At 36.7% G+C, this 72,089-nt stretch overlaps 1 protein-coding gene across 1 annotated transcript; it reads right to left on the reverse strand.

The window, feature by feature from the left end:
- Positions 1-33,282: 33,282 nt before the first annotated feature.
- Positions 33,283-53,214, reverse strand: ACTR5 (actin related protein 5). The gene is made up of 9 exons (XM_015827048.1): positions 52,831-53,214; positions 49,203-49,432; positions 47,221-47,390; positions 45,038-45,255; positions 44,524-44,706; positions 42,775-42,897; positions 35,850-35,989; positions 34,478-34,610; positions 33,283-33,876 (listed from the first exon to the last, which is right to left on the reverse strand). Exons 1-9 carry the CDS (start codon positions 53,212-53,214, stop codon positions 33,619-33,621), a joined length of 1,839 nt encoding a protein of 612 aa, XP_015682534.1. The 3' UTR covers positions 33,283-33,618.
- Positions 53,215-72,089: the final 18,875 nt, after the last annotated feature.

Here is a 72,089-nt window from a genome sequence, read left to right on the forward strand (position 1 = left end):
CAATTAATGAATGAAAAACATTAATTACCCCATCTAGACTAGATAGGGAATGATCAACAGCATTTTTGTGAATAAATTAAAGCATGAGAAGCCTTTAAAATTAAAAAATTAGACTTAGCTGAAGCTATTTGAATATATGTACCTACAGTAAGTAATAACTCATATATACATTTAGGCAAGCATCAGGTAACACTTTTCCTCAGCATATGCCTAAGTGTATTTCAAAAAAAATAAATAAAAGACTAGCAGCCTATTACTCAAGTTACTCAGATATTTTTCATGACAAGAAAACTAGAAGAAAATGCAGTAGAGAGATAAGAGAGTTGTAGTTCAATTCAAGAGGAGATAGGTTGGTCTGCCAAATCTGAAGTAAATCGTGTTACCACAACTTAGGGTTTGGCTTGACATTAAAGCTTTACAGAGCAATATTATTCCCCAGGGATATCTGCTAGGGTTGAGGGTGAGAAAAGGTGTTAAAATCTGCAAGATGTGGATGCTGCATTACAATCATGGCCTTGGGCAGGACCTTGATTGAAATGCCACACCCATCATCTTGCAGATAGTTATCTCTCTGCTAATGCTTCTGTTAACCCCTGTCCCCTGTCCTTTCTATCCCAGGTTCTGCCAATCTTTGTTTTTAGGATCTCCTGAGTCTTCTGGATAGAAATTCAGGAAGTTTCTATCCCAATACAGCTGAAAAATGGCAGGTTGGTGTAGGCTGCTTCGATACTCTCTATTCTTCTTCTTTTATTCTGGAAGCATAAAGACAGCTTTTCACAGACATGACACTCTCCAGGTATATTAGTACTGCCAAGTTCCTGTATTCTTAGCCAGCCTGGCCTCTAGTAGCTCCAACTTCTGGAGCACTGGGTTGGGGACAGACTAATTTAAGGCCAAATCTGTATAGCAGAGTTGAGATTTGGTAGGTGGTCTTTCCCTTTCATGGCCTGTATTCTTCTCAAAGCATGAATGTTACTATATTTGTGTTAAATTATGCTCCAAACATGGTTTACAAGTTACACTGAGTTCACAGAACAGGATAACTCATATCTAAAACTGTTCCAGGAATGAAAAAGTATATAGAACTTCCAAAGGAAATTCAGATATTGTGGCTGCCCTCTTTTTGTGTTCAATAGTACCGTAAACAACCTTACTTCTGAAACCATCAAACTCTGATGTGCTTTATGACTATATAGTTTGGAAAGCATCTCCTGTTGGCAAAAATCAGATTTTATACTAAGTAGCCTAAGTAAGAAAGAATAGTTCATACCTAAGTAAGCCTGTGGGATTATTAATAAAGATAGGACAGTTTTGCCCAATATTGACAGTCATTTATTCATTTCACTTATTTTATACTGTCTGGTCCAGAGATTTCAGTGCAAAATATTTTTGGCTAACACATTTCAATTCTTAGAAAAAGAAAAGTTACCATCATCTAGTAAGTTTATACATGACATGAACCAGTATCCTTCCTGCCCATAGTAGATCATCATAGCTTTTGCTTTGCAATATATTTATTAAAGTGCAAAATCATTTGTTAAATTGTTTCTACTAATAGCTTGTCTGCAATTACTAGTGAGCCTGAAGGACATGAAGGCCTGATGGAGAAATCATCAGCAGTTAGAACCAATGCACAGCAGTAAGTGCATAGAAGTTCACCCTTCATGTTTTGCAAAATGAGATGTTAGGGGTGAAAAAAGACTTTTATCTGTCATATTTTAGATTAGGAATAGGCAACTATTTCTCTCCAGATGGTTTTCATTAGCTCCAATTACCATGGTTAGGCTGTTTAAGTGTGTGTATGTCTCTGTGTGTGCATGCCTTCTAGCAATGCTTTTTTCTAAAAAAAAAAAGATGCTGGAACTCACACACGTCATACAACCCGCCTTGCCTACCCTACAAGGTTTCATCCAAAAAAGGTGCTGGAACTCGGTTCTGGGCATTCTATGAGAAAAAAAGCCCGGCCTTCTAGTCAGTTTTTGACTTTCTGGACAAGTCCCTGCAGTTTTCTTGACAAGGCTTTTCAGAAATGGCCTGCCATTTCCTTCTTCGTAGGACAGAGAAAGAACTATTGACACAGAGTTGCCCAGCAGGCTTTAGGACATATGCAGGACTAGAAGTCAGCCTCCTGGCTGCTAACCTGACATCTTAACTTTTACACTAAGCTGAGCTCTCATACATACATATATAAAAAAACCCTCCATTTATACAACCCTGTAAATTCGGGGTAAAATCAGGGTGAATGGATGGAGCTGAGCGTTTACTGGACAGATGCCCTTCCTGACTCCATGTGGAGTTCACAGTAGGTATTTTTTTCTTTGCGCTCTAGGAGAGAGAAACATCTGCTGCTACTAGGATTGAACGCTCAACTTTCTAAGTGAGGCAAGTGTCTTCCCCACTAGGCCATTAGGCTGCTCTTTTCACATATACATACATACATAGCGAGGGGAAGATAAAATTGCAAGATAAAAACAGAAATGAAGCATATATTTCAGTGACTTGCAGTGGTAAGTGTAAAACACTCTCACTTCACTAAATAGAGTTTCACAATGAAGTAATTAACTTTTCTATATAATTAACTTCTCACATTTTCTATAATCAAAAGAGACTCATACTTTAAAACTTAATATACATCATTTTTATATGTGAAAAAAAAATTAAAAATGGGCAAATCTATTGGGCTACTTAAAAATGCAAATGTAATCTAAAGATCATACCATGTTCTTTGAGATTGTTCAAAGATCTACCTCCCAAAAAAAGTCTCCAGGCACTTACTTTCTGACACATTTCAGAATTTACAATATCTGAGAGAAATTCTTGATCCTTAACTCATAGTTCAAAGCCTTGGATAGTTGCTCCTGCATTTGTTTTGACCATCAGATACAAAGACTCTGATCAGATGACATTGCTTTGACAGGTCTCTGATGAGAAGCCAGGAACATTAAAGAAAGCACAATGGGGAAAAGCCAACATATCTTGAATTATTCTCATAAAGATACGTTCCTTAGATGACTTCTCAGGGGAAAAGGAATTCAGACATTGCATGCCATTAGATTAAAATTGGACTTAATATGCTTTCAGCCATACATTTACTTTATTAAGTAACTTCTTGTGAAAGCTCTAACTTTCTAGTAAATCTGATGTACATATAAGGAGCCATAAAGGCATTCAAGGTATTTCTGGAAAAAAATAGCATCTCACAGAGCCATAAAGCGGAGTCAACTGACAGCAGTAAAGAAAATCAGGTCACTCATCAAAAACCATTAACAGACCCAAAATTGCTTCTAAGTGAAAATGGGATTCAATCAGGTTATGATGGCACAAAGTGGGTTTACAGACAGACATTGGGTTTCAGTTTCTGACAAAGCACAAAGAATCATTCAGCAATGCTTTTATTTGCTGGAATACAGCCAGGAAAACTGATCACAATATAGCAGTACAATTATCATGCAGATATAAAGTACAGAAGCAACATGATCAGCTCCAGAGCTAAGTACAAACATAAACATCCTGTATCACTAAGATTCAATAAAGCAGAGTATGAAACAGTTCTGTTGTTGGCAAATATTAAATAAAGATATAGGACTATTTCTTTTATATGTGGAACAACCATTCATATATTGCAGAGAATAGATCAGAAAAAGAAATATAACTGGTACCATAGTCCAAAGAATCCATGGTACCAAAGAATCCAATGGAAAACCAGTTTTCTAATAAAGAAACCTTGTTAAAAATAGCCAGCTGCATGAAGAACCTGAAGAGGGGAAAACTGGTCATCATATAGACTGATTTCAGCAACAGCCTCTATATATGGCTAATTATCTGACTTTTTTTAACACTCTCATTCACAACACATGAGTGTCTTTCTTTAATGCCAATCAAATGCAACATTTACTTCTCACAAAAGATGTCACAAGGTAGGAAGGGACCTTAAGATCATTCAATCCCTCCCCATGTTGAAAGAGAGCCTTTGTGCAGAATCTCATTAAGCCATCTCAACAACTGTTTTAAATATTTTATCAAGCTGCTACAAAACAGAGCATCAAGCTGAGAAGATATTCCTTTGTTCCTATAACTCCTTATGAACTTATGAATATTGGCACTTACACAACCAAAAGGGTGTTGCCTATATCTGAGGAAGAACTGGTGTGGGAGAATCTCAAGGTTTGAAGATTTGTAGGGAAAAGGTCTGTGGGGAAAAATAACCTGCAGGCATGGGGAAGGATAGAATAAAAATAACCCATTAAGGCAGAGCACGTTTCTGAAGGATATAAACCCTGTAAGGAGGGATGAAATGGAGATCTTGGATATCTAAACAAGGAATGTTCCATATACATTATGTGGTAGATTTAACTTTCATTTGTTTAGTTTGTGCAGGGCAAAGTTCATATTTCTTTTGATTATCCCAGATATTCAGAATAGATTTTAAAAATCCAAGTGTATGGATTGGCCATTTATTTCACTATAAATTAAAATGGCATGGTAAAATTCTTCTGACAATTTAATAGGATGACATTGATGATTATTACTTACCTCCTGCACTGAAGAAATAATCTCAAGATAGCTAGAGTTTCTAAAAAGGGTGATGGGAATTTCAAAACAGAGTAAACAAATAAAAATAAAAATACCAGGAATGGTTCATATATGGACCCTGGCTTCAGAAGAATACAGGATGCACATGCAACATAGAATTACAGAAGATAAAAGTCTTAATCATAACTGGAACTTACCACCTCAGGTCTCTTAGGAAATAACCACAGCATTCAGATGCTTCTAAATCCAACACTGCGCACCTAAAAACTTGGGCAGAAGGAACAATTGTTAAGCAACTTTTCTTACTATATGTTCAGGTCACTAACATAAAGCATTCAGATTAATAAAATCCTAAATTAAAAGCCATTCAGGTATTATTTCTGAAATACTGAAAAGGAGCTCTGGGAAGGATTTGCGTTTTCATATTTTCATCCTGCTAATCTGTGAAGAAGGTTGGAGCATGGGAGAATTCAGATACTGTATGTGTCAGAGATGGGGAACCTATGGTTCTACAGATGTTATTGGACCATTGCTTTTTGTATGCCCATCCTTAGCCATGATGGTTGATGCTGCTGAGTGCTGACCCTCAGGAATACTCAGCCAAACACAAATTTCTTGATCCTGCTTTAATCAGTGCATAATATCCATTCTTTGATTAGCATCCCTATAAAGCACTAACGGTTCCCCTGTCCAGTCATGACCAACTCAAGGGGGAGGTGCTTATCTCCAATTCTCAGCTGAGTGAGCCTGTGTTGTCTGAGAGTTGCTTCTGTCATCATGTGACCATCATTAAAGTATGGAATGCAGTAACCTTTCCTGCCTCAGCAGTACCTATTTATCTACTTGCATTTGCATGCTTTCTGACTGCTAGGTTGGCAGAAGCTATGGTAAGTAACAGGAGCTCACCCTGTCACGTGGCGCTCGTGTCTCAAACATGGGCTATCAGCTTCCAGCTGACAAGCCCAGCATCTTAACTGTTGAGCCATCTATCCCTATAGAAGATGCTAAATCACTCCACATGCATTTTGAGCTGCCAACCAAATAAAAATGTTCCTTCAAGGTACCATAAGTGATTGCAATAAACATTAAAATTCAGCACCCTGTATGAATTATATTAATCAAAGATTCTCTTTATTTTTGTTCAGACCATTCCTTTATCTTGCTTTTGTAAAATCTATTCCAGTTTTGCTACTTGAAAAAGCATGTGAATTGCCAACACCAATGAATAATACAAAAATATCAGTGCCAAAGATGTCTCTGTGCTGCTACTTTTTTTCTGACTTTCTTGTTTAATGAAAGGAAATAACAGTAGGGAACTGGAAGCATGGGAAAAGAAACGAATGACTCTTTCCTTATCTACGATTCTTCTGTTCAGATTTCTCTCAGAATTATTTGCCTATGGTGGATTCAAAATGTAAAAGTTTGGAATACTGCAGGTTGCTGTCTTGGTATCTTTAGAGAGAGCACCAGTTATTGCTAAAGTGTCACCAGGTTCATGTCAACTCTTAGTGATTACATAGATCAGATTTTCTCCAGAAATAGAGAGAATACAGGCAAAAAATTAGGAGCTGCCTTCCTCATTCTGCTCTCCAAGCATCTGACCCCCCAAACAGCTTCTTTCCATTGCTGTTGCATTTAAAGGTCACCAAAGGTTGATGTTGAATTTTGCATCTTTGAGTAAATGGGTTTATTTGAGAGGAGTGGAACCTCTTCCAGCTTCCAAAACTTCAGCAGGCAATCGCCTCTCCATCACCGTGTACCTATCTTTATAACCATTAGAGTTGGAAATTGTTGCTTTAAAGCAGTGTTTCTCAACCTTGACAATTTTAAGGCATGTGGACTTCAACTCCCAGAATTCTACAGCCAGCAATGCTGGCTGTGGAATTCTGGGAGTTGAAGTCCACATGCCTTAAAATTGTCAAGGTTGAGAAACACTGCTTTAAAAGAATAAAAACAAAAACCAACAGTTTCCCAAGCAGCTAAGTTCTTCACCAAAAAGCAGATAAGGGAATTATGAAGCTTTCTGTTTAAGTTCCAGCTAGCATCTGAAAAGGCTTAAAGTATATTTTCACAAGTGGTACATGGAGCCAAAGCCTATATATATATGTGACCAGAAGTTACATTACTTTCAGAGGGGTTTATTCATAAATTGCCATGCACAGGACAATCTTTGGAAGTAAAATACTGCAATCCTATGGCATTTCCTTGAAAACAACGCCATCAAATTCAGTTAGGACAGTTCCAGAGCAAACGTGCAAATATATTTGTAGTTTCCAATTGGGTTAATGCATCATGTTAAGCTACTTTTCCTCAACTTGATATTCTCTTAATCAGTGTTTCTAATCAATTCCCAGAATTCCCAAGCCAGCCACTTATCTTAAAAGTTGCCAAGTTTGAGAAACACTGCTCTAGATACATTGAATTGCAACTCTCAAAATGTCAAGTCATTTATTAATTCTTGGGGTTGTAATTCCAATACATCTGGAGAGTACCAAATGGGAAAAGCTATATTAAGCCATAAATTCAATTAATCAGAGTTTATTGAATAAGCTACAATTATTGGATACATATACCATACTAAGCCATAAACCATTCCCGACAGATATCAGTGGCTGGGTTTATATAATCTACAAAATCATATTACAGCCTTGTGTATGAACTCAATCTGAATTTGAAATAGATTTCTAATAAATATGGATGTGAAAAAATGATTTAAGTCAAATCTGGTCTAACAATAAGAACACACACATACATTTTATTGATTTTATTATTGCCAATAAATTCAGTGGTGCTTATCAAAACAGTATGAAGAGGCAAAGCTAGCTATAAACCTGTATTGAACCGCATCATGTAAAAATATGAGATCACTATGTGTGGAATGTTTAGCTCTTTAATTCAGTTTGTATTTTTTTTTTTTAAAAAGGAATCATTTGGACAAAGCAAGCAGTACTAATCCAAATAAGACACAGCCCACATCTCTAAAATTCTGCACTTTTAGTATGATTTCACTTTTGCATGCAACAATGAGCAAATGCACATAAGTCTTAAACACCTGAAGCAACTAAGTATGCAAATATATTTTTCATTAGTTTATTCTTGAAAAATGTCATAGTTGCAGGCTGGTAGTTGCTCTTTCAAATGATATTTAATTTTGGAAATTGTTTCATGAATAATAGTGCCTAGTTGCAGTTGAACCTGAGCTAAATTCAAAATAAAATTGAAAGGCACAAAGCAGGAAGTTCAGCAAGTAAGCAATCTAAGCTTTTGCTGTAACTTTTGGATAATGGAAACTATGCAAAGCAATATAATACCAAAAATAGGTATGAAGGAAAAAAAACTGCTCTCATATACTAAATTAGTGCAACATAATTAACATATAGCTTTAGCCTACTTGATGTAGAAGAACTGAACTAGATACAGTTGCAAAAAAAACCTCTTTGGGTTATCACCAAATTCTCTGCACTATCACAATAAGGCATATCACCCAGCCAAAGTGAATGATTTTTAGTTGACTAAACCTACAGTGACGACAATAGTTTCACTAAATACCTGCTGTAAATATGCAGCTGATATTAACTAACAGAATTATTGCTCTGTAGAGAGAAATTCAAATCAATCAATTTCACATTCAAAAGTGGAAGTTACACTGAACATTATGAAATTAATGCAGATTACGGAGATTGAGATTCAAAAATATATTCTATCATGAGCCTCAGGGGCAGTACTTTTGCTCTTTGTACTGACCTTTAAAAATAGATGGTAATATAAAATTTGGGACAGGAGCAAACATATGCTCTATGCCAGGGGTCTTCAAACTTGGCCCTTTTATGATTCGTGGACTTCAACTCCCAGAATTCCTCAGCCATCATGCCTGGCTGAAGAATTCTGGGAGTTGAAGTCCACAAGTTGTAAAAGGGCCAAGTTTGAAGACCCCTACTCTATGCTTTTTAGAGCCAATTGAAATGAGTTGCATAGAAGAGTTATAAATAAATAAATAAAATTCAGTTTACAGCAAGTATTATTGTCCTTCTCCAATAATTTCCCATATTGATCAATATTTGTTTTTAACGTTCTGGATTTTTCACTCACAAATATCTAATTCTGAAGCTGACAGAGATATTGAAGAGAAATTATTTCCAAATGTTTACTATTTTCACATATAGTAAGCTTGTTTGGATTTGCATTATAATATTGTAACAAAATTAACCAAATAGTTTAGGTTCACAACTGGTAAGTCAATAACCAAGATTGATACATCTGTAATCACCTTTAATGCATTGTATGAATATATCCAGGGCTTATAATCACCAGTTAAGCCAGTGACATGTTCACATATTACATCAAATTATGATTTTATTTAACATGATTTGTTAAATAAGCAACAAGCGGGAACCACACAACCATAATCATTTGCTAAGTTCATTTCACACAGTATAGTAATATTTTAACCGTGATTTGAACAGTCCTAATTGTTTGCTTGATTCACAGATAATGTTAATCCATAATGGGTAAAGTTATATAAGTTAAAAGAAAATAAACTAAGTTGTAGAAACTATTATGCACAAAACAGTTCAATTACTATAGTAGAGTCAGAATTTATCTTGACCATGCTTGGGTTATGCATTTACATTAACCACAATGCTGCTTCTAAAAGAGCCAATATTGGCCTAGATACAAACAGAACTCTTAAATAATCAGCTATGGTCATTCAATTTCCCACGTTATATCTTTCACCTTACTCTCCCTACTATCACTTTCCATTTGGTGGAGAAAGAAATTATTTCTCAGCAGTTACAAATAAATTGAACGTGTTATCACACACAACTTTACTTCTCATCTTATTTTAAAAGGCAGTAGTATTATATGAAACCAGCAGATCATCCCAAATTCTTAAATGTTAAATTTTTAAAGAACCATTTGAAACAGTCTTCGTACATTTAAAATTAAATGGGAGGGAGTAATTACAAATTTCAATTTACCTTCCTTTTCCATTTCTCCAGCCTACCTCATCTATTACAGGAGGTCTTCCCAGCCTATCCTTTACACCTGAATTTTCCAACCTCTGCAGTTTTAAGATATATGGCTAGCATGGGGAATTCTGGGAGTTGAAGTCCATATATCTTAAAGTTGATAAGGTTGAGAAACACACTGTTTTAAACAAATGGATACTAGTCCCTTTGGCTTGTTAAGGGGTGAGGGGGACAGGAAAACACTGTCAGCCTAACAAACCTCCACACTATCTGATTTCCATCCTGTCATCAGTAAGAGGAGGCAGTGGCTACACTGAACACAGATAGCAGAAGAGTGTCAGGAAATAACTGATATATATTCAGCCAGAGGCGGCAGAAAAGCAGAAGTGAGTAATAATATACGTGATAGGAGCAGAATTATGCACATGAGGGTGCATTTACACTTTACTTTCCCACATCTTTAAGAGGTAGGCCACCCATTGCATAGTGACTCCAGCAAGCTGCCAGGGAAAAATGCATGTATGGAAAAGCAAAAAGTTGATGCAGGCTCGCATGAAATGATCTGGGAACATTGTAGTGATTATGTATCTCTGTTCAAGGCAAAGCTCGTTTCAGTTATAGGTTTCTCTTTAATTTCTGAAACAAGGTAGCGACTCCTTTGCACTTTGGTTGTCAGAACTTGCATTCTTATTTCTCCTTCTTCAAGCTGGGCTTCGTTTAAACCAGCTTTAAATCCGAGCCTATTGAACAAGCTAACTCCCTAACGTCCGAAGCCAAAAATAAAAGGCAAAGATAGCTCTAACCCAGTTCATTGTAGCCGTCCTCCTCCTCCTCGCTTGACAGTGATCGGAGAAAGGAGTGGTCGGACATCTTTCCCTCCGTCCACTTCTTCACGAACACCTGAACGGTCCTCAAATTAACACAATCACGCCCATATTTTCTGGGTAACTTAGCTGAGGGGGGAAAAAAAACTCTGCACCCCAATGTTTCTTTATCCGCCTTTGCTTAAACTTCATGAATAAAGACTGGAAGGGTTTTTTTATTATTATTTTCATTCTGTGGAGGGACAGCAGCAAGCACGCATAAGAGAACCTGTATACACAGAAGGTAAAATATACGGGAGGTGATGTCGAATTTGTTCTAAATCTTCCACTGAGTAAAAACCAGGAAGGTCTGCAGCTCACCCACTTGTCTAATTCCCTTTCCCCGCCCGTCCTTCCAACCGCTCAGCAGCTCCCTCGAGATTTCCGCCCTGGCGACGCACCGCACCTCCAAACGCCGCCGCGGGCTTCCATGGAAGAGACTCCCGCACGCGCCACCGGCTCCATTCGCCTCCCGGGACCAGGCGCAGAGCCCGGGCACTCTCACCCAAAGCAACTCACCGGGACCGCCGAAGAACCAGCAGCTCCCGCAGCGCAGCAACCGCCCAGCGTCGGAGCCAAGCGAACGCGGTCAGGACTGGCTATTCCCCGTTGCCGGGACCAGCGCCGACTGACGGCGGGCAGCTGCCCACTATCGCTACCAACCTCATCCGTTTCCTCGGGAGCCTCGAGAAGCGGCTAACCCGGCGATAAAGCTCGGATGAAGTGAAGGGGAGGAGCTATCGGCGCGAAGCAGTCAGCCTGGGCATCTGCGCCACGCCCACCTCCTCCTCCGAGGCGGGGCTTTGCAAGTGAGGAAGGGAGCGGGGCGCGGAGGTCAGGAAAGGTAAAAGGGGGGGACGCTGCCTCTCAACGGAGAAGAGCGGTGGGAGGATAAGCGCCTCGTGGGCCGATGTGGGCAGACTCGGGCTGTGATATAGAGAGAGAAAATGCCTCAGAATTCAAGGCAGCCGACCGATGTGCTGGTAAAAATCAGTCCGATGGTGACTCTTCCAGAAGCAAACACAGGTCAATGTATCTGTTTCTGAAATTTGCACCCTGCTTTTTGTTAGGGAATTGAAGGCACATTACTCCGGTTTTTTTTTCCCATAGCAACCATCCTGCGACGTAAATTGGGCCAAGAAAAAGTGATGGCTCGAAGTCCCCCAATGGATTTCCAGGGCTAAGGATGGAACTTGGTCTGGATCCTGTTGGTGCCCACTCCAACACTGCAGCCACGATTCCAAGTTTTGGGTCTGCTTAATGTGGCTTGTTGAATGATTTACAACTGCCGTAGTGAAACATCAAGCTTATAATGCACAATCGCTGGTTTCATAGAATGCAAAAGCTATAAACCAAACAAGACGTCCTATGGTTAGGACAATATATAAAGTCAATCATAGCTTGGTGATTTTTTTGCAGATGTTTCATTACAAACTAGGTAACATCAGGACATTGATAATGAAATGTCTGGAAGAAAATTACAAACTCACAGGGCATCAAGGATTCCACAGTTCAGCCCTGAGCTACAGATAACTCTAGTCTATGGAAAAACTCAGTCATAGCTTGCACCCTCCAGCCTATATTTCTGACTCAAATAATTGTATAAGTGATATGGAGTGGGGAGGAGGGAGATAAATATATCTTTCAAAAAGTAGCTCATGTATTCATGTATTCTTCCCACACACCTTTTTGTAGGTATCTGCAGTAGACCACAAGGATGACATATGCATCAAGAGATCAGACAAATGGCATAATTATGCACTTGTGTCATGCCATCTGTGTTAAATGTATAAATTGCCTCATGATTCATATTGTTTGCCCCTTACAGACATTTGTGTCCTTTTTCAAGTTTCTTAAAGAAAAGTCAGTTTCCATATGCATCATAGACAGTGTTCACATGACATGGGTATCCATGGTTATCTAAACTCTAGTTTAATGAGTTTATACGGTACACTAAAGTATACTTATCTACAAACTGGTTTATATGTTACCTGCTAGGCTAAAATGTGGCTGTCTTAACATTTAGCTGATATGACAAGCAAACATAATTTCTACATAAAAAATTGAGTTCGAAAAAGGATAGAGAACTTTGTTGCCTTGATCATCATACTGAGAAAGAAACTCATCATGACACAAGGTCACTCTAATAAAGTAAACTGGATCAAAGCAGAGAACATATAAGGCCCTTTAATAGGTTTTTTTCCCCTGTAGTGATCTGTATTATGTTTCAGTATTATTTTGCAAACCTACAAACTTCTAAGGTTTTGGAAGTCACTGAATCCAATTTGCTCATTCTGTTTGAAAGATGGGAAGCTGGTGGGATTTTTAATAACATAAATCATAGCAGTAATATTGTTCTGAATCTCATTCAGTGTTATGAAACAGTGAAAATTTCAGAAGGTAATAGGTCTTAAAGATTTTTAAACAATCTTTACTACTAAATTGTAGTAAAAACAACATTGTCAACAAAAAGATAAGGGCTAAACTACATGCTCTTGAGAACTTGTAACTGCTTTCATTAAATGTTTAAATTATTTACAGGAAGGATATTCAAGTTATTCTATCTTAGAACTGTAGCTCTATGCTTACTATAATAATTTGGCAATTGTGTAAAACTTACATTGTTCATATGTACAAGATAACTAAATAGCTTTATTATAAAAATATCTATCTATGGAAAATATCTATTAACTATGAAACTAAATGTTTAGTTTAGTTAGATCAGGTAGGGGAAATATATTGAAACAAATGCATCTATATAATCTTCTTGAAGACTGAGAAAAAGCAGCAAAATCATCCTTTCTTGTGCATAGAATATTTGATAATCAGACTTTATTTGACCTTAAATGCATTTGTGTTAGTGACCAGGAAGAACTAACTGTTGGTTGTAGGCAAGATTAAGGCTACATTCACTCTATATATTACACTGTTGTTAATGGAAACCCACTTGCCTGATTTTGTGCAACACAATGAACCATATACTAACTACATTCGTTACATTTTGCAAAATTCACTGAGGCACAACAGTCAATCAGTAAAAATCTAGTTGCTGGTTCATTAACACTATTTCATACTTCTAGTTTGTTGAACAATTTCATTGCCTTTACATGAATTAATGACTCAAAAAAGCAACATAGTCATTTTGAGACATTGATTAATCAAAAGCAAAAGGCCTTTGCTGAAAAGTACTCTGTTTTAACCAGGAGACTCTGTTGCCACTGTTTTAATCAAAGACTGTACATGCTGTGAAAAGCCATATCACTTCTACCTGTAATGCCTTTGAGATTTCATTAACATAATTAGGGGTCATAGCTTTAAGCACAATTGACAAATATATGGATTAAAGCAGCAGCACTATTGTTCAAGTCCACTAGTTGTTTATTGCTTATTAGATTCCTTAGACTGAATATGCTCATCTCTAGACATATTGTAAATGCTCTGGGACCTTTATTAGATTAGCAGAAATATGTATATGTTTGTGTGTCTATACATACATACATACATGTTTCTTAAAAAATTTACAGATAGAAGAATATTCTCCTTATCTCAGAGACAATGTAAATAGGACTTAGCCAGTTTGGTAGTTCTTTTTTCCATTCTGGCCCGCTGCTAATAATTCTTTTTTTTCCCTCAAAAAAGAATAACTGGATTTAACATGGGCTAAATTAACAATAGTTTTCTCAATTAACCCAGGTTTTCACAAAACAGAGAACACTAAACAAAGCTGTACATGACACTACTGGCTGAAACATGGTTGGCAAATAGAAGCAGTACAAGCAGGAAATTTATACTGTAGTCTACTGTTGCACTTACCGTACTTCAGACCTAAATGATAGAGACATGCACAATAGAAACATTGCAATTATTGACATGCTTACCCATGATTAACCCATACTTTACCTAACTAATTTATTTTGGGAGGTTGCCTAATATCTTAAACCATACACTAACATCACAGACTAATTCACCCAATAATTTTTACATATAGATATGTTTGGCTACTATAATTAAGGTTTATTGTATTGTGTGAATATAGTCAATTTTTTAAATTGCTAGAGATATATATTACATGTATTACAAAAGATTAACCCTTCATTATAGAGTATTAAAAGTATAACAGGCATAGCTTAGTCCCTGTAAGACTTGCTGTTCCTGCTAAAATTCCATTTCACACATAGTAACTATTAAAGTTAACAATGCTATCTTTTGTTTTGATTCTAGTAAATCTGTTTGAGTGTTATGTTCTTAAAGCTAGCTATGAAACCAGTATTTCTGAAGAGGAAAAAATTATTAACCTAAATTGATATACTTTTAAAATCTATCTTTGTTGGATGTGAGAGCAAAAAGTAAAGTATAAAGTCTCAGGAGAAGGAAAAATCTGGCACAGAATTGTGACCTAGATGGAGAAAGCTATAGCACAAAGCCAAAAAAGTGTTAAGTTTTAGAGTATGTAGATGAAAATTCAAATAAACTGCTTGACAAAAAATATTGAAACTACTTAGGAAAAACTACCATTGAAGTAAATGAAACAATTTTGAATAATTGCAATAATTGCACTGATATCGACATGCATAAAACATGGATTGGTTAACTATGATTTTCTGAATTTCTTTGGTTTGATTCAATGAGGACCCCACGGTTGTTGTTTTTTTAATTTTTGCTTCACTCATGCCCCTCATGACTTCTCGTCTGGACTACTGCAATGCACATTACATGGGCTGCTCCTGAAGAGCATTCAGAAGCTTAAACTGGTGCAGAATGTGACTGCACAGATAGTAAAGGGTGTTGGGTATTCAATACAACCCCACTGCTTTGGGGGCTGCATTGGTTTCCAATTTCCAATTTAAGGTGCTGGTTATCACCTTTAGAGCCTTTCATGGCTTGGGGCTGGCTAACTTAAGGAACTATTTCCTTCCATTTGTTTCTGCCCATCCAATTTGGTCAGGCAGGATATGTATGTATGTATGTATGTATGTATGTATGTATGTATGTATGTATGTATGTATGTATTAAATTGATTAAATGCCAACATGAGAAGACATTCATGCTTTGTAAAAAAAATAAAAAAACATGTTTAAGGTAATAGAGATTACTTATTTTCAGCGTCAACTGACAGCTGTATCATGGATCAAGGTGCATTGATTTTACTACAGATGTCATTCTAATTAACTTTCTTCAGTTTTGTACAACTTAAATTTCTCCCCAGTTATCTAATACATTTCAAAAATAAGATTAGGAATAATTAGGTGGCATAAGGCCGGCTTTGTTAGAATACTACAACTTCTATCTTCATATAGGTGAGGATCACTATTTGTATACTAGAAACATTTATTAAATTTGAAGTTTGATCTAAGCTTTTAGCAAGAATGACTGAGATTGCCTTGGTGAATAACTTATAGAAACTGGATGAGAAATTTTTTAGCCTGAATTGTCCTGGACTTCTTCACAATAATTAGTGCTATTAAAATTGGCATATGTCTGGAGCAAATATTAAGACTAGGCCTTGGGGCAGTGGGCCCTTTGCGTTTTTTCCGTTGAGCCATGCCTAGAAAGCAATAGCAATAGCACTTAGATATATATACCACTTCATAGTGCTTTACAGCCCTCTCTAAGTGGTTTACAGAGTTAGCATGATGCCCCCAACAATCTGAGTCCTCATTTTCCCAATCTTGGAAGGTTGGAAGGCTGAGTCAACTTTGAGCAGGTGAGAATTGAACTGCTGGCAGTTGGTAGAATTACCCTGTAATACTATATTCTAACCACTGAGCCACCACAGCTTATGGCCCTAATGAAGGGCCATAGGCCTGTCCAGTGTTTGGTCTCATCCCTTATGCAATTCCACATCTTCAGAAAACTGGTAGAGGATGTTATCTGGGTTGGGATGCTATCAATATGTCGATGGAACCCAACCATACTGCTTCCTAGTATCTAATTCCAAGAAAGCAATGTGTATTCTGAATGAATGAGAAGAAGCTGAACCTGAATCCAGACAGCACACAGCTGCTATTTGTCAGTAGAAAATTGAACTTTCAGTTCAACTTGTTCAAAATGGAGTTGAATCCTCCTCAGTTAGTAAGACTACAGTTTAGGAAAGATTGTTCAACCTCAGCAGTTGCTAAATCTCAGCTTTAGCGTTTCTTTAATACCATATTTGGCTGCTATTGGCTTCATGGCATGTCTGAATGGAAAGGTAGGATATAAATAAAATGCACCATTAAAATAATTGTTTGCTGACTAAATCACAAGGGTTGAGTCCACAAAGCTTGCTAAATTCAAGGTAAACAAACCAGATATCTTAGCAAACCTATACACCCATGAGTTATAATACTGATTCTGAGATACTGTATTTGTTTTTTCTCACTCTCATAAGATCCAGTTTTCAAGCAGCAGGCTCTTGAAAAAGTACTCTTACCAGATGTCTTCTAGAAGGCTCTATAAATTAAATCAAAGCCGATTTTCCTGCAGGCACAAGTTGGTTACCCCTTGAAAAATATCACAATTTGTTTTTATTTTGGGGGAGGGATAATATATGCCACCCATTTTCTTGCTTTGGTAAAGGCTATCAATTGCTTAGAAGATACAGGTAGTCCTTGACTTACAACCAAAATTGAGCCCAAAATTTCTGTTGCTAAAGGAGACAGTTGTTAAGTGAATTTGACCCCTTTTTACAGCCTTTCTTGCCACAGTTAAGTGAAACTGGCTTCCCCATTGACTTTGCTGGTCAGAAGGTCGCAAAAGGTGATCACATGACTCCTGCACACTGCAACCATTATAAATATGAGCCAGTTACCAAGTATCCAAATTTTGATCATAAAAGTCGTAAGTGTGAAAAATGATCATAATTCACTTTTTCTAGTGCTGTTGTAACTTTGAGCTAAAAGAAAGTAAACAAAAGGCTGTAAGTTGAGGACTACCTGTATAGTCTTCGCTTGCTAGTTACAGCAATATGTATGTTAAACCTCAACAACGGATGTTTTTCATATTCTGTTGAACACTAGCCTTCCCTAATCATTTAAAAAAATGACCTATTTTAGGACTGAAGAACTGATAAATATTGGTCAATGACACTAGCTTCTTCATTTGATAACCCTGAGTTTACAGAATGGCTTTAAGGATTGAAAGCAATAATACAGGTAGTCCTCAACATAAGACCTCAATTCAGCCCAACATTTCTGTTGCTAAGCGAGACATTTGTTAAATAAATTTGCCCCATTTTACGAAATTTCTTGCCACAGTTGTTAAGTCAATCCCTGCAATTGTTAAGTTAGTAACAAGGTTGTTAAGTGAGTCTGGCTTCTCCATTGATTTTACTTGTCAGAAGGTCACAAAAAGTGATCAAACATCATAAGTATGAGCCAGTTGCCAAACATCCGAATTTTGATCATTTGACCATGGGGATGCTGCACTGGTTGTGAGTGTGAAAACTGGTCGTAAGTCACTTTTTTCAGTGCCGTGGTAACTTTGAACAGTCACTAAATGAACTGCTGTAAGCTAAGGACCTACCCTGTAGTAAGGAATGAAAAACAGAACATAAGGTCACATAAGAATTTATTAAAAAGGGCAGAAATTTCAAATCAATAGAACAAAATAAATTAACAAACAAGCTAGAGATAACAAAAGGAAAAGCTAGAGAGATGAGATTAAATGTGTTTACTATCCAATTAAATGTTCAGCATGCAAATATTTAGGCTGACACATTAAGTATAAAATGTTATTTATGTAGTAACCTCAACCACTCTAGTCTGTAAATCCTAGATTAAGGTGGTTATTTGTAAAAGTAATCAGTTTTGACTTGTTTAGCAAATCATAATTTACCACCCTGGATGCTGTTGGTTATGTCACATGAGCAATTGAATCAAAATGTCCAGTTAATGAGCATATAAGCATGTCCATCTGATGATGATGATGATGATGATGATGATGATGATGATGATGATGATGATGATAATAATAATAATAATAATAATAATAATAATAATAATAATAATAATAATAATACCATTTCAGACAGATGGTTGTCCAGTCCCTTCTTAAAAACTTCCAGTGTTGGAGCATTCATAACTTCTGGAGGTAGGCTGTTCCACTGATTAATTGCTCTAACTGTCAGGAAATTTCTCCTTAGTTCTAGGCTGGTTCTTTCCTTGATTAGTTTCCATCCATTGCTTCTTGTCCAGCCTTCAGGGGCTTTGGAGAATAGCTTGACTCCCTCTTCTTTGTGGCAGCCTGAGATCTTGGAATACTGCTATCATGTCACCCCTCGTCCTTCTCTTCATTAAACTAGACATATCCAATTCTAGTAACCGTTCTTTATATGTTTTAGCCTCCAGTCTCCTAATCATCTTTGTTGCTCTTCTCTGTACTCTTTATAGATCTCAACATCTTTTTTACATCGTGTTGGCCAAAACTGGATGCAGTATTCCAAGTGTGGCCTTAGCAAGGTGTTATAAAGTGGTATTAACACTTCACGTGATCTTGATTCTATCCCTGTTAATGCAATCTAGCACTGTGTTGGCTTTTTTGGCAGCTGCAGCACACTGCTGGCTCATATTTAAGTGACTGTCCACTAGGACTCCGAGCGTCCAATGTTCAAGTCTGTCAAGATCCTTCTGTATCTTAAACCTATCTTCTGGAGCGTTGGCTATTTCTGCCAGCTTGGTGTTGTCTGCAAATCTGATGAGTTCCCCATCTATGCCCTCATCCAAATCGTTGATGAAGATGTTGAAGAGCACTGGGCCCAGAACAGAGCCCTGGGGCACCCCACTACACACTTCCCTCCATGTAGATGCAGTTCCATTGAGGACCACACGCTGAGTACGGCCGGTCAGCCAGCTACAAATCCATCTGGTGGTGATGCTGACTAACCTACATTTTTCTATCTTATCAAGTAATAGCTTGTGGTCTACTTTATCAAATGCCTTAATGAAGTCCAAGTAAATTATATCCATAGCATTCCTCTGGTCCACTAATTTTGTCACCTGGTCAAAGAATGCAATAAGATTTGTCTGGCATGATCTGTTTTTAACAAACCCATGTTGGCTTTTGGTAATGACTTTGTTTGCCTCCATCTACCTCCATTATATGATTGAAACAAGTATTTGGCTTCTCATGGCATACAAACATAGAACAACAATAATTTTGGTTTTACAGAAACTAAAATTTGTAATTTCAGCTTCTTGCATTATGTATAATGAGGTCTTGGCTCAAGTCAATGTGTAAATCCAGCAAGAGTGTGTGTTTCAATAAGTGATGGCTAAATAGAAGAGGGCTTAGTTCTTCAAGTTTGGCAGAAACAAAATTGCAGAAAGTAGTTTCTAATCCTAAACAATTAAGAGATATATAAACCAAGATCACATTCAAATGCATTTGCCTTTACAATACACAATTAAATTCCAGAATAGAGCCAGGAAGATTAAGAAGGATTGCAGAAATATTTAAAGTATTTTAAAATCTATTGGGCATCAACCAATCAAATAAATTGCTTTAAAATCTCAATACTTTAAATGCAACAGATTTAAATCCTGTTCTTCTGAAAATCAGTGGATTTAAGTGATTAACCTCTGGCTGGGTATCACTCAGTACTTTGTTTTTGCATGCAAATTATTATTTCTGGCAAAATAAATGTTTGCAGCATCCTATGATCATGCATCAGCATTTGCAACCTTCCCTGCCGACTTCCTTCAAGCAAAATCAATGGGGAAGCTAAAAAGGAAAGTTGCAAATTGCTCTGATAAGTTTCCCCCACCCCCAGCCTTCCCTTGGGCTATATCTTCCTTCCCTCAGCCTTCTATAAACAGGAGGGTACATTGCAATTGTATAAAATAAATCTATGATTTGTAAAACATATGTACTGAAGTTATATTTCAGATGTCTGGACTTGAAGAACCTGCTGAGTACTAATTTACAGCCTTCTGATAACCAAATCTCTTGAATCTATTTTAAATGCTCCTGGGGACTATTGTAGCAATTCACCACATCTTAGCCACTTCTAATTACTTGTCATATGTTTATTTTCTTGTTGCAAATTATAATGGTTTCTTAACATTCTTTAAAGTGTCTCGATTATTGTAATAAATTTCAAGAAAGGAGTAGTAGAAACTGAATGTGTAACTTAATGACATGTTACATGTGAATATATAAACTGTAGGCCCTTCCTTCTTTCTTTTTTTAAAGGGTCAAATGGGAATAGAGACATTAAGCAAGGATGTTTAGTCCTATTGCCATCCCAGTTTTCCTGTTTCAATTCCTTCCTCCCTTGAAGTTTAAGAAGTAGCTTAACTTTGACATGCTGTATTTTTTTGTCTGGATTTTGAAGATACTTTTAGTTTGATGGTATTGTCTATCTTTATTGCCACTTTATTAAATGCAACATCTTTTCTTGCTGAAATAAGTCTTAAGTGTCTTAAGTCTTGGTTGTATTTTATGATTTCAGAATTTTGTACTTGCATTTTAATTGAAAGGTTTTTCATTATTATGTTATTTAATGTGTTAGGTGCATAAGTAGGAATCCTGGAGAGTAATATTATATTACTATTAATCTATGGTAGAGGGGGGGAAAGCAACCTTATTCCAGAGAAATTAGGTTTGGGTGTCTTTTTCTAGTCTCTCATGGCTGCTTATAAGTTGATGAATATATTAAGAAAAAGACATTACATTTCAGGTGTTCCCAACAAATTCTAGATACTTGCTCTGAATTACATTTTGCTTTTCAAATTGTTTCTCTCCTTATAAAATATCAAGCAATGTATAATGCGTGTAAGTATAACATACATTTGGCTTCGGTAAGCAGTTATAAAACCATAATTTCTTTAGGAATTTCCTGTTTAGCTTGGTCACATGTTCCTTTTTATCTAATAGTGTGACAAAAAGGGACAGCTCTGAATTATTTCAAGTCATATATTATTTTGGGAATTGACATATTTCTGTTTCTAGGCCACATTAGGATAATGGAGATTGCTTTTGTTGAAGAACAATGTTATATATCTTTAAAAAAAATTAGAGGTCAAGGGCTTGAGCTCCATCAAATGTGGAATGTGACAGGAGTTTGCTTTCCTCGTTATCAGACACAAGGAGGAAGGAAAGCTACCCCCTCAGTTTTCCTGATTAATGTTATGTTGGTTTATTTTTTAAAAACAAATCTCTGGCCAAATATTCTACTATTTAGTGTTATTTCTTATAGAATAAAAGGACCCTGTGTATTAATTATATATGTGAAACACCAAATCTTGTCTCCATCATAAAAGGGCTGAAAATTAATAGTTATTTTTTAATTGGGGCAGGGTGATAAAAGAAAATGATCTCTCAATGTACACACCGCTTTAGTTTAACAATGTACTTGTACCTCTTGAGACAAACTCTGAATGAAAGATTATAACTATTCACAATTTATTTTAATGGATAAAGGGCTGGGGTGTTAAAATTATTGAAGCTATCTGAAATGATTCTGATCTGTATTTAGCAATGATCTTTTTCAAAATCCTTTAAAAATTCAAAGTTCTGAGGTCTGTTTTTTTCTTACAGTGCAGCAATGCATATCTTCTGATAATTTCAATCTGCTTTCTTAAATCTGTTTTTAAATGCAAAAAAGGAAATTTCTAGACGTAACCTTCAGAAAAGATCACAGTATTGACAACTGCTTGGGTTTCTTGGGGGGGGGAATAAATTATTAAGTGGTCCCTTCTCAAGCAATATGTTGGCTCCACCTATTATCTGCATAACAATGAATCAGATCTCTACCTGTATAACTGCTAAAATGGAAAGGAGTCTTGGGGACCAACTTGTAAATCTTTAGCTTTATACCATAGCTTTAACAGCAATGGTGCTTACTGAAATCATGGAGATAATTACCATGTAATGGTTGGTAGCATAGTAGTGGGTTGTTGATTACCACTAATAATGGAAAGTTGACACTTCGGCAGCCAGGGAGCTTTCTATTCTAAGTGCTAATTATTTTTAGTAGCTTTTCAACTGTTCAGTTGTAATTCTTCCAGCTTTTACATTTCTTTCATTTAATAGCTGGGCAGGATTTGTCAGCTCTCATCTGTAGTCATTCCATACTTAAGGGTATAATTCCATAATGGCTCCCCATGATTCCCCATAAGGTTTATTCCTACTTCAAGCCAGTAATCAATATACAGAATTGAAATAGACGTGGCAGTCATGTTTGCTAGTAGGTCAGTTTCCCCAGTGGCTTCAAATTAAAAAAAAAAGAGGAAGGTTTAGAGCCAAGTATTGAGATTTGCTTGTTTATAAAATACAGTCACACAATAGATGCAGACAAAATATTTCTGTCAACATTTATACTGCATTTCTATGTCTTTTCCCTGACTAGCAGAGCTGTCCAGAAGCTGTGAATTTATAGTTGGTCATAAAAAACTACAAATGAATCTCTGCATGAATCTCTCAAACATCTTTTCAACTTGCTTTATGTATACTACTTGCACAAATCTATCTTTGGATAGGTTTTTTTGGGGGGGGGGTTGGATTGGTTGCATGCTGTCTTTGCTTTTTTTTAAGCCACATGCAGACTATATTTATATACAAGTTCCTGAAAAATACATAATATTCATGAGAGTCTTACATAAAGATCTGTACAATTAAATTTACATAACAAGCAACTGTGGTTCATTTAATCATGGTTTATTGATGAACTGTGAACTGATTTGGTTGGATTCATATGTTATATTAAAATATATAAATAAACCACATTAGGACGGGGTGTTAATCTACCAGCTGCATCTGATTCTACTATATGAGGCTGATTCTAGACTATTCCAAGCTTACAGGTTAATTCAAGTCATAGTACCTAGTATGTAAGATATTATCCAATGCCTCCAATGGATTTCTTCAAATGTAGGTAGGAATTACCTTTTGTAAACAAGGAATGCTTAAATTGTACATTAGGCTGCAGTGCTTCAAAGCATTATATATTTTGCTATGATATCACACATTATATAGCTCAGATATCAGTTACTGGCTGCCTTTATCCTGGTTCAAGAATATGTGATGCTAACAACTGTGATTTGAGGATTTTTTTTTAATAAGGAGTCACTCATGGATGATAGTGCAGCAAGATGTGCAAGCAAGAAAATTATAACAGTGGTAGCAAACTGTTTCATGATTAATACCTACTACTGCTAAACTTAGTTCCCTTTATGAAACATTTACTATATAATGTACCATTTGAAATTTACATCTAAGACTCCTGAAGTTATAGAAAAAATAACTAAGCTGACAGTGATCTTGAAATAAGTAAATGTTGTCTAAAATATGCAAATCTAGGTCATTATAACAGACTACTGCATAGGTTAGTTTCCATGGAAAGTATATATATTATTTGAAAATTCCACTGCCATAATATTAAGCGAGATTTCAAAAATTTGCACATGATTTTTTTTTTGTGGTCTTGGGTTAGCCTAAGACATTGGCCTGATATAGATGTTGGCTTTTTTGGGGGGTCCTACCTAATACAACTAACTGCCTTTGTTTTTTCTATATAATTTCCAGGAAAATGAGAAAGGTAAAAAATTGTTGAGATTCTTTTTAAATTATTTTTCAAAAGTTGTTAAACACTATAGCTTGATTCATACACAAGATCAAAATTTGGTGTGATTTTTGCTTAGTATAGGGACAGATGCTGCTGCCTATTCTTTAGTCCCAGTGGAGCACTGTGGAGGCTAGTACTACTCACAGACCTCAAGGCAGCTGACAGCTTTCTATCGTATCATATTCTATCATATCGTAATAGAGCTGCATGGATTATGGCTTACCCTGATGACTTGTCCCATTACCAGATATACTTTGAAGAAGGTATTTGCAATGAGGAAGCCTCATGGAACTATGCAACTGAACTGACTTTCTGCTTGCTTTGCAACATCTGCCGAAATCAAGCAAGGAGGAGGAGACAGCACCCTATGAAGATGACATCTAAGGGAGGGAAAATCAAGAAATGCCCACAAGAGGAAAAATATGAGATATGGAACCTAACACCATCATCCCCAAATTCCTGTAGATTTCAGATCATGTAATTCAGAGTAGTTATTCATAGTGTTGGCTGGAGCAGAATCTCCATAAATAAAGAGGGGCACTAATAATTTGTATTGTCAACCAAGAATATTAAAATCCTAATTAAGTGGTTGGTTGAAACATATGTTTCGAAGCAATAAGTATACTTATTAGGAGAGGCATTTGTGCTGACAGAATGAAAACAAATCCTTCTCTTCTTGGCACTTGCCAAGTGTAGATAGAATTGGTACATTCTTGCCATATATTTTTAAAACATCTGTTCCTTAGCAGAATCTTTTACTGGTTTTTTTGTGATTTTACTGTGCAAATCTGTACATATCTCCTTAAAGATAAGACTTGTTGAGTTCAGTAGTGCTTAATGCCAGATAAACATGCATAGGGTTATATAGGATTAGCATTTTGAAATTGATCAAATAATTATTAATTAAAACTTTGCAGGCCTAATCATCATTTATCTCAACATTTTAGTCTTATACTGGATATCTGAATAAATAGGATTTAGCTGCCCTGATATCCTAGAAGAATTAGTTATAAATACATCTTAATAAACATGCCCTTAAGCTTTTGCATGTAGTGTGATTTTTGACACCTTTTGCTGTGAAGGAAAGTTATGCTTTGCTATAGGTGAAGACATTAAAAATAAATGATAAATTGGTTTCTCTGACTCCAACATGATCTATACAATGTTCTGTACATTTGTTTCTTTTACTATATTTCTAAACTGCCCTAATCCTCGACATAAGAAAACAAAAAATAGAATACTATAAATATATAAATCAGAATAATATCAAAACCCAAAACATAATCACAAAGCAAAAATAAACCCCAAATGAAATCCAGTATCGGCATCTACAGTCACTCAGCTGGACCTGAATATGTATTCAAATCAAATACTCTTTTCAGACTTATTATTCCAAATCAAACAACTCTTTTCAGATTTGCAGCAAAGTAGAAGGGGGGAGGGCTTGCATACACTTGTAGAGGTAGACTATTCCATGAGGTGGGGGCTTTTGCAGCAAAGGTCTGCTGTGTCACTCATGTTGCATGAACTCATAAGGGGAAGACATTTTCAGTATGTTCTCTCAATGACTGGACTGGATGGGTCTTAAAAAAAATCATTCCTTGCAACAGAGTCCATACTACTTACTACTTTTCTGCCAACTTTTGTATAATATATGCATTAGGCCTATTGTACACTGCCCAGAGTCTTGAAGTCGGACAGCTGTAATAAATACAATAAATAAATATTTAACATATTCTCGATCCACTTTTTTATCTTTAGTAAATATTCTATCAAAATACACAAATTCATCTTTTTTACCATTTATATACAATTTACAATTGTTGATTTTCTTTCTCAAACACATTTACTTTGATACATTAATTTTCATATCAAAATTCCTTAATTTTCAGATCCCATACAATCCAACTGCTACTGCAAATTATTCCCATTCTCAGTCAAAAACATGGCATCATCTGTATGCAAAAATGCACATGCAGGTAGCCCTTGCTTAGTGACCCTAATTGGGACTGGAATTTTGTTCTTAAGCAAAGTGGTTGTTAATGGGTAAATATTATTCTATGGAAAATAGCTACCGCTTGCCAAAAATTGCTGGGGGTAGTTTTTCCACCCTTTTGGAACTGTCAGAGCTCTTATAATATATCTTATTTCATATTTGTCTGTTGCCACTATGTTTACAATTGCTGACGGAGCTTGGGCTCTTATAATATATCTTATTTCATATTTGTCTGTTGCCACTATGTTTACAATTGCTGACGGAGCTTGGGCCATATCCTGAGGAGCTAGGTCACGACTCGGCGGAACACCAGGCTGCGGCCTGGGATGTGGCCGCAGCCGCAGCACTGGACCGAGTCGTGCCGCTGCGGCCTCTGACCCGGCGTAGGTCTCAACTGGCCCCTTGGTTCACCGAGGGGCTGAGAGAGATGAAACGCCGGAAAAGACGCCTAGAGANGTTATAAAACCATAATTTCTTTAGGAATTTCCTGTTTAGCTTGGTCACATGTTCCTTTTTATCTAATAGTGTGACAAAAAGGGACAGCTCTGAATTATTTCAAGTCATATATTATTTTGGGAATTGACATATTTCTGTTTCTAGGCCACATTAGGATAATGGAGATTGCTTTTGTTGAAGAACAATGTTATATATCTTTTAAAAAATTTAGAGGTCAAGGGCTTGAGCTCCATCAAATGTGGAATGTGACAGGAGTTTGCTTTCCTCCTTATCAGCCACAAGGAGGAAGGAAAACTACCCCCTCAGTTTTCCTGATTAATGTTATGTTGGTTTATTTTTTAAAAACAAATCTCTGGCCAAATATACTACTATTGAGTTAGTGTTATTTCTTATACAATAAAAGGACCCTGTGTATTAATTATATATGTGAAACACCAAATCTTGTCTCCATCATAAAAGGGCTGAAAATTAATAGTTATTTTTTAATTGGGGCAGGGTGATAAAAGAAAATGATCTCTCAATGTACACACCGTTTTAGTTTAACAATGTACTTGTACCTCTTGAGACAAACTCTGAATGAAAGATTATAACTATTCACAATTTATTTTAATGGATAAAGGGCTGGGGTGTTAAAATTATTGAAGCTGTGTGAAATGATTCTGATCTGTATTTAGCAATGATCTTTTTCAAAATCCTTTAAAAATTCAAAGTTCTGAGGTTTGTTTTTTTCTTACAGTGCAGCAATGTATATCTTCTGATAATTTCCAGCTGCTTTCTTAAATCTGTTTTTAAATGCAAAAAAGGACATTTCTAGACGTAACCTTCAGAAAAGATCACAGTATTGACTACTGCTGGGGTTTCTTGGGGGGGGGGAATAAATTATTAAGTGGTCCCTTCTCAAGCAATATGTTGGCTCCACCTATTATCTGCATAACAATGAATCAGATCTCTACCTGTATAACTGCTAAAATGGAAAGGAGTCTTGGGGACCAACTTGTAAATCTAAAATACTGCTCATTATCTTTAGCTTTATACCATAGCTTTAACAGCAATGGTGCTTACTGAAATCATGGAGATAATTACCATGTAATGGTTGGTAGCATAGTAGTGGGTTGTTGATTACCACTAATAATGGAAAGTTGACACTTCGGCAGCCAGGGAGCTTTCTATTCTAAGTGCTAATTATTTTTAGTAGCTTTTCAACTGTTCAGTTGTAATTCTTCCAGCTTTTACATTTCTTTCATTTAATAGCTGGGCAGGATTTGTCAGCTCTCATCTGTAGTCATTCCATACTTAAGGGTATAATTCCATAATGGCTCCCCATGATTCCCCATAAGGTTTATTCCTGCTTCAAGCCAGTAATCAATATACAGAATTGAAATAGACGTGGCAGTTATGTTTGCTTGTAGGTCAGTTTCCCCAGTGGCTTCAAATTAAAAAAAAAAGAGGAAGGTTTAGAGCCAAGTATTGAGATTTGCTTGTTTATAAAATACAGTCACACAATAGATGCAGACAAAATATTTCTGTCAACATTTATACTGCATTTCTATGTCTTTTCCCTGACTAGCAGAGCTGTCTAGAAGCTGTGAATTTATAGTTGGTCATAAAAAACTACAAATGAATCTCTGCATGAATCTCTCAAACATCTTTTCAACTTGCTTTATGTATACTACTTGCACAAATCTATCTTTGGATAGTTTTTTTTTTGGTTTGGATTGGTTGCATGCTGTCTTTGCTTTTTTTAAGCCACATGCAGACTATATTTATATACAAGTTCCTGAAAAATACATAATATTCATGAGAGTCTTACATAAAGATCTGTACAATTAAATTTACATAACAAGCAACTGTGGTTCATTTAATCATGGTTTATTGATGAACTGTGAACTGATTTGGTTGGATTCATATGTTATATTAAAATATATAAATAAACCACATTAGGATGGGGTGTTAATCTAGCAGCTGCATCTGATTCTACTATATGAGGCTGATTCTAGACTATTCCAAGCTTACAGGTTAATTCAAGTCATAGTACCTAGTATGTAAGATATTATCCAATGCCTCCAATGGATTTCTTCAAATGTAGGTAGGAATTACCTTTTGTAAACAAGGAATGCTTAAATTGTACATTAGGCTGCAGTGCTTCAAAGCATTATATATTTTGCTATGATATCACACATTATATAGCTCAGATATCAGCTACTGGCTGCCTTTATCCTGGTTCAAGAATATGTGATGCTAACAACTGTGATTTGAGGATTTTTTTTAATAAGGAGTCACTCATGGATGATAGTGCAGCAAGATGTGCAAGCAAGAAAATTATAACAGTGGTAGCAAACAGTTTCATGATTAATACCTACTACTGCTAAACATAGTTCCCTTTATGAAACATTTACTATATAATGTACCATTTGAAATTTACATTTAAGACTCCTGAAGTTATAGAAAAAATAACTAAGCTAACAGTGATCTTGAAATAAGCAAATGTTGTCTAAAATATGCAAATCTAGGTCATTATAACAGACTACTGCATAGGTTAGTTTCCATGGAAAGTATATATATTATTTGAAAATTCCACTGCCACAATATTAAGAGAGATTTCAAAAATTTGCACATGATTTTTTTTGTGGTCTTGGGTTAGCCTATGACATTGGCCTGATATAGATGTTGGCTTTTTTTTTTTTTTGGTCCTACCTAATACAACTGCCTTTGTTTTTTCTATATAATTTCCAGGAAAATGAGAAAGGTAAAAAATTGTTGAGATTCTTTTTAAATTATTTTTCAAAAGTTGTTAAACACTATAGCTTGATTCATACACAAGATCAAAATTTGGTGTGATTTTTGCTTAGTATAGGGACAGATGCTGCTGCCTATTCTGTAGTCCCAGTGGAGCACTGTGGAGGCTAGTACTACTCACAGACCTCAAGGCAGCTGACAGCTTTCTATCGTATCATATTCTATCATATCGTAATAGAGCTGCATGGTTTATGGCTTACCCTGATGACTTCTCCCATTACCAGATATACTTTGAAGAAGGTATTTGCAATGAGGAAGCCTCATGGAACTATGCAACTGAACTGACTTTCTGCTTGCTTTGCAACATCTGCCGAAATCAAGCAAGGAGGAGGAGACAGCACCCTATGAAGATGACATCTAAGGGAGGGAAAATCAAGAAATGCCCACAAGAGGAAAAATATGAGATATGGAACCTAACACCATCATCCCCAAATTCCTGTAGATTTCAGATCATGTAATTCACAGTAGTTATTCATAGTGTTGGCTGGAGCAGAATCTCCATAAATAAAGAGGGGCACTAATAATTTGTATTGTCAACCAAGAATATTAAAATCCTAATTAAGTGGTTGGTTGAAACATATGTTTCGAAGCAATAAGTATACTTATTAGGAGAGGCATTTGTGCTGACAGAATGAAAACAAATCCTTCTCTTCTTGGCACTTGCCAAGTGTAGATAGAATTGGTACATTCTTGCCATATATTTTTAAAACATCTGTTCCTTAGCAGAATCTTTTACTGGTTTTTTTGTGATTTTACTGTGCAAATCTGTACATATCTCCTTAAAGATAAGACTTGTTGACTTCAGTGGTGCTTAATGCCAGATAAACATGCATAGGGTTATATAGGATTAGCATTTTGAAATTGATCAAATAATTATTAATTAAAACTTTGCAGGCCTAATCATCATTTATCTCAACATTTTAGCCTTATACTGGATATCTGAATAAATAGGATTTAGCTGCCCTGATATCCTAGAAGAATTAGTTATAAATACATCTTAATAAATAAACATGCCCTTAAGCTTTTCCATGTAGTGTGATTTTGACACCTTTTGCTGTGAAGAAAAGTTATGCTTTGCTATAGGTGAAGACATTAAAAATAAATGATAAATTGGTTTCTCTGACTCCAGCATGATCTATACAATGTTCTATACATTTGTTTCTTTTACTATATTTCTAAACTGCCCTAATCCTCGACATAAGAAAACAAAAAATAGAATACTATAAATAAGTAAATCAGAATAATATCAAAACCCAAAACATAATCACAAAGCAAAAATAAACCCCAAATGAAATCCAGTATCAGCATCTACAGTCATTCAGCTGGACCTGAATATGTATTCAAATCAAATACTCTTTTCAGACTTATTATTCCAAATCAAACAACTCTTTTCAGATTTGCAGCAAAGTGGAAGGGGGGAGGGCTTGCATACACTTGTAGAGGTAGACTATTCCATGAGGTGGGGGCTTTTGCAGCAAAGGTCTGCTGTGTCACTCATGTTGCATGAACTCATAAGGGGAAAACATTTTCAGTATGTCCTCTCAATGACTGGACTGGATGGGTCTTAAAAAAAATCATTCCTTGCAACAGAGTCCATACTACTTACTACTTTTCTGCCAACTTTTGTATAATATATGCATTAGGCCTATTGTACACTGCCCAGAGTCTTGAAGTCAGACAGCTGTAATAAATACAATAAATAAATATTTAACATATTCTCGATCCACTTTTTTATCTTTAGTAAATACACAAATTCATCTTTTTTGCCATTTATATACAATTTACAATTGTTGATTTTCTTTCTCAAACACATTTACTTTGATACATTAATTTTCATATCAAAATTCCTTAATTTTCAGATCCCATACAATCCAACTGCTACTGCAAATTATTCCCATTCTCAGTCAAAAACATGGCATCATCTGTATGCAAAAATGAACATGCAGGTAGCCCTTGCTTAGTGACCCTAATTGGGACTGGAATTTTGTTCTTAAGCAAAGTGGTTGTTAATGGGTAAATATTATTCTATGGAAAATAGCTACCGCTTGCCAAAAATTGCTGGGGGTAGTTTTTCCACCCTTTTGGAACTGTCAGAGCTCTTATAATATATCTTATTTCATATTTGTCTGTTGCCACTATGTTTACAATTGCTGAATTATAACTGCATTTTATAAGAATAAGAATTCTCTAATTATAAAGACTCTCTCTAATGCATATGTACTGCCCAGCCTGTCATTTATGCCCTAAATTCTTCCTCTTTCAGGTATCCCCAAAATGAATGTAACAAAAAAAATATTATTTTTAAGATAACTAGTTTAATGGCTAAATTTGGAGTACAAAAAACATGTGGAACTTGTCCGTTGCATTTTTTAAATTGACATTTCTCACCTTTCTTCAATATGCCTACGCAAATATTAAGAAAGGTTAGGATATTTTTAAATCAGGTTTCTAGGTGGCACCAGTGTGACAATACTGAACCTATGCAAGCAAAATCTACAAAAACATCTAATATAGGATGTAAGAATTTACATTCCTCATCATTACGAATCTTCCACAACTATGTGGACATGCAGAACCCAAGTAGGTTCAAATATCAGTATTCAACATTAACAGTGAAAGTTCAAATTATATTATATAGTCCAATTGGACAAAGATCCTTTGAAAACAAATCTGACAGCTGCCTTCAAGACCAGCTTCAACAGTTTCAGGTGTACTGTACAATTGTCCCAAGATGATCTAATATAGAATGGAGCAAAATATTTTAACATTCAACATGTTTAAGAGTTATGGGAGAAGAACAGGTTTTACCAGAAAGAAGACTGAGACTGATCTGAAAGTGGATTTAAAAATGTCAAGCTACAAGAATAATGCTATAGTGGGCCTATAAAACAAACCAGCTGATGTCTTTATAATTAAATGGGACATACAAACCTGGACCTGGATTAATATTAATATTAATGTTCCTATATTGGATTTACAAAACAAGCTGTTTGAAGAATTTTTTGAGAAGGGACAAGAAAAAAATTAAAAGAAATGAAGTTCTGGGACATTATTTGAAGTGACTAAAAATCAAGATTTTTAAAAGGAATATAAAGTTGGTTTATTTAATCAGGGTTAAAATAGATATTTTACTTATTTTTTATGTGTATCCCTCCTTTATTATGTTTACAAATAGCTCAAGGCAGTGAACATATCCAACACATCTTCCTCCTCCTATTTTCCCCACAACAATCCTGAGAGGTGAGTTGGGCTAAAAGAGAATGGCTGGCCCTAGGTCATCCAGCTGGCTTTCACAGCTAAGGCAGGACTTGAATTTATAGCCTGGTGTCTTAACCCTGAGGTCCCCAACCTTTTGGGCACCAGGGACCGGTTACGTTGGAGAGAGGTTTTTTCCACAGACCGGAGGGTGCGTGGTTTTGTATGCTGCCTACATCCTGCAGATGGGGCTTTGCTTGTTTGTACGGATCGGTTGCTGGCATGCCGTAGACCGGTACTGGTCCACAGACCGGGGATTGGGGACCCCTGCCTTAACCACTAGACAAAACTGCCTCTCATATTGTTATCACTTACTTTAATCCTTTACTGTAACATTTAATGGACTTTTGCTGCTCAGTATTGAAAGAATGATGAGATTTTTAAGGATTAGTATAATGAAAAATTGTTGATCCATTGAAGACAATAGAAATTTTTAAAAAACCCACCCCAATAGATACTGAATTTAGGACAAATCTTTGCTGAAAACACTACATGGCTACCAAGAATGGAGCTTTACTTGAAGCATGTTTAAACTGCTCTTTGGGGTAAGAATGATTTATTATGATTCATTATAATGCCAAGTCACTAAAAATCTCCTATATGTTAAGAAAAGATAGCTAGACATTTACACCATTCCACATCCCTGAAAACTGTAATTTTGATAATGTTATGTTCTTCCTAAATATCATTTTTTTTGGATAATGCTCCCTCTTCTGGACTAACATTGCCAGTGCTGCATTTTTCGCTACATATATACATGAGTATTCTTTGAGAATACTTGTTCTTCCTGAAACTCAGTACTGTTACTTTCCCCCTTGAAATTATTATATTGACATATTAACAATGAAATGAAATAAACCCAAGACAAGATATTGATGTTACCTTCAGCCTTGGCAACAATTTATTAATATAAAATACATTATATGTTTGATTCAATGTGGCTAATGAGCATTTTCTCTGAAATATTCATTTTGTTTCTTTTACACCAAGAACTGATGTAGAGTCCCTTTTTTCCCATGGCAACCACAAACATATTACACTGAACATTTACCGCCATAGGAAAAAGAAAAAGCTTAGCTGTCTTTTTAGATATAGAAGTACCTTGACTGAGATGCCCAATACATGTCTTTGAAATGCAAATCCAATTCTGTAGACTGTCTTGTAGTTCTGGAAAGCAACATCCTTCGTCCAAGAATAATATATGTATCACGTCTGCTCAGAGGTGCTGCTTGTGGCAGTCCCTGGCACTTTATTTGACGATGATGTTTCAGCAGTCCGTGGAGCCTGCTTTGGGAGCCGGATAGGCACATAGACATTGGAAGCGCAGTGTTCCTTAAGATATTCTCCACCTTTCTCTTCGTAATCTTTCCTAGTTATCCAGCCTTCTTCACGGTTCATGTACTCCAGGGCCCAGTCCCGAGCTCCATACCATGCGTCAAGAACAGGATTAGAAGCAAGGTGCACCTGCATGGCAACAAGAATATCACACTATAGAGACAATTTATAAGCAAAACTATTTGGTAGAAATAATTTCGAGAATTGTCCTTTCTTGCACGAAATGCCTGTTTCTTAAGATGAACTTGGAAGGGATAGATAGGTTTTCATGAGAATGGCTCTTTATGAATTCTTTGGTCTTCACTTTCCTAGGGAGGTGGCTATGGGACTCCCCTCTTATGGAATTTTTTTTCTTCCTGAAATATGTTCTTATGTTCCTGTGAATATAATAGGTTTTAATGGCTTTGGTTTTTAACATTCCATCATTTATATTTGCACTTTAATTATTTGTGTACTTGTCAGTTGCTGTATACACACTAAAATCCTGTTGGATAAAATCAAATGTCCATCTGTTTCTTTAGGTAGCCAACTGAATGCTTTTAGGAAGCTACTTGCAGTATCTGTATTAATACCAGCCGAGAGTCACATCTTGGTGAGATGGGCAGCACAGAAATTAAATAAATAAATAGCATACAAAATCTGAACATATTTTGATGGCGCAATGCTGAATATTTCACTATATAAAACTTTTGAATTTTCCCCTTCAATTGTGGCAAAGGCAATACTATACCTGAAAGGATGATTGGAATGGCCTCATTTCAAGCAATTCTTTCTGGATTCTAGCTTTCATTCCAGGATACATCACATTTCCACCAGTGAGGAAGACATTCTGGACAAGCTTTTCCTGTTGATCTTTAGAATATCTAAAAAAGAAACAAAAACCAACCCAGTTATTAAAACATTTAAAGCTCTTTTTGTCTGACAACAGACACAGGAATCTGCCAGTGTGTAAGCAATAGCTTAGTTCCCTTTCCCCTGAAGTATTACCTACATATCTCTACAACAAGCTAAACCACCCTTCCTAACCTAGGTTTTTCAGACGCTTATGTGAAGCCCATGTGATTACTGCTGAAAATTCAGAAAGTTAAAGGGCACCCAGATTGGCTTAAATTTTAAAGACTTCCAGAGTATAAAGCTGTGAAGTGCAATGCTTAGAATTCAAAGATAAAAAAAGGCACTAAAGAGCATGTAAGGGTGCAACATGGCACTCATTTGCACCTTAAAGTAATCAAATCTTAGGATCCTTGTGGCTGTTCTCTGCAGCTGCTGCAGGATCCCAGGGAAAAAAAGCATACTTCATTCCATGTTTGCTACAAAAATTGCTTCTCAACTTTAGGCCTACAAGTATTTTTTTAAATCAAAGTCTGATTTTTTTATTTTCTTTTTTCCTGATTTATAAAATCTTCCCAGATGATAAAAGCTTCTTTAACGTAATTTCTTTCTTCTTCATCAGTTGCAATGGCAAATAATAACTGTAAGTGGTTATAATGAACCTCAGATTTCAACTATTCCCCATTCTTCCTCTGCTTTCCTTACCTGAAAGAAATAAGTGTGCCTGAGATTGTGGTAGGTCTCACTTTTTTCATGTAGCACTAATCCAGTCTAGTACAACTTCTAAACACAATTGCTATAAAAGTGACACCCTGAACAGTATTTTTACACAACAGCAGAGTGTCACCAAAGGTATCAAGTATATATTTCTATACTACTCTTATATATTTTCTTGGAAATATACCCCATGTTATGCTCAGAGTAGTTTACAAAGCATATATTACCACACAATGCTTTGCTAAATGTGTAACTTGGCTTTCTCAGAACCTGCAAATACAAACCCTCTTCTCTTACTTAAAAAATAGTATGAAAACTAATCTGAAAATAAATAAGTAAATACCACATTTATTCACCTAACTTATAATCCATGATTAATAGAACCACGATTTGCTGAACGAATGCAACTGCCAGGGTTTGCACAACACATTGAGGCAAAGCTAGTTGAGTGCATGTAAACTCACTGTATTATTCCAAACATCCTTCTCTGAACTAAGAACATATTCTTAAATTCATCTATTTAAGTTAGGAATTCAGGAAGTCTGTACTTTTACCTGTCCAAGACAAACTGCATGGTTTCTGCTATCCCAGCCTGTTCTTCTCCTATTAGGGATGGCTGAAAGACAATTTCAGGAACTCGGATTCTCTCTGTGCCAAGAAAGAGCTGATGATACTCTGCCAGATTAAACACGGGCTGTAAAAACATGAAGATTCAGGAGAACAATGCTTTAGAATATACTGTCTCTTCTCAAAGCACTTTATCAGTGTATTTTATTTCCTTCCCTCATACATGTCGGATTTTCTTTTTACAGTGCAGTCTGTTCATAGCCATTCTACCCGATGGCAAAAAAGAGAGAGATTTGAGAACACAGTCCACTGCACTGGACTGAGTTGCTTGGCTTCTCTTCAAGAACACCTTCTACCTAGTCATTTGGGATGTTATGAAAAGCCAGGCCTGCATTTACATCTTTCTGTATTTCCCCCACATGCTGTGTTCCCCCTTTTTCTCATTGTTTCTATATTTGCAGGAAGGAATGATATTTTTAAATGTCTGTTGTGGTGCTGTAGAAATAAGTAGTTTAAACTAGGGCTGCTACACAACATAATAATTTATCCAAAACTTCATTAGCATCTTTAACCGTGCTCATAATTAGACAGCACTAAGAACTTATAAAAATCAACTCCTTGGATTGTTAATTTAGTTTTGGGTCTTACCAGAAGATTTAAATTTCCCTTACAGAACAAGATGATTCACTTGCTGTGATAATGATGACAATGTTATAACTTCATCTCTTTGCTCTAATTTGCAAGGCATTGATAGGATAAGCTATGTTGCAGGCCTGTTTCTGATTTGTGCAATAATTTAATAAAATGACAGAAATAATTTGTTGCAAAGAAAATTTGAAAATCTTACCATGTGAACATTTCTACCTGACAATTTTAATTGGAAGCCACTATAAGGTATTTACATATCTAGAAAATTAGATATAACAATTACATAAATATTTCTTCTCTGTCAATAAAAATTATTCAGAAGCAGGATTACAGTAATTGAATCAAAACTATAAGGTTGGTACTAGACCTGGTCTTATAGATTAAAAATTACATACAGGAACATTACACTCTTATTTGCCAAATTAAGACAGATTTTTTTTAATCTTATCTCTGCCTTTGAAGAAAAGGACAATAGCAATATAAATAATACAACAGAGCAAGCATGATCCAAAAGCAATCAGATATGATAACCCTGGATTGTACTGAAAAGATATGATTTGTAACACAAAAGCTATGGCTAAATCTTAATACTATTTAGAGAAATTGCAATGTCTTCCAAAGCCGTTCTGTCTGGAAATTAAGTGAGTCTGGCATATTTGAAGAACAGTAAGTTGGGGAAAGGCAATTTCAATCTATATTTTTAGAATTAGTATTGCATTATTTTAGTTTCTCCCTTGCTTACCAGTCTTTTCTAAGTGGACATTTTTATGGCTGAAATTCTATATGTTTTGCCATCTAAAAGCTAACAGCTGAGTGACAAGCAGAAATTCACAGTGTGTTTTACACAGCATTTAAGAATAGAATTGCAGCCTTTGAAATCCTCAGCTGTAAGGCTGAAATGCAGGAAAAGTACTGTACCTAATAATGTTACTGCCACTGAAATATCCAGGGTAAAGTTACACCAAATGAATTTCTGACTGCTACACACAACATTTGTGCCCCTTCAACTGAAACTGAATAACCCATTTGCTTCATGATGTCCTCAGCTAAAAAATGGTAAAAAGCAAACAGCAATGCTGTGCCCTAAAAGTATTGAAGTTACAAGAAGCAAAATGAAGGTGATCCTAATTCAGACAGAAACAATCACAACAAGATTGCTGAAGGGCAAAGGCCTTTGAGCGGAATAAATCCAACCTATCCCAGAAGCAAGAAATTAAATAATTCACTTGTTATGGTTGCCCTCTATTTTCCAGGCATCTTTCCTTGTCTGTCAGATCCCTTCTCACTCCAGAAATAAAGAGAAAAAAGGACAGAGGAAACTGAAACTATAGGGGGGGAGTATAGGTACTATATTCTCCCCTTCTTTTCCCCACAAAATCATTATTTTAACAGAATGAGAAAAATAATAAAAGCATGCATCATAACAATATTAAACGTTACAGTATTTATATTAGTACTGAAATAACAAAGAAATAATACTAATTTCTCACTGAATTACTTTCTTTTACTCACAGCATCTGCTTCTACTTCCTGACATTTTGACACTTTTCCCTTGGCAGGAACACACATACGTAACTAGTATGTTTCCCAGTACTTCCTTCATACCAGACATCATTTGTAACCTCTCGATTTCACAGTTGTTTTTGGTTAAATTATTACAGGAAATTCCCTTTGTCTTCCATGTTCACCAACCAGGACTCAAAAATATTCATCCACGATGTCATAACATAGCCAACATGATTAAATCTAGTTATAGAGGCATGGCTGCCCTGAGACTTTCAGCTCTGATTTCAACTGCATACAAATAGATTCAACAGAAGAAAACAGCAGACGAATTGCTTTCTAAACATATGTCTGTTAATATGATTGAGGCAACACTTATGCTTATCTCTTCCTCCCACCCCATCCCTGGCACAGCAGAGATTGGAGAGAGATTTCAAGAGAGTAAAGCTGTTTAGTCTTCTACACATTGAGAGCAATGCAACTGCATGAGCAGTGGAAAGGGTCAGGTAAAGGAGAGACTTATCTACAAAAATCACTTCTTTCCCTCCTCCACAAAGCAAAGCGATTGCAGAGAGAGAGATTCCAGTGAAGTACTGTAAGCTGTTTGCTCTTCTACACATCAAGAGCAATGTGATAGCGCCAGCAGCCAAGGGCTCAGAGCCACGGGCATCCTATGCAAACAGCTCACAATATTCTTTCCTATTGCCAGTACAATCACCTTATGAGGGGAAAGAGTCAGGCAAAGAAGAGATTGCATATAGAAATCACTTGCTTTTTTCCTCTTCCCTCTTGTGGAGCAGAGAGATTGGTGAAAAAAAGATTTCAAGAGAGTACTGTAAACTGTGTAACATGCCTACAGCTCCCAGCCCAGGTCTACAAGTGTGATTGTGTTGCTTTCAATGTGTAAAAGAAACAAGCCACTTACTTTCTTGCCATTCCTATATCTCCAATCTTTCTGTTCTGCAAGGGGGGGGGGAGAAAAAATCCAAATGTCAGGCATAAGGCAATGCAAACTGATTGTAATAGCTATAATGTTACTGAGGGACATTGTGAAAGTCATAAATGGGCTGTATATTTATTTTTTTCAGCACTGTTGTAACTTTGAGTGGTTGCTGAATAAATGGTTGGTAAGTGAGGAGTACCTGTACTGCATTTGGAATTCAATGAACTGAATAATAGCATAGCAAGATGGAGGCCACTGCTCTGACAAAGTCAGCAGAAGGATTACATTGGACCTGTCCTTGTGAACAAAAATCCTGTGAAGCTCTAAGCTCAGCAGTTCTTGTGAAAATAGAGGTTTAATCCTCCTTTAGCAAAGAAAGCCAACTTGATAATTTTGGACCAGTCTCAGCCCAATCCAACTCACAGGACTGTTATTGTGGAGAAAGCAGAAGGAGTAAGCATTATGTATGCTGCCTTAAGCTATACAAAATAAAGATGGGATAAGAAAAAACTAAGGTAATAGTTAAGAATCTCCCAGATAAACAGAAAAGGCAAATGCTAGAGAAAACAGAGGTACAGATAGTGAAAAAAGTTGAATATTTAGGTATATATCTTTCGGCCAAATGTTCGTCAATAAAAGTTATGCAAAACTATTGAAACAAATAAAGCTGGACTTGGAAAGATGGAAAAATCTGCAGTTGTCATTAGGAAGAATTGCTACAGTAAAAATGAACGTACTGCCGAAGATTCTATTTTCATTTCAAACAATTCCGATAAAACTTGAGAAAAAAATTCTTTCAAGATTTAAACTCATTAATTTTGAACTTTGTTTGGCAGGGGAAGAAAGCTAGAATTAAGATGAAAACACTACAAGACGCTAAGGTAAATGGAGAATTTGTGTTGTCGGAATGGGTGTTGTATTATCAAGCATCTGTTTTAACATGGGTGAAAGAATGGATAATGCTTAGAAACAAAAGGTTGTTATATTTAGAGGGACATGATTTACAATTGGGGTGGCAGGCTTTCTTATGGTATGGGAAAAATAGAGCTCATAAGTATTTTCAAAATCACTATATAAGAAATGCCTTGTTAACAGTATGGGAAAAAATTAAAGCTAAAATATACTTAAAAATTCCAGGGTGGTTATCAACGATGGAGGTATTTGTACATCCGAATTGGTAGACTTTGAAAAAATATGGGCATATAGAGATATTCTAAATATTGATGGGAATTTAAAATCTAAGCAAGAACTGGAAAATCAGGGGATCAACCTGTCGTGGTGGGCACATTTACAGATGCAAAATAGATATGAAAAAGATGTGAAAATGTATGGATTCTATAAAGATCAAACTGTGTTTGATAAGATTTTGTTAACCTCAGATGAGAAATTAATTAAGAAAATGTATAATTTTTTGTTAATTTTGGAAATGGAAAGTGAACAAGTTAAAAAAACAACGATAAGATGGGTAAAAAACTTTGGCTATAATATAGAACTAGAAAAGTGGCAAAAGCTATGGGAGAGAAATTACAAATTAACAATGTCAACTTCATATAAAGAAAACTTGTATAAAATGTTTCATAGATGGCACTTGCCACTAGCAAGATTAGCAAAAATGTTTAAAAATATGTCAGATAGATGCTGGAAATGTAAACACAACGCAGGCACGTACTATCACATTTGGTGGACATGTGGCAAAGCTAAGCTTATTGGAAAAAGATACATACGTGGTTAGAAAAAATATTAGGTGAACATGTTGATTTTAAACCTGAACTTTTTTTACTAGGTATAATGCCTGAAAAGATTAATAAGCAGAGTTTATATTTAATTTTACACATCACTACAGCAGCGAGAATAATCTTTGCGCAATATTGGAAGAATGAAGGATTGCCATCAGAAGAGAAATAATCAGAAAAATATTGGAATGTGCACAGATGGACAGATTAACTATGAGACTGAAAGATAAAGAAGACACAGACTATTACCAAACTTGGGACTTATTTTATTGTTGGTTAGAGGAAAGAATGAAGGATTAAGAATCGAATATGTATTAGCATAGCTAACCCCAGACAGCTCGTTGATTGGAAAAATTAACATATGTATGCAAAAGAAAACCAATAAAATCTCTATAAAAACAAAACAAAATAAAGGTGGGATATAAATACATATAAATACATGCAAAAATACCCCTACCTTCTCAGGAGCAGCTACTGAAAGGGAGAGAACTTTCAGCCTGAGTGGTTTATTTTCTTGTCTTACTTACTTACTAATATCTTTATTTAGATATTTTTATCTTGTCTTTATTTAGAAATAATTCAGGGCAGTGAACATACATAGTAATACTTCCTCCTCCTATTTTCCCCAGAACAACAACTCTGTGAGATTGGTTGAGCTGAGAGAGAGAGTGACTTACCCAAGATCAGTCAGTCGGCTTTCACGCCTAAGGCAGGACTAGAACTCACCTTCTCCTGTTTTCTGGATCAGCAGCCTCACAACTATACCAAACTGTTTTTGAAACAAGCAGGCTCTTTGAGATCTAGCAATTTCTTATTTCCTATGAAATTTCCATATGCAAGGAAGTACAGAAAGACATCCACAAAGAAGCCTCTTTATTGTCCAACAATAAAGTTCAAGAAAAGGATGTCTACTGCCTTGTCTGCAAAAGTTTTTTTTCCCCTTCAACCTAACTTTAATACCAGGAAATAAGATAATTATTTTCTGGAGGACAGGCATTCTTCAGCTGTGACTAAACTGTTAGCTATGGAAAACTGTTCTTCCAATGTAGTTGGGCTTTTAGAACTTGCACTGGCAGACAAATTGAAGTTTTTTTTAAAAAAAAGTCTTAACTGCCACAGAGATATCAAAAGAGAAAGCCACAAATAAATCCAGATAAATTTTCAAAGGTCAGAGAATGCCCTTAGCTTTTAAGGTTGCCGAGCATCACAATGGAGACGATGGAAAAAGAACAAGGCTAGAAGTCTGGAAGTGGTTTGTGGATTTTTTTAAAAAAAAAAATCACTGATAAGTTTATATGAGAGCTTATACTGTAGATTTTGAGTGTACCGATTTCAAAGAGTGGGAATGGTAGTAATTTTCAGAAGCAGCAATCAGAGATGGCTCTGATATCTCCAAAGATGAGATTCAGTAGTTCCATATAGCCCTGGAGTCTTAGCCTATTTACCCATGAACTACCGTTCTTATTATTGTCATTATTAGTTTTTTATTCTGCCTTTTTATATATAACTCAAGCTGGCAAGCACACCTAATTCTCCTGCCTCCTTTTTTCCACAAAGTCAACCACCTGGCTTTCATGCCTAAGGAAGGCCTAGAATTCACATTTCCTGCTTTCTAGGACAACACCTTAACCACAACACCAAACTTTTTAACAAAATAGGCACACTGTTTGTGATTTAGCAATGTTCTCTTTATTTCCCAGAACGGCTGACCTAGAACTTCTTTTAGATGAATCGTACAGAGGTTTATTTGAAGAAAATTTCATAGAGTTTAATAGAATTCATTTTCAACACGCAGAATTGAAATTTCAGTTTTGTTTCAATAGGATTTAGAAAGACAGGAAGCCTTTCTTACCAAACACAATCTCAGTTTGTCAATTCTACAGTTTTTGATTATGACAGTTACAACTTTACTATGAAGAAAAAAAAATCTATCCAACATTACCTTTCCTTCCTTCCTCCTTCCCTCTTTCTCTCTCTCTTCAACTTATATGCCACCCATCTCTTCCAACGTAACTGACTGGATTTCAGAAAGCAAGTAAGCAAATATTTATCTGAAATTGAGAGTGTGTCTACTTAAAAACAAACCTGTACTGTGGTAACTGGTTTTTCAACTTCAGGTTGCTCCTCAGCAAATAAAGGGTCAAAATCATTCACACTTTCTAAATCTTCCATGGATTGTTCACTGCCCACTGGATCAAGGTCAGGAATCTTGGAAGAAAAAAATGTTACAAGTTATTCCAAGAAAAACAAAACACATAAGATATGTGTTAAGTTCTAAAAGGTGTTGCAACCAATTAACTAAACCAATACCTTTCCTTTTTTTCTGAAAAAAAAGGCAATTATTCTTAAAGTTCCAAATTCAGTAAATCTTATTTCCTTCAGAGTGAAGTTCACACTAAAGTCTTTGACAGCAGGTTTTCATATTTCCAATTATTTTAAATGGACAAGCTCGATGTTCCAGCACTGTTCCTCTGTTCCAAACTGTGGTCATTTCATTTCAAGCAGTCTCTAAGAGGGTTAACCTAATTATCAAGATGCCTCAAGTTGTTGTATTTTTAAACTCACCAGTAGATTCATTAAATATTTCATACTCATTCCTGTTCATCCAACCATGGTAAATAAACATTTGTTAGCCAATTAAGATAGGAATTTTAGAAAATTGGAACTTTTAGCTGCAACAGTTAGTTATTATTTTATTTATATCATTTTTTAAAACCAACCAACTCCCTCATAGAGAGACTCTGGAGGTTATCATCCCAAACGACAACACAAAAGAATATGAAGGAACTAATGTATGAATCCACATACATAGTGACTGAAAGTATTATCAAGTAAATCTTTACTAGATTAGGTTTTAAATCTATGGTTAGTTATTTAGAGCTATTATGCAACATCGGGATTGGGAATTCCATTCCAAGAATGTACTTTTTCAATTGCATTCCAAATATACTATTTTAAAGGTGGCAAATATGAAAAAAGTAATCCTCACAGCTTAAAATAAAAATTTACATAAAAATAGATATTAAACATTCATTTGAATGTAAGCAAACTGCACACATTAAAAATGTATTGCTTGAAAGATATATAGCAATAATAAAAAAGGAATTTAGCTGCTATGAAAAACAAAGGCTCAGAATGAGGCCTGCAAAGCTGTTAGCTACCCATGAATATCCACATACATTTATGTTCATGGTCACATCCTACTTTTTTCTACTCCTTTTGTCATAACTTGACACAATAGTTCTAGCAATTGCATGATTCTAATTTTAGCAAGAATCCTTGTACATACAAACTATTTTATAAGGTTCAGTGATGGCAATTCTGCTAAGTATACCTATTGAACTAAATATCTCAGAACTAATAGAGCGTGTATGTACCTACTTTGTTCCCATTTCTTCAATCATTACTACACTGTCTGTTCTAATGTGCACCTGTTTTCAGTGTCCTGAGCTTTTTCTGATAGTGAAACATGAGCGATTGGGAACAATAGTAAAAAGAGAAACTTGTCACACTTCCAACTTAAACAGGCTTTATCTTCTGATCTTTTGGCCTTAAATAGGCGTTATTTAATATGTGAATAAATCAGTTTTTCTCAAGAATGCTTCCCCCACACACAAAACTCTCCAAGCCTACTGGAATACATTTGTTTTTCAGAAAAAAGTTATTGACTACCATTGTCTTGTCATGTTGCAAATGAATTAAGAACAGAATTAAAGATGACAAAACAAAGAGCAGCAGGAGAGAGAAATGTGTACACTTGTGTGAAGTTGCAGTACAACCAAGAGAACAAAGTCTTGAAACTGTTTTCCATATCTTGATTCCTATATGTGGTACCTCTGGTTTGCTGTCCACAACATCCACTTCAACACTAACTTCTGCCTGGAGGACTTTCTGCTTAGTTTGCTCAATGGCCAAACTTAGCTTGTGGATATAAGACTGGAGTTCCTCAGCAGAGTCCATGTTCAGTTCCATCAATGCTTTGTGAAACTGATCCACCTGACCATCTTCTAGCAGTTCCTACGAAAGGAAGCATTAAAAAGAATCTACTGTTAACCTGCTATAAATCATTAACCTTCACCATCTATTTTCTGTTATAACTAAGGCAATTCTTGCAGAAAATTACATCTGTTGTTTGGAAAAAAGAAGCAAGTTGATTTTTAAATAAGTGACTTGTTATTTGCTGGCAATCGTGTAACATCTTTTATTCCTTCCTTGAAATAATATGAAAATGACACTCTGAGAACAAATATTTTACTGAGAATACAATTCCAAGAATAATCTTCCCTCAGCTTCTCATTTTTCACTTCCTCCAAACTAAAACTACAATTCCAGCAGTGAATTGAGTTACCTGAACATAAAGAAGCCTGTCTAGTCTCTCTTGATCCAGCTGAAGCTTTTCTTCTCGACGGCGAGCATTAAGTTCCTGAAGCCTTCGAAGTTGTTGCTGCCGTCGCTCTTGCTTCTCCTCAGACGTTACCGTATTCCCGAGGAGCTTATTTGAAAAAGGCAGCTGCATCTTATGCACATTGTTCTCATAGTATTCAGGTGATCGCCATTTATGCATCTCTGTTCAAATATTTTTAATATTTGATATTTAATTTTTAAATCATAGTAATAATTTTTGCTCAGAGATAATCAATAACCTCCTATGCAAATGCCCTGAGAAATTATGGAAAAGCGAAGTAGGATTTTTTGGGGGGAAGGGATGATAGGAGAGAGACATAAATAAATTACCTGCTGTGGGAAAACCTACATGTCTTTTATGATAGATCTTGCACCAATCCACACAAGAGAAGAAACAACAGGAAATTTTGTATCTATCTGATGTCAGAAAATAGAAATTGGAAAGTAGAAACGTCAGGGCAAAATACTATTTCCTGAGAAAATTCCAATGGAAACCAAGAGGCCAGAAAAGGCAAACAGCACGTATTAATGAAACTTAATAATCGGTATGATAAAAATTAGAGAAACACTTCTTCCCATTTTCTTTATAAAATGGCTTTTATAAAGCCAATCAAATAGCATGATTCATTCACCTTCAACAGTTTAGGATCTAACTAAACTAGTCCTTCTTAGATCTCAAATAAAAGGTCATAAGTAGGTTCTTCCACTGATTTCAAGGGAATCAAATATGGATCTGGCCCACTGTGCTTTATTATTATTACTGGTGTTTTATTGCATAACTCCACATTGCTGGGCAGTTCACAAACTTAAATCATAGCTGAGCAACATCATAAATTAACAACATGACACTAATAAAAGAACATTTCAAAGTTTTAAAAAAGCATGCTGCCAGATAGATGGCAGAAAAGTGCAGTAGTTAATCTTTAGAGACTTGTTAGAACAGCCATGTTTTAACAGCTTTCCAATAATGCCAAAAGTAGAGTTCAAATGGATTTTAGGATGGTGAAGTATCTTATATCCAATTGGTAGCATAATTACAGTACATCCACCAAAGTCAACACTTAAAATTAATTAAGTCCAGCTTAAGTTCCACTGTTTTCAACAAGTCTGCTCTAATTATGTTGTTGGATCTAAACAATGATGAAAGTAAAAAACTTCGAAAATAAAATATTAATTTATACACTATAATTATATATATTTTAATTATGAGAAAGACTCTTGGCAGTTTACAATTTTTCATATTGTATATTTTACAATATAAGTATATCAAATCACTAATGATATACAGTAAGTTAAACAAAAATATTAAAAAATCCCAGTATTACTATATTAATCATTTGGATTTATGTTTATTCTTAAAATATAAAATCTCAACAACATATAACAACATGCAGTATATTGGTGATTGTTTTTACAATACAAACACAATTTTTCAGTGAACTCATTTTTCATCTCTATTTACTCTAAATATATTTGTTGATTTACCCAAGAATATGTATTTAGCTGCTACACCCTGTTTGCTGAACTTCCTGGATTGAAGAACCATTTCACAGTTTGTTGCAATAATTCCTGATATATGAAACCAAAGCATGTTAAAAGATTTATATTATTTAGATAAGGCTGTGGTTATTTTATCCTATTCACTGAAATTACATTGGCTGCATTTATATTAAGACATCATTTATTTAACTGTGTTTTTGAAATAAGCCATTGTGGCTGATTTACACAGCAGGGTTACCTGGCCCTTTAATGGAATGCAACTCCAACCAAAACCAACTGTGCTCTCCCATTTAGTTTAGAAGACTCCTGGTTACAACTAATTTCTATTTTCTTTTGATTAAAAGGATATTGGCTTTTTGTGAAAAGCTAGTGCTACTAAACTATTGCTTGATGGAACTAAACTAAAATATTATGGTTTTGGATGCTGTAATAATTACATATGTTCTAATGCCTTATTCAGATTTGCAAACAAGATCAAAGCAACCTGCAATTTTAGATACTTTCCTATCTCTTTAGTAATATAAAATTTACTCTCTTTTTTTAAGAATGCCAAATACTGTGTTTTACAAAATCAGATAACACAAAGGAAATAAAGCTGCATGGTAACAATTGACAGCAATGCCTTACCTTCTTTGTAATCTTCGGCGATATAGCTGTGTTCATGGAGTATTTCTTCCACACGGCTGAGCGTGATGGCAGCAAAATGCCCTGGATATTTCAGTTGCAGGAGACGCTGGAGATAAAGAGCTGCCTGGCTTCCTCCAAGATTTATACGCTTACAGTTTCGTGCATCTAACCTAACAATTCATAAAAAATGGAGGAAACATTAGGCTGTATAGAACAGTTTCATTCTTTCTATTAGAACCCAAGTTCTAAAGACTTTTCAAGTAGGCCATTTATGTCATGTCCACAGTCACTCTCATCATCAACATTGGTTGGTTTTCACCCATACAGTGGAAAGTCTTAAGAAATTTTCATTACTTGTGTATACAGAAATAATTAAAATACAGTTAAAATATCCCAATTCACACAAAAAATAAATTATGCTTAAAATAAAAATTATTCAAGAGAGAGAATCCAATTGAATAGAAGAAAACTATATTTAATCCACTCCCCAAGGGCTACATGAGAGATTTAAGACAACTAAGAAAAAGGATTGATTTGGTTCTCACCCTCTGGCAGGGCATTAAATTGAGTGAGTCAGAAGAATGATAAGCAGCCAGTGTAAGCGATACAGAACAGAAGAATGAAAATTAGTTTCTTCTAAGTATTTTTAACTGCCATATTTTGTACCATCTGAGATGTTTAGCACAATAGATTATAACAATGAAGTTGAATATCATAAATATTCAAACTAAATAACTAAAAAAGTATAGTTTATTTAAATAAATACACTGCTAATCTTGAAAATTACATGTATTGTGCTATATCATAACAATACTCTAAACACTGTTCAATAGACTTCAATGGCTATATTTATTCAATACAAGTTTAATAATAATTATTCAATGAGTATTCAATAAAGGTTCAATAAACTTCAATGGCTACATTATACAACACACCAAGGCAAAACCATAGAAACCATTATAATGTTTAGCAGAATATAATGCAAATAAAGTTACTAACTATAGGAGAGCTCCAAATAGCTAAACTGACCCTTTAGTTATACACTGAGATGAGAACATTCTCTAACATGCAGATTTCAATCTTATCTAGTGCATATTTAAGGTTGCCGGTTTCCCATTAAACCTAAATTGCCCACAAAGGCTTATCTAGGGTTTTTCCATTACTTCCTTGAAATAAGGTGAAAAAAAAGAATGACATTGTGCCAACCTGTCAACTCATACTTCTAATTTATGTTAACATGTTCATGTAGATTGGGGCATAACAACAAGGACAATATGTCACCCATCAGGATAGTCTGAGATCAAAGGCACCTCATTCCTGCACCCCAGTACACAAAATAAAACATGTTGGTCTTTTTTTTTCATTTGGGGAATTTCTTTAAGCAGCAATAGAGTAATTTGCATTACAGCACACATTTTACATAACTTTTGAACTCCCTTTCAAAAGACCCCTCAGCATTCCAGCACCACTTTTGGAGTGTGGACATCAATATTTATTTTATTTATTAAATTTGTTTACTGCCCATCTCACCTCAAGGTGATTATATATGCCATATATATGGTGCATCCTAAGAAAAAAAAAGCTGTAGTTCTCTAATGTAAATATTAAAAAGATGTATACAAAAAAAGAGACAAACCTATAGATATCTCAAAACCTGATGCGGAAGAAGTAAGGCAAAGATTCCCAAAACACAGCCTTCCACACTTCCTATAGAACTGAACTCACACCCAAGTATTAGCACCCAAGTCCCAATGAGGAATATAACAAAGAAAAGCATGTTAACTAATTCTATCAAAGATCAATGAAAGAATTCAGGAGGACAGAGTCAGGCTTCTGCCCATTCTTCAGTGAAAGTTATTTATCAAGGCACCTACTATCCCAAAACCCAGGCCAGAACTTTAAATTGCACACACAACAAAAAAGGGTAATTATTCGTAATTCATGAAAAATTAAATTCTATAGGTATATAAGAAATAACTCACCTGCCATCTAAAACTGGTAAAATATGAGTACACTGGTATCCAGAAGAAACTATGAGACCACTGCAAGGCCAGCCTTGCCTTTTGTTATGATAGAAACTGTACAAGCTATCCACACCATAAGAAACCTTTGGAACCTGATAACATTCAAACAGGAGCTCTGACATCATTTGCCTTGAATAGAGAGGGTTGCAGACAGCCTCTGTTATCACAACTGGATGGTCAACACAGCCCTACAACAAAATTAAGATAGAAGTGACAATCTGTGAATCCTCAACAAGACAGATTTAAGCCATGCTCATACATAGGGACAGTGAAGGAAGATAAAGTGATCACTTCTACACTATGACATCGTCAAATGACATGACAAACATATGTACATTAGATTTCATGATGCACATGCCATCATGTTGATGTCATTGATGTTTATTACAAATGCCTGTGATTAAGAGATTTAAAAATTTAATATTACATGAAATGACATAACCCCCAACACATAGTATCTTGCTAAGTATTACTTATTATTACTTATGTGTTCTTCCACAGATATGAAATCTAAAATATACATTAATAAATATGGAAGTAATGTATTTTTGTAGAAGTGTAATCTGCATACTGCAGATTCTATGCACCATTCAACAAAATAGTTTAAGTGCTTCTTATATATGCAACACTTACAAAACAAGAATTATGCTGTTCTGCTACTTGAATAATGTACTCTTTCTTGAAAATAGGAATGTTTCATAATTAAACTTTTGTTCACAAAGGCTCTGGACTGGCTAAGTTACTCTACAGATTAGCAATTTGGCAAACTGGGCATTTGCATGTTTCCATTAATTTAATCACCGGGTAAATGCATGCACAATATAACTCTAATCTCATTCCAACTCTTTGAGAGCACATTTTTTGCCCAAGGCTCAGGTACTACTTTTATTTTTTACAGAACAATTTGGATTTGTGAGTTAAGATGCTAGGATAACAATATGCACCTGAGCTCTTTGTAAAAATATTTAATATACACCAAAAGGGAAAAAGCATTTTTATGATTTGGAAGGTGTCTAATTCCAAGGACTGACAATCGTGCATTTCCACATAATTTATGCTATCATTCATTCTCCCCTCTCTTAGGTGCAGAATATACAATATATATATATACTGTATTCTTTTCTACAAACTAAGTGTGATGCCTGGGCTACCCATTCTAGCCTGCAAACAATTTCAACCATTTGACACCATCTAATGGTTACCTGATTTTTGCAGATCAGCCCTGTAAGACAAGGGCTGAATGAAAACAAATGCCTCCAACATTATATTTTGCCCACAGATGGCCACACTGGTGTACTAGAAGCTCTGACACATTCTTTAGCAACTCTTCTTTCACTTCATTTGGGGGAAAGTGTGAGAAAAGACTGCATTGCTGCTGTTTATGAGACAGAAATGATCATTGAACTTTAAGCAATGCCCTGATTCAATTTTTTGACTATTGATGGTCCCTCCAAATGAAATTGAACAATGAGTGCAGGTTGTTCATGATGCTAACTGTGGGCATTAGTACTACGTATCACTGGAACAAAAAATATAAAGGTAGTGAAGAGCTGATTTATGTGACCAAAAATAAAACAGATAATCCGTGGCAGCAACCATCGTGTTTTATATGAGAAAATATGAAGTAATTAAGGGCAGCTGATGAATCACTCAAAGAGAAATTGTTGTCAAGTTTGGCATTTTCCACAAACATGTGTCACATTCTTGACTTTTTCAATACCATTAAGTTCATGCAAGAGGGTTTTTTACATGATGATAGCACAGATGAAAGCTTCAACAGCTGTCAGCAATTGTCATGTTATGAAAATAAAGGTAAAGAATTTCTTCATAGCACTATTAATACCTGTGCTGTTACAATAACATGAGCCTATTATTATGACCGAAATAGGGTTGGTTCCTGACAAATCATAAAGCTTTACCTTTGAGGAAAAGAAAAATACTAAGTCCAGGTTGCAGCAGGAAAACTCAGGTACAGGTGTTAGGAATATAAATGGTATTATTCACATGGTGAAACTGGCACCATTATCAACTTGGAGTTCTACATTGCAACACTCAACACCTTGAAACAACAATTAAGTGGAGTTTAGAAGCACAAGAAGGTGTGACAATGCCAGGCCTCATACCCCACAAGCCACTCAAGAGCCAACTTGATGTAGTGGTTAAGGTGCTGGCCTAGAATCTAGGACATTTTGGGCCAATCACTCTATTTCATCCCAATCTACCTGTTGTGGAGAAATAGAAGACAGGAATGTTAGGGTATGCTTACCACTTGAGTTAACCAAATATACAAAAGGTGGAAGTAATAGTAACTGTAAGGTTGATCTCCCTGTTTTATACCATTTGCCATATAGTCCAGATTTGGTGCCTTGCAACTTCTACCTTTTTGGAAAATGAAAGGAATATCTCATGGGTGTTTGTCTGACTCAAATGAAAAGATCAAAAAGGACCATCAAGACCAGGATAGAGTTCTTCAATAACAGTTTTAAGAAGTTTGTCCACTGTTCCCAAAAGTGTAGCAAACAGATGCTTATGTGGAAAAGTATATGCAGGTTACAAAAGAGTTCATTTATTATTAATATATTTGTATCCCACCTGTATTATTTTTACAAATATCTGAAGAGAGTGAACATGTCCAACATACTTTCCTCCTATTTTACCCACAACAAGAAATGATTGGCCCAAAGTCATGCATCTGGCTTTCATAGCAAAAGCAGGACTTTAACTCATGGTCTCCAGTTTTCTAGCTTGTTGTATTAGCCACTAGACCAAACTGGCTCATTTCAAGATGTCTTTTCCTTATTTATTAAAGCATCCTATTTAAACTGAAATTTTAGAGAAGGGGGTGTTATTTTTCATTTAACCCTTATAAATGTAATGTTATGTTCTATACATATACAAAAGATGCTCCAAACATGCTTTAACAAGATAATGCTTTTATGCATTCTTTTAAATATATAATTCAAGGTGGTGAACATACTTAATATATAATACACATAATCCTTCAGATCTTGAATACATATCTGTAGTTCAGAGCCCACTTCTATATTCCTGCTTTTGCTATCTGACCAGCCCATACCCCTGAAGAAAAGCCTTATGTGTTTGGAAGAATATTTTGTTGTTGCTGTTTTAAGGACACTTACCGGTCTTACCCAAGTCACTGATTTGTATGTTCCAGCCTTACTGAACTTATAGTCACTGAGGAATGAATTCTATTGAACATCAGTTAGTGAGGCAATACATCAGTGTTTCTCAACCTTGACAATTTTAAGGCATGTGGACTTCAACTCCCAGAATTCCACAGCCAGCAATGCTGGCTGTGGAATTCTGGGAGTTGAAGTCCACATGCCTTAAAATTGTCAAGGTTGAGAAACACTGCAATACATGGACCCCTCGCAGGAAATTTTGTTGAGCCAGAGAGGCCTTCGGTGCAAATGTCACCGCTGACTCCATTTCCTTGACGTCCCGGCAAATCTACGCTAGCGGTTGCCGTTAGCTCTATCACAACTGCGCTGCGAGTCAAAACCGGTGCAAAGCTTCTCATCTATCGCGGCTGAATCAACAGGCACGCAAGTTCTGCCTTCCTTACCTGCGAGGAGACGCCCAGGCGCTGGAAGCCGTGATCAAAGAGCTGCTCTTGCAGCTCCATCTGAACAGGCACGTTGCGGTCGAAAGGCGAGCGGAGGAGCCATCGGAGGGGCTCGGGGCTGCCCAGATCGTTGCCCACCTGTGTTTCCGGGCCAGCGCCGCCGCGAGCTCCCCGACTTCGAGCAACTAAGGAGCGGAACTGGAGCAAGGGCTCGCCCGGCACTGCGGCGTGCGGGCAGGCCCAGCCCAAACGCAGCTGGAACGAACCGTTATCCAGCACCAGAGGAACCGGAGCCGGCAGCCGCACCGCCGCATGAGCGTCCAACATCGGGTCCGGGTCCCAGCGGACGTCGCGGAACGGGAACACCCCTCCGGCTGCCTCCATGGCGCGAGAAATAATTTGCCGCCAGTCAGGTCCCTCCCCGTCTTTTCTCCGACTCGAAACAAAGGCTTCAATGGAGTGTTCCGTTCCCGAGACGAATCACCATGGAGACCAGTAAAACCTGCGCTCATCGCCGGTTCCGCTTTTTCTTTAGAAGAGAAGCTTTAAGATGTGTGGATTTCAATTCCCAGAATTCCCCCAACTAGCATGTTAAAATTCCTGAAGTTTAGAAAAATCGCTTTAGACTAGAAGAGTGATTTGCCATTTTGCTGAACAGAGGCATAGAATAAACAGAGGCATAGAATCAAGATCACGCGAAGTATTAATACCGCTTTATAAAACCGTTGTGAGACCACACCTGGAATACTACAAAAAAGATATTGAGACCTTGGAAAAAGTTCAAAGAAGAGTAACTAAGATGATCAAAGGCCTGGAGACTAAAACATGAAGACCGGTTGCAGGACTTGGGTTTGGCTAGTCTAAAGAAAAGAAAAAATAGGGATGACATGATAACAGTATTCCAGTGTTTGAGAGGCTGCCACAAAGAAAAGGGGGTCAAATTATTCTCCAAAGCGCCAGAGGGTAGGACAAGAAACTGGTTGGAAACTGATCAAAGAGAGAAGCAACCTGGAATTAAGGAGAAAGTTCTTAACAGTGAGGACAATTAATCAGTGGAACAGCTTACCTTCAGAAATCGTGGGCGCTCCATCACTGGAGGTTTTTAAGAAGAGGCTGGATAGTCATTTGTCTGAGATGGTATAAGTTGTCTTGCTTGAGCTGGGGGCTGGACTAGAAGATCTCCAAGGTCCCTTCCAGATTCTATTCTATTCTATTCTATTCTATTCTATTCTATTCTATTCACACATGCAAGCATATATGTCCAAAACCTCTCTTTACTGAAGTAGCGGGATTTCGAACTACATATTTAAAGGCACAACACTTGAGAACCTGAACTAGAGAACCGTTGAATAAAATATAATATTCCTTCCCCCCCATTTAATGTTGGAAATAGGATCTGCTTTTGATTAGCATGTTTGAAGGCTAACTGATTAGGGAAGATTGAAGAACAATATTAAGAGCTATTATAGATTTATTGAGATTCAAACTTCTTTTGTACTTTAAATATGTGTTAATGTAAATTTTCTTATAGTAGAGCTGACGGGAATTTACTAAGTTCCCTTACTAAGAAGAAGTGAAGCTGGATTTCTGGAAATGTCTAGTTTAAGTATGTCTAGTTTAACGAAGAGAAGGACGAGGGGGACATGATAGCAGTGTTCCAATATCTCAGGGGCTGCCACAAAGAAGAGGGAGTCAAGCTATTCTCCAAGGCACCTGAAGGCAGGACAAGAAGCAACGGGTGAAAACTAACCAAAGAGAGAAGCAACCTAGAACTAAGAAGAAACTTCCTGACAGTTAGAACAATTAACCAGTGGAACAACCTGCCTCCAGAAGTGGTGAATGCTCCAACATTGGAAGTTTTTAAGAAGAAACTGGAATGGTAGTATAAAGGAAAGTTAGAGATTACGTGATAGTTGCCTAAAATGGCTAGCCAAGAGATATCTTCTGAAGATACTATAAATCAGACGTGTCAAACTTGCGATGTCACATGATGTTCCGCCGACGTATTGGCCCTGTTTTGCCATTGCCGGCAATAGGGTGGGCGCGGTTTCCGTGTGACGCGTCTGGCCCGCAGGCTGGCAGTTCTTAATTTAAAGATGGAGACCATCAACTGTTACTCATCTATCAGCAGTATCACAAGCAGAGCTCTGTCCTAGCATAATACAGTTTAGGTGCAACAAAAACTCAGGCTCCGACCTATTTAGAGCCTTAAGTCAACTGAAAAGTACAGGTAAAGAGGCAGTTGGTAGAGCTGATGGGAAATAAAATTAATCTGACACTCAGCAGTACCATTCTATACTATTTTGAAAGGCAAATCTTCACTGTATTGATAGCAGTTGTATTTTTAAAACAAGATGGCCTAAACTGGGTTAGTTGGTTTGTGGTACTGTGCTATTTTAATCCAAAGAATGCTGTTTATTTATAAATTTTGTAAAACTCAGGCAGTTGGCAAAATTCAGTAAACCATGGTTCAGTTAATCTTGATTTAGCTTTTTTTATTTTATTAATCCAGCTATTGGAAAATCTTGCAAGAGATTATGCTGCTACATACTTCAGCTATTTAAGCAGTTTTTTTAAAAAAAAATAGCTTTATATTTAAATAGGATATTTATGTAAAATGACTTTACAGCATAACTATTGCCCATTTTTATTTTTCTATTTCAAATTAAAGTTCAAGATACAAGGTGTACTGCAGTTTCTCTATCGTTTCATCTGTAACATTCCCCTCTTAATAGGCTTAATATCAGCTGTGTTGGAATGATAGCATAACTGCTTTGTGATTCAAGTCATGATGTAGTAAAACAGGGTAGTTATATAAAGGTATTTAGGGACACACAGCAAAAACTTAGAAAGTCATGCGCATAGTGAGTTCAGCTGGATTTTGAATCAAAAATGAAGTATCCCCTAGTTCCTTTAATCAATGATCTAACATTTCCTTTTCTCTTCTTCTGGTTTTGTTTGCCTTTGGGGATACTATTGATCTTACTGATTTTTTGGTTTCAACATCTACTTAATGAAGGTAAGCCATATTGGACTACAATTTTTACAGTTTTCACTTAATGTGACTTTTAGGAAGTTGTAGCACAAGGTATCCAGGAAGTGCCAAGATGGGGATGGATTTTATAAATTGCTTTTTTATATCCCATGATATCCAAAATATTAGCACTGCTGAAAAATAAGCACTACATTATATGTCTATTCTAATAGGATCTGCTTCACTTAAAATGGTGATATGTAGTACATAAAGAAGAAAACTAAATATTTTGAATTTTATTATATGTCAAGTCATTTAAGCAGAACTGGTCAAAAGTGACTCAGGCCTCTCCACCAGTTGGGGGATGCATTGAAATAAGGTTAATGCCATTACCTGTATCCTGATGATACTATAGTATAGGGGCTTCCACAAGTCTTTGGAGGCTGAGATGAGTAACTCTTGGTTCATGCTCCAGAGGAAATACTGTGGAAATGTGAATTCAATATTTGCAGTGTTTCCTCTGGAGCTTCAGGATAAGTGGTTTTTGTGTGCAAGATTTCATTTTATCTTTTCACCATATTTTTCCTCCTCTAGAGTCTAGATTTTTTTATTTAAAGGTTTGTTGTTCTCAACTTACAGGAGTTAATTAATGTTTTAAAGCTGGCTGTTCCTTGTAAAAAGAATTCCCTATAAGTAAAGCAATGAGGAAGAAGGGACAGTTAGTTGCTGCTATTAGCTGGTCTCAGTTGGATAGCTGAAGGAAGATAAGGATAGTAGTTAGGTGTTATGCAGTTGCTTATGATTGTGCATATATGTTTGTGTCCAAAGTTGGTCATGTCAAGGGAATCGGAGTTACATAGGCATGGTGAACTAGCTTTGAACTAGTTTAATTCTTTGGTGTTTTTTAACTTTATATTTTTCACACAGGGAGAAAGATCTTGGATGACTGCAGTTTGTTAAACTGATTGTAAAACAGAGGGTATTGTGCTTTTAGGCTGTGTCCAAAGACAACCTTAAGTTGCTGCCTTATTGTAGATTGACATTTGGTAGACCTGTTAATGCAGATTTCCTGAAGCAAAGAGCAAAAACTCTTGGGATCCTATGGCTAATTGCTCTAGAACAGGGGTGTCAAACTGGTGGCTCGTGGGCCAGATTCGTCACACGCAGGCCACACCCACCCTGGCTCCGCAAAGACATAAAAACATTGCGATACATTACGATACGTCATGTGATGTGATCAAGTTTGACACCCATGCTCTAGAACAAAAGCTACTGAAATTGTACTTTTCTACCCAAACTGTGTTAGTGGAAGAACATTTGACTGCCTCTTAGTTACAAGTCAATTTAGTTTACTGGTTAAGGTACTAGAGTAGAAACCAGGAGAGTGAGTTCTAGTTCAACCCATAGGCATGAAAGCCAGCTGAATGACTTTGTTAGTCATACTCAGTGCAACTCATTTCACAGGATAGTTGTGGGAAAATAGGAAGGAATAATAGGTATGTTCACTACCTTGAGTTATTTATTTATGAAACTAAAGACCTATGTAAGTAAAAATGTTACTTTTATGTGCTTAGCAACATACTGGTACATTTGAGGATCAGAAGTAATCATCCCACTATATTATAGCTTGGAAATGCATATGCTATCAGAATAAAACTCCTTTTTGCAACATGTGAAGTTTGGAATGGTGCTATTCCACCACAATTCCAGAACTATTACTAGTCTGTGTTATCAAATGCAACATTTTACAATATAATTAAATATGGCTGCTAATTTTCCACATAGGGGAACTAGTATCCTGGATTCAATTGGTGTGATACAAATATATACAGATGAGTTGTTCTTATGCACAAATCTAACTAAAGCATTTTGAATGACTTTATGAACAGGTAAGTCAGTAGCATTTCTTCTTGAACAATGGCAAATGTCTTGATTGCCCTTCCCAGCATGTGTAAATAACCCTTTTCAAAACATCAAAATCATAATTGGCAATCCCTATCCAATGTTGAATAATATGAAGTTGCATTCTTCGTGAAATGTTTATTCAGATTCATCACTGTTATTAAACTCAAATGATGTTAATCATCCTGAAAACAATTATAAAAATTGCCTTTCATTACTGGAGCAAGAAAGATTCCATGCATTAGAAAACAGATCAGGACTCTAATTTAGTTTTGATTTCTATCTTTGTTAACATAACAGTTGTCCCCTTTGGATATCAATGTTATGCATTTTAAAAATATATGTTTAAACTGTACTATAGATAGAAAAATCTTGCTTAACTGTTACACCTTCTGTATTTAACCAAAAGGATCATCTTTCTAGCTTGTTGTCCTCCCCCCCCCCCCGTTGCATTGATATAAAATCCTAATATTTGTATTTTTAGCTGAAGTTCCCATTACTAAAGAAATAAAGATGTCACCCCGTGATGATCCTGATGGGAATATTGACCTCAAATCTGAACATGAATCCAGTGGGAATAACAGCCAAAACAAGTACAGAAAAGCCTTAAAATTTGATATGAAGATGACTCCAGTTGTGGAAAAACTGGGCTTCAGGCCTGCTCACTTAGGTTCAAAAGAAACGGAGAAAAGTCTGTCTGCCTGTATTTCACGCCAACTAGACCAATATGGCAGACAGTATTGTTCTGAGAAGAATTTCATGCACAATACCCCTGTGGTAAGTAAAAGGACCTACCTGTAGTATATGAGTAATAATGGTCCTTTCTTTACTAGGTCCGTAGAAGAATGGATCTGGCTCATTAAAATTGGGTGACATGAAAAGTCCCCAAGCAAAGTAAGGCAGAGCAGTCCTCAGCCCTTTTTACCTCTTGGTTCACTAGGTTGGAAAAAACTGAGCCCTGGGTGTCTCTTTTTCTCCCCTGATTTGCGTTCTATATATAAATGAGAAACTTACATTTCCTTCCACTCACCCATTATAGTTCAGCTCATACTTACTGGCTCATGTTCAGCAAATAGTTTTGGTCAATATTTAGTGCTCAGAACTCAGCAGCCAATGTTGTCTAAAGAGATTATAGTCTCACCGTATAACCCAGACCAGTGATGGTGAACCTTTTAGAGACCGAGTGCCAAAAACTGGCCCCGCCTCCGCTCCATCCCCTGCCCTGCCCCCACCCTGCCTGCCCACAGGGCCACTCACCGCCTCCAGGGCCCGCCGCAGATCACCCAGGCAGCCCAGCAGCGCTATGGTGGCCACACCCTCTGCCCGCGCCCTGCAGCATCAACTGCATGATGGGGTGTGAGGGCAGAGTCTTGTCTACCTGCCTGGCTGCCACGTCCTTGGCTGCGCTGCTCCGTGTGGGCCACGCTCAGGGGTGACTCTCCTCCAGGGGGTTTGCTGGTGAGGAGGGGATCGTGGGGGGAGGCAAGGCTGGGGCAACGGCACATGTGCCCACAGAGAGGGCTCCGAGTGCCGCCTCTGGCACCCGTGCCATAGGTTCGCCACCACTGACCCAGACCATGCAGGGTTGCCATTTTAAAAAAATGTGCATGCACATGGCTCTAATATAATTTTGTGCAGTATTTAATTGTTTTTGATTCCTGCTGGATTTAAGAAAAACTATTTTTCAAGGTTTGCCATTTCTGTAGTTATTCTAAGAATTAGCAATTACATCTGTAATAATTCATTTCGAAGGTGATAAATGTTTAGTGCTGGGTTTATACATTCCCTGTAGCCAGACATGAGCAACATCTGTGAAACTGGGACCCAATTAAGATTCTCAACTTTCTTGAGGGTTTGCAGGAGATAATCTGAAAGGGGAGAGCCACATTCTTTCCAGTTCATGTTTTACCTTTGACGGACAGGAGGAGTTAAGACTGAGAGGCCAAGCAGTATTGCTATTATTCTGAAAACCCCTGAACCAAGACATTGGTATGCTCACACACCTTTGAGAGCTACAGATGGCATACTGGGGAACTCTGTGCATGTTGCCTATTCCTTAGCTTAGTCATGGTGTATTAACTATGTCACAATTGCCTAGATTCTCATAATATAACATAACTACACAAACAACATAACAGCACAGTAGGTGAATAGAAACATTTAATATGTTTGATTAATATTTATATGTATTTATATGTAAGGGTGTAGGTATATATACATATGTTGTATATAGCATGTTTATATGTGCGTTATGTACATGTATACTTTTGAGAGCAGGCAACAATTTATTTTTAATGTGTGCCAGTGTGCCCACAGTAAAAAAAATGAGAATAAAGGTTATCTTATCTTATCTTATCTTATCTTATCTTATCTTATCTTATCTTATCTTATCTTATCTTATCTTATCTTATCTTAATCTTACCTTGCCTTATCTACATAGATGTTTCTAAAGGTCTGCTATACCATGATTGATCTATGTAGTAACAGTCTTCATGAACTGGCTTAACTGCTAGCAATAACTATGGGAGACAAATCTGTAAATGTTTCTTAACTTGATTTTTTATTTAACTTCTGAACTTTTTTTTTTTTAGCCTTCTTCACCAGTTGTCTGAGATTGCCAACATTCTGTGGACGCAGCTGCTCCCTTCATCTCCGGTTGCTCGTATTTTCAGCTCCTTATCTGGTTGAGGGAAAAGCCTGTTGAAATCATGGTTTCCTTGAAAAAATAAATTGGTATCTGTCATCTCTTGCGAGGAAGAGAAGCTAATGCCATCTATGGGGATAATTAAAATTCAGCTGTTCCACCAAAGAAAGATGGATGTGTAGCAATTCTTTAGTTTGTCAGAAAAGTGTTGCTAATTTCAGGTGTGCTATTTTCTCAAAGCTTGCTTTATAATTCAGATTTTGTTTTGTGTTTTTAAAAGGTATCGGTGAACAGTAATTACAGATTACTTATCATGCCTCTTAGACTAAAAACAAATGAAGTGCTGATCATTACTAAACTATAACTCCCAGCATCAAATGGCACTGGACAAATTTGCTAGGAGTTATAATGCAGCTCCTTTTGAAGGTATTTCTTAAATTATAAATGGTTATAAGTTGATTTTTTTCCTTTTGCTCTTTCTTATATCCAAGAATATTCAGTTGGTATAAAGAATCTCATCATTTTATCCAAAGGTCTTGATATCCCTGCTAGGAATATTTTAAAGCAACCGAGTAGTTCAATAAACTCTATTAACAGAGTTCAGGAACTAGGCTGTATATCAGAATCTTACGTCTAATACTCAGAGCTGGTTAACCTTGGTTCTATGCATGAAAATGGACCATTGGACCTGTGTGTCTGTTCCATCTACTCATTGCTATGAACTGGGTAGGGGTTTCCTTTCCCTTTGAAGGGAACTTCTCACAAAGTTGTCTCATCTCTGGAGGAATGTTTCTGTTAAATATTGGTGTATAATTGAAGTGTGATGTGGCTCAGTTAACTGTACTTAAAATTATTTTCTCCTCTCTAACACTACCTAATGCAGACCTAATACAGTACTACATTATGACTAAGTAAGAGAATAAAAGTGGAAATTTGTGTACAAGAAAAGAAAAATGAGTTGGATGTTGATTCTGGGAGAACAGACTTAAGTTATTGGGATTTTTTTAGAAAATGATTTACTGGTTTACCATTTATCTCTCCCTGCCCTTAAGTAATATATAAAATACATATTGTAATTTTAATTCCCTAGCCTAGACTTCATTAAATTGTTTGGAATCAGTCCACAGCAAACAAGTATATCAACCACTTGTTCAAGTAAACACATTTTAAAGCACTTTAATTGTAAATGGCTGTGGAGATTCTCAATCTAGATCATGGTTGTTCCAAAGACAACTTTTTTGTAAAGGCAACTGGTCTTTTCTTTGTTTTTTTTTCCTTTGAAATTGTTTTGCTTCTCGTCCAAGAAGCTACTAATTGTTGGGGAATGGAAGTATATATATTCTTTCAGTCATAAATCCTCCCATTCTCCACCAGTGGAGAAGCTTCTTGGATGAGAAGCAAAACGTTTTGAAAGGGAAAAAAACCCCCAAGAGTGTCCAATTGCCTTTAAAAAAAAAAAAAGCACCTTTGGGTCACTTTAATTGTACTTCCAAAAGTTATTGCTGAACTTTTTGTAAGATTTCTTCGCCACTGCTGTAGTCTATCCCGCATCCTTCGCAACTATTTTAGTTTCAAAGAAGAGTTTTCTTCAATGGAAATTGCTATATTTCGATCTTAGTCTGGGTTCACGCTCTGCGGCTGCCTTTGGTTCTCAAAACGTCCTAAATTGCAGATGTACACAACCCTACGCCGCCACCGTGGGCCCAGAAAGACTATTATTCCTCTTTTCGTTCGGCATTATTATTATTATTATTATTATTATTATTATTATTATTATTATTCCAATTTGTATCCCGCCCTTCTCCCGAAGGACTCAGGGCGGCTCACAACATTATTAAAACAAAAGAAAGACCCACACACCCCACCGAATAAAACCAAATTAAAACCAAAATTTTTGTGTTGTGATAATTAAAATTGCTAAAAAACCCAATTTAAAAATCCTCCCTAGGCCAGGCCCGCTTGTTGGAAAAGCCATGTCTTGAGGGCGCGGCGGAAAGTAAGGAGATCCGGAATAATCCGGATCTCGGGGGGTAGGCATGCCTCCTTTCCTGTTCCTCTGCTGAGGACTTAACTCAGGGGTAGTCAACCTTGGCTCTTTTATGACTCGTGGACTTCAACTCCCAGAATTCCTGAGCCAGCTAAGCTGGCTCAGGAATTCTGGGAGTTGAAGTCCACGAGTCATAAAAGAGCCAAGGTTGACTACCCCTGAAGTCTTAACTTTTCTCCTCCGCGGGCTCCGCCCCCCGGCTCCATTCATACGCGACTTCGCAAATCAAAACGCCTCGCCCCAGCTGGAGCAGAAGGCGGGGGAGTGGCCGGTCGCTTCGGCTGCTTTCGCTGCAGACAGTGTCCGCGTTCATCCCGCTGGAGCGGGATCGGCGGGGCGGCGGCGGAGCCTTTGTTCTTCAGAAGTGCTTCATCGCGGGCGAGGAGGAGAAGAGAGAGGAAGCCGTTTGAAGGTGGGTGAAATAGGGAAGCCGCGGGCTTTAGGCTTTGTCTGCGTCCTTAGTGGCCAGGATAAAAGGGGGGGGGGAGGAGAGAAAGAGACAGCCCAAGTTTTAGCAGCTTCTCCCGGTGCGTCTGTCCCGTTGGCCGAAATGAAAGAGAACGTCTCTTCCTGTTCTCGTGCAAGCGTCGCTTTGGCGAGGAGCAAGGCTTGCCCGGTGGAGAAGCCCGGATTTAAAGGGCCCCTGGGCGCCTTCTGGAGGAGCAACTTTTCTTAAACCAGACCTCAGGCTTCCAAATAGTAGGATCCGTCCCCGAATTGAAGCGACCCCGAGTTCCTGAGCGGGAAGAAGCGGCGTGGTTGGGTTACTCTATTGCTAGCTATAGAGCGCAATAGAATAGAAGTAGAATGGAGAAGAAGAAGTAGTAGTCCCTGGATTAGTAGGAGGGGGGGGACTCCTACTACGGGGGAAGCGGAATGAATTGTTGCTGGTATTCCCCTTGCAGTATTTCAAAAATTCCTACCCTATGGGGTTTGGTTCGCCACACCTCACTTGTGGCAAAGAATTGCCAGCATAAATCTACCAGCATGAGCCGTGCGGGTTTTCTCGGGACTAAGACGCACTTGTGTTGGAAAAGTTCACGCTCCGAGCAAATTTAACTCTGGAGCGCGCAAGCAAGTTTCTTGGTTCCAACCTTTCCATTATATTGAGAGAGTCTCAACCATCCGGATTTTGGTTGCCCCAAATGTGCTTTTTCCAAAAGGCAAGTGGACTTTCTTGCGTTTTTTTTCTTTGTAAACCTTTCTCTTCTGATGCAACTGAATAGATAGAAGAACTGAAAAAGCTTCTGGGATGAGAAGCGAAATGTTTTCAAAGGAAAAAAAAAAACACCCCAAGAAAGTCCAGTTGTCTTTTGGAAAAAGCACTTTGGGGACCACTTCTTCCTTCTGAGTAAATGTGCCTGGCGTTTGAGGACTTTAAAAGGGTGCCTGTTTCTCTCTTGCGTTCTTATATTTCCCTACGCCCTTTGTTCAGTGTATTGCTATTTCAATCGTCTGCTAACTGCCAGGAGCCTATTGCTATTTTTTTAGATTTTGTTATAGCCTCCCATTCCAAAACGCGGTATTCTACGTATTTTAAAGGAATAGTCATGATACGCAAAACAAGAGATTAGTCCACGTTAATCTCGAAGGTGGAGTTTTGCTGTTTTTGAAATGTGTTGCTGTAATCCGGCGGGGTGCATCGTATTTCCCTCTCTGCCTGAGCAAACCATTAAGCAGCAATTCTGTCGGTGTCAGCTGACGGACTGCATTGTAAATGGTAATCGACTGCAAATGGATGAACCGTTAGTGCGGCAGTTGCTTTCCCGTTGGGCTTGCTCAAAAGCACATGGGTGGGTTTTTTGGTTTTTTTTTTGCTTGACTTGAAATAACTAGACTTATTCTGAAGGATGGCCGCTTCTATGCCAGAGACAATCGGTTTGGAGGAGACTGTTTGGGGTTCATATTTAAAAGAATTAGTAATACTGGTATGTCTTTTGCAAATTATTTTTAAAATAATCTGGAAACCAGAGCATAGTGATCTTTCTACTCGGGAGAAAGTAGGACTTGTGGAGAAATCTTTTAATGTTTTTTAAAAGAGGATTCAGTCAGGTTCCTCGATAGATAATTCTCAGATTTCCCAATCTGATATTAGAAAACTGAATCCAAAATAGCTGGTGCAGGGAGTTGATAAAGAAGAGGGCAGCATAATTCAGTAATTATCACTCTTTTCCCCCTTATGCTGACTATATTTTTATTTATTTCTTTTACAAATAACTCAAGGCAGTGAACATATCTAACACACCTTCCTCTTCCTATTTTCCACATAACAACAACCCTGTGAAGTGGGTTTGGCTGAAAGAGTGACTAGCCCAAAGTAACCCAGCTGGCTTTCATGGTTAGGGTAGGATGAGAACTCATGGCCTCTTGCTTTTTAGTCTGGTGCCATAACCACTGCATACTGGCTCTCTTTATATTATAATCATATAATGAAATATATAATAATATGTCTGCAGTGCACATGAGGCAGTCTTAGATAATTTTGAGGCCCCAAAATAACTATTTAATTTTTCAAATGGATGAAATCTCATGAGATTGCAGTAGCAGAAACATTGTGCAGTTGGGGATGGGGGCCAGAGGCATAGCGTGGGGGGTGCAGGGGGGGCCGGCCGCACTGGGCGCAACATCTGGGGGGGCGCGCTCGCAGCTCTCTGCCCCTGCCTGGCTCACTCACTCTCTCTGCAGTGCTGGCTGTGCGAATCCAATCTGAGCCGCCGGGTCGCCGACGCCGCCCACTGTGGAGGGGGGCGCAAATTACTTGCCCCGGGTGCTGACAACCCACGCTACGCCACTGATGGGGGCAGAACTCTCTAGAACAGGGGTGTCAAACTCTCAATGTTACGTGACATGTTGCGATGTATTGTGACTTTTTTGCCATTGCCGGCAATGGGGTGGGCGCGGTTTCTCTATGATGCATCTGACCCGCGGGCTGGCAGTTTGACACCCCTGCTCTAGAAGATTTCCAGTGAGAATGCCAAACTTTTCATGAGTTCTAGCATTGTCAGGAGATTTGGGACATTGCATTTAATGTATGGCTTTATTTTATATTATGTATTCTTTTACAATGGTAAGCCACCCAAAATGTTTTTGGAGCTGGACAGTCTTGTAACCTAATAAATGTACTCTTCTGGCACTATTTATCATGTACCACAGGTTGGAATCTAGTGATATTTTTGATGATTGAGTTTTGTTTATTAGCATTATAGATCATCTGCCTCTTCATACTTTTCCTACCAAATAAGCTTTAGTCTGGCCTGAGCCTGCTGTCTTTGACATTCATTCAAAACAAAGCATTCAAAAGTCCAAGAGGTGTTCCTGTCATCTTTCCATCCTAGAAATGTAAAGCAATATGTCAAATTTAACAAAATACTTTTAAAATATTTGTAAAAATACTGTCAAAGTTTCAGCTGTAAAATCAGCTTCATAAAATTAGTAGAATAAAGGATATTTTAGTTCTTGACTTCAGATCCAAACATGGGTGACCAGAACTAACCATCATGTTGGTAGGAACCTATGCTACTTAATGGGTTTCATCTGAGTTTTGTGAAATGGTGGTAATTTATGACCTGGTTCTGGGTTCCATGGGTACTCTTTCTGGATTACTCAATTAGCAATTAGCTGGGTTTACACAATATAATTAGCTGGTAGATTTACATGCTATACTGGACCAAAACTAAAGAATACATGTTATAATTTTGTGCAATATGTGTAATAAACTACTCCAGATGGTGTGATGAGGGGAAAATGTTTTATGCTACCTAACGTTCCTTGAGGTGAGATTGGCAGCAGATAAATGTAATAATAATAATAATTTCTACAACAGTTGTTCTGAATTACATTTTGATTTCTTGCTATGGGTCAACAGATCCCACTCATTCCTTGGAGGATTAATAGTACTGTACATGTAATCCTTGTTTAGCAATTGCCTCATTTAGCAACTGTTTGAAGTTATGACAGTGATAAAAAAGTAACTTTGAAGTCAGTCCTCAGGAGAGCTGAAGTAAGATCATAAGCACAATTGTGGTTTTACTTAGCAATCATTTTTTCTTAACAAATGAGTTGCGGGTCCTGATTGTGGCCACTAAATGAGGACTGTCTGCATTCTGTTCCAGCCCTTATTCATGAAAACTGGGTTGGTGGGTGTGTTACAATTTTTGGTATATAGAACTTACAGACGGCTGAATCAGCTTTTGATTTGGTTGTATGTATTTGAAGGTGGGGAAGCTGGCTTGATATCAAATGGATGAAGAACATGGTGTGATTTCTGTGGTATTACTTGTACCTCATTACAGATATGGTTGTTGTTTGTCTTTTGTTTCTTAAAAGTACAGACTCTAGTTTGAGAGAATATGATGATATAATCCAAATTGTCTGGTATTTTAATGTATTGTTACTAGAAGTTTGAGAGAGATAGGATGGAATGGAACATTCTGTAGTAGAGTATCTATTACCTCTGAAGGCTTCCCTTCATCAAATATATTTCTATCAATTATGCATGTATTTAAATTAATTGAAATGCGTCATCAGTGTGGTTGTTACTCGCTTTATTGTACTATTTCTAGTATTAAACTGTTGATGCATGAAGCTTTCTAAGTGCATATGTCTTTAGTGAAGGAAACTGTGGATAGAAAAGATATTGATTTCATTAGTATTTTGATTTTAAAAAATCAAGAAAACAACCAGTTGAATTACTAAATCCTACAAACAAATTGGAATGAAATTATATGCCCAGATGTTCACTTGAACTGAACTGTAGGCATTTACATAAAATGCAGGTAGTGGAAAAATATGCATATACTATGTGCATGATTTTTTCTGTGAATTAGAACAAAAATTGGACAAATATTAAAGTTAAAGAAACCTAGCTTAACAAATGCAATGTTCTGTAGATGCAGCAATTTATTTGGAAGTAGCTTCGTAGCAAGTGTTCAGATTACGAATGAAGGTGAATGGCCCAGGATAATGTTGCAGGATCCAGTCTGGGTCGGTTACCAGGACCAGATGTTTAATCTTCCGAGCTTTCAGACTCGTGCTAAAGCCCATCTTCAGAAAACTTCTCTCTAGCAGTGTTCAGATTATTTAATGAAATATTTATTAATATTTAATCATGAGTCACTGTTCGTATGACTGCAAATGATGTTATAATTTGGCAGTTCTACAAGCACAGGATGTCCTTTGTCCTTCCATTTCTCCAAGGAGCCTAGTTCTTTCACCCTGCAAACTGCATCATGGATCATTAACGTTGTGATGGTTGTAACCTATTTATTTAAAAGATTTATATGGCCACCCATCTTATGAACCACATGGTCAGCTTGCAGCAACAGTTAAAAACAAATCAATAAAAACCAACATCCGTAACTTCAAGTTGCATTAATGTGCTGCTTTCTTTTTCTTTAAATAAGCAAACAATCATTTGAATTACTTAGAGAAGACAAGTGATTAGAGCTTCACCAGAAAGAAGAAAGATAATCACTTGAGGGGAAAACAGTGATTTGGAGGTGTCATACATTCTTACAAAATTTCTGAATTTTGGTGGAAAAAATGTAGTGTATTGTCCTTTCTGTTATATTGCTGAAATCAAATACCTGTTGCACTGAATTGATTGGAGATTTAGGGCTGATGAGAGGAAGTACTTTTTTTACATAGCATATAGTTAAACTGTGGAGTTCTTGTACTATAGGATGTTATAATGATTTTAGAGGGGGATTAATTAGGCTATCAGTGGCTACAAGAGATGGTAGCAATGTAATAGCAATAGCACTTAGACTTATACACCGCTTCATAGTACTTTACAGAGTAAGCGGTTTACAGAGTCAGCATATTGCCCCGAAAAATCAGGGTCCTCGTTTTACTGACCTCAGAAGGATGGAAGATTGAGCCAACCTTCAGCCAGTCAGGATTGAACTATTGGCAGTCACAGAATTAGCCTGCAATACTGCCTTCTAGCCACTGTGCCACCACGGCTCTTTAACTAGACTTCAAGGTATGGTAGTCCTTGAGTTACAACCATAATGGGGCTTACCCATTAGGATCATAAATCAAGTCACTCATGTGACTGACTTGATTTTACAACTGTCGTTAAGCAAACCAAAGGTTTGTATAGGCTGGTTTTGCCAAAATTCAGAACTAAATGCAATTTTTTGGCAAAACTCTTGTAAAATATGGTCATATATAACAGTAGGATGTTGCAAATGGCTATATGAATGTGGCCTAGTTGCTGAGCACATGAATTGCAGTCACAGGGGGGAGGGGTATCAGAACTTCGAATCTGGGTTGTAAGTAGTTCCAGGGAAGTCCATTGTAACTTTGAACAGTCGACTAAGTCAAGCACTGTTGTAGAGAAAGATGCAAAGAAGGTGAGAGAAGGAACTGGAAGTACCTATGTGCTAACTCTTAGATATATTACATTTTCTAACCAACCTCATTAAAATTCTAGTTAACTGTCATGAAATACAGATTGAGTACATTCAGTAATGCAAGGAACATGATAGCTCTCTGATAGCTTCTAATAAAGTTCTGCTGAACAGTGGCAAATAGACTTAAGTTTTATTAGCATATGATGTCATTTGGATTTTCAATCTTAAACTGAAAAATGCATTGAAAACTGTTTTGACTCCCTTTTTAAATATACTTTGATCATATTATTTTTGGCTTTAAAAAGCCCTTCTGGGTTTTTTTTTCTTGCAGTATCTCAACACTGGAATCATCTGCTTCTAAGATCACTAAGCAACTACTCCCTCTGTTGGTTGGTTTTTGCTATGATCGTTTTATTTCATAAATATGGAAAGCAGAGGAAGTGCACCTATCCAATTCTGCAGTCTACTATTAGTCTGAGCTAATAGTGGCTGTTGCTTTCCCTATCAGTCCTTGCAATCAGGCAAAATGCTTCTAGTGCATTCCCCCCCATATTATGTTACAGTATATTTAAAGAAAGCTGGTAACATTTATTTATTTATTTGTATCCCACTTTTATTTTATAAATAACTCAAGGTGATGAACATATCTAATACTCCTTCCTCCTCCTGTCTTGACCAACAACAACTCTGTATGGTGGGTTGGGTTGAGAGATACTGGCCCAAAGTCACCCAGCTGGCTTTCATGGCCAAAGCAGGCTTTGAACTCAGTGTCTCCTGGTTTGCTTTCAAAAATTTGCTTTCAGATTTTCCAGCCTAATTTTTCAAGCATAATTTGCAACTAGATAATTATGCTTCATTGCCTGCTCTTTTCAAAATCTAAAAACTATAACTACTTCTGTTTAGAATTAAAGGCTAAAGTTATTGCCATTCTCTTTTTCTCAGGCTGATGGCAGCCATTTTGGCTGATAGAATTTGTATTTCCAGTCGCTTACTGGATAGGCAATTCCTAAAGTGGTCTCTAATCACTCTTCTCTGGATCATGCCCTGCTCTGCTTCAGTGGTCTTCAGGCATCTCTTGAACCAACAATCCTGATGTAGATCATAACCTCCCAGTCCATCTCAAAACCATTAGCCAACATTGTTGTTAATAATAATAATAATAATAATAATAATAATAATAATAATAATAATAATAATAATAATAATAAAAAGTTGGAAGGGACCTTGGAGGTCATCTAGTCCAACCCCCTGCTCAGGCAGGAAACCCTATACCATTTCAGACAAATGGCTGTCCAGTCTCTTCTTAAAAACGTCCAGTGTTGGAACTAAAACAAGACATTTTCAACAGTCAGTGCTGTCTAGCTCCATCTTAAGTGGCCAGCCACTACAAATCCTACAAGTTTTTGTTCCCAAAATGTCTGCTCATTTTTTAACAGTCTATCTTCCTTTCCCAGTTCAGCAGGCCCATATCTTATTCTGTGAGAAAATTTGCCTATGGGAAGCTAAGCTATGTCCTATTTTCAGATTTTTTTTCCTTATCACTAGAACAAAGCATATGCTGCATTTGATTGTCTTGTTTGTGCTTTTGTAACTGTTTCAGAAGGAGGTATGACTTCCTGTAGACTGCCCAATTAAAAAGCCCCCCCAAAACAGTTGCTAATGTGTTCTCCCAATAGGCAGGGTATTCTGTGCTACACTACAGCATTTTGGGATGTAAAAATAGAGTTGGGTATGATACATATCCTCCAAATTAGCCTGCTGTTCATTGGCAGTAGTGGAGGATGCTGTGTTATTGCTGATGCTGACTGAAGCATTCCATTTGGCCTTTGTATGTGGAAGTGTGGGAGAAGCGATAACATCTTGTCCTTCACCTTAGAAGCAAAGTAACTTAAACCTCATGTAATCCTTATTTGTAGTGGGTGTCCTTCTGATTCCTGTTGTACTTCCCCCACTCAAATTGGTTTTCTGATTGCATTTGTAAGACTACCGCTATAGAAAGTTTCTGATATTCAGATATCATTAATTTGCTTATCTAAACAAATATTTTCCTGCAAATAACTTTGTGAAGACCTAGCTCTCTGAGGAAGGTTCTAATGCTGGGAAAGGAAAAGAAGAGGACAACTAGCAGTTTGTGTGATTGTTGTAGGACAGTGTATGAGCTCAATTACTTTACAGATGAGTGCACTGTTAGAAGACCTGAAAGACCAGGTTAGATGCAGATCATCATGGAGAAAATCTTATCTGGTTGCTATGAGTTGACAATTATTTGATGGCATGTAATCAGTTGCAATGAGAGCCAGGTTGGTGTAGTGGTTAAGGCCCTGGACTATAAATTGGGAAACTGAGTTCTCATCACCTTAGATACAAAACCAACTGATTACTTTGGGCCTGGCACACACACTCTCAGCCTTAAGAAAAGGGCAATGATTTCCAAAAATGATGCTAACAAAACTTGAGGGACTTGTTTAGGCAGTTGCCAGGATTTTTTTTAATTACTAGCTGTACCCAGCCACGCGTTGCTGTGGCTCAGTCTGGTTAAATGGAAAAGAAAGAAAAGAGAAAGCGCATGTTTGTGTCACAGGTGTGACATCTATATAATAGTAGGTATATAAAAACACGCGCATATTTGAATGCAACGTTGTGTCAAAATTTCAAAGCAATCGGTGAAGAACTTTTGGAGATTTAAGATTTTGAACAAATGAACATTTACATTTTTATTTATATAGATAGATAGATTGGTATGTGTCTGAATCTCTAGCAATAGTGGTTCAGAGTCTGGATTTGCTGTGATGCATCAAACCAAATATTTCTGTTGGTAGCTAATTAGCTTTATTTCCAATTCTCACAAACCTTTTATCTGTCTGTCACATGACAACCACTGAGGAATAACTATCCTAGGCAATCATATAACTTCATATGAATGTTGTGTCACTTTATTAGGAAGCATGAGAAGTTGATCACTTGATTGTTCCCTCCTGAGTGATCATTTGATCTTTTCTCAGAAAACAGAAATACCTTCCTCCAGCTTCTGAAAAATCCACTGACTGAAAGAGGAAGAAAATGCAATTCACTGGAATATAGAAATTTAACAAAGGCCACTTTCAAGAAGAGCAAAAGAAAAGGAATGGAAACTGACTGGCAACTTAGTTATTAAGCAAAGTCTATAAGTGCAAGGATAATAGCAAATAGTGTTAAACAAGACAGTTGTTAGATGAGGATTATCTGGCGATAAAGTTAAGCTATTTTGATAACTATTTCTTTCTTTTACAAAAGTCAACTTTAGTTTTGTTGAGAGTTGCTAATGATTTCTAATTGAAATTTAGAGGATTATTTTTT

The sequence above is a fragment of the Protobothrops mucrosquamatus genome, unplaced genomic scaffold, assembly GCF_001527695.2.
Source record: "Protobothrops mucrosquamatus isolate PMUCROS unplaced genomic scaffold, P.Mucros_1.0 scaffold3459, whole genome shotgun sequence".
In the NCBI taxonomy this organism is placed as follows: Eukaryota; Metazoa; Chordata; class Lepidosauria; order Squamata; family Viperidae; genus Protobothrops; species Protobothrops mucrosquamatus.

What these genes read in the sequence shown, in the direction of transcription:
- ACTR5 (XM_015827048.1), bottom strand. Translation starts at nt 53,214, where the DNA reads ATGGAGGCAGCCGGAGGGGTGTTCCCGTTCCGCGACGTCCGCTGGGAC. An exon ending in GCCTGGGCGTCTCCTCGCAG is followed by an intron (nt 49,433 to 52,830) that starts GTAAGGAAGGCA and finishes ATTTTGTTGTAG; the next exon opens with GGCTGTGTTGACCATCCAGT. An exon ending in AACCAGTTACCACAGTACAG is followed by an intron (nt 35,990 to 42,774) that starts GTTTGTTTTTAA and finishes ATGTTTTTACAG; the next exon opens with CCCGTGTTTAATCTGGCAGA.